The sequence below is a fragment of the Salmo trutta genome, chromosome 1 (genome assembly GCF_901001165.1).
Source record: "Salmo trutta chromosome 1, fSalTru1.1, whole genome shotgun sequence".
In the NCBI taxonomy this organism is placed as follows: Eukaryota; Metazoa; Chordata; class Actinopteri; order Salmoniformes; family Salmonidae; genus Salmo; species Salmo trutta.
Window position 1 is genome coordinate 78,700,540 of NC_042957.1, and position 72,089 is coordinate 78,772,628.

Sequence of the window (72,089 nt, forward strand, 5' to 3'; positions counted from 1 at the left end):
TCGTAAAAATATTTAGCTTCTATGTCGTAAATGGTACGTGTGTGTCACGTCCTGACCAGTAATAGCGGTTATTTGTTATTGTAGTTTGGTCAGGACGTGGCAGGGGGTATTTGTTTTATGTGGTTCGGGGGTTATGTGTATGTAGAGGGGTGTTTTATTTATGTGTTCTGGGGTTTTGGTGTATGTTCTTGTTTTGGTATTCTAGGTTTTTCTAGTTTGTATATTTCTTTGTTGGTCTGTGTGGCTCTCGATCAGGAACAGCTGTACATCGTTGTTCCTGATTGAGAGTCATATATAGGGAGCTTGTTTTCACCTGGTTGATTGTGGGTAGTTGTTTTTGCACTGCTGTTGTTTAGCCTGCACATCTGTTAGCTGTCCTTTGTTTATTCTTTTTTCCGTGTTCGCTATAATAAATATAATTATGAGCACGCAACCTGCTGCGCCTTGGTCTAATCACTTCGACAGATGTGACAGTGTGTATATAGATTGTGTATAGACTTGTCTCCCATATGAATCTTCTCTGTGTCAGACTGGGTTGCCAGTTGCCGATTTGACACATAAATAAAATTTCATTCATTCATTTGTTCATTCATATTATTTAATTTAAGTTTTTCTGTGTCACTTTTCACCCTGTTAGTTTGCTGTAATTCCTAGAGCAACACGTAGAACACTCAGCTTACAATAGAGGTATCATAATAGTTTGTTGTAATTCCTATAGTAAAATGGAGAACACCACCGTGTTCGTACGAGTCTCAGCTTACAATAGAGTGGTATCATAATATACTGCTCAAAAAAATAAAGGGAACACTTAAACAACACTGTCACGTCCTGGCCAGTATAAGGGTTAATTGTTATTGTAGTTTGGTCAGGACGTGGCAGAGGGTATTTGTTTTATGTGGTTCGGGGTGGTGTTTTGGTAAAAGGGTGTTTGATTTAGTATTTCCGGGTTTTTGGGTTATGATCTATGTTTATGTAATTCTATGTTTAGTCTAGGTAGTCTGTTTATATGTAGAGTTAATTGGGGTGGACTTCCAATTGAAGGCAGATGTGTGGTGTTGCCTTTGATTGGAAGTCTTATATTAGTTGGGTGTGTTTGTCTGTGTGTTTGTGGGAGATTGTTCTGTGTTTAGCCGTGTGCCTTGCCACACTGTCTATTAATCGTTCGTTCTCTTGTTTTGTTATTTTTGTACGTTCATTTTGGAAGTTAATAAACGTCAAGATGAGCTTACACATACCTGCTGCGTTTTGGTCCTCCATAACCGACGAAAACCGTGACAAACACATCCTAGATCTGAATGAAAGAAATAATCTTATTAAATACTTTTTTCTTTACATAGTTGAATGTGCTGACAACAAAACCACACAAAAATAATCAATGGAAATCCAATTTATCAACCCATGGAGGTCTGGATTTGGAATCACACTCAAAATTAAAGTGGAAAACCACACTACAGGCTGATCCAACTTTGATGTAATGTCCTTAAAACAAGACAAAATGAGGCTCAGTAGTGTGTGTGGCCTCCATGTGCCTGTATGATCTCCCTACAATGCCTGGGCATGCTCCTGATGAGGTGGCAGATGGTCTCCTGAGGGATCTCCTCCCAGACCTGGACTAAAGCATCCGCCAACTCCTGGACAGTCTGTGGTGCAACGTGGCGTTGGTGGATGGAGCGAGACATGATGTCCCAGATGTGCTCAATTGGATTCAGGTCTGGGGAACGGGCGGGCCAGTCCATAGCATCAATGCCTTCCTCTTGCAGAAACTGCTGACACACTCCAGCCACATGAGGTCTAGCATTGTCTTGCATTAGGAGAAACCCAGGGCCAACCGCACCAGCATATGGTCTCACAAGGGGTCTGACGATCTCATCTCGGTACCTAATGGCAGTCAGGCTACCTCTGGCGAGCACATGGAGGGCTGTGCAGCCCCCCAAAGAAATGCCACCCCACACCATGACTGACCCACCGCCAAACCGGTCATGCTGGAGGATGTTGCAGGCAGCAGAACGTTCTCCACAGCATCTCCAGACTCTGTCACGTCTGTCACGTGCTCAGTGTGAACCTGCTTTCATCTGTGAAGAGCACAGGGCGCCAGTGGCGAATTTGCCAATCTTGGTGTTCTCTGGCAAATGCCAAACGTTCTGCACGGTGTTGGGCTGTAAGCACAACCCCCACCTGTGGACGTCGGGCCCTCATACCACCCTCATGGAGTCTGTTTCTGACCGTTTGAGCAGACACATGCACAGTTGTGGCCTGCTGGAGGTCTTTTGCAGGGCTCTGGCAGTGCTCCTCCTGCTCCTCCTTGCACAAAGGCGGAGGTAGCGGTCCTGCTGCTGGGTTGTTGCCCTCCTACGGCCTCCTCCACGTCTCCTGATGTACTGGCCTGTCTCCTGGTAGCGCCTCCATGCTCTGGACACTACGCTGACAGACACAGCAATCCTTCTTGCCACAGCTCGCATTGATGTGCCATCCTGGATGAGCTGCACTACCTGAGCCACTTGTGTGGGTTGTAGACTCCGTCTCATGCTACCACTAGAGTGAAAGCATTCAAAAGTGACAAACATCAGCCAGGAAGCATAGGAACTGAGAAGTGGTCTGTGGTCCCCACCTGCAGAACCACTCCTTTATTGGGGGTGTCTTGCTAATTGCCAATAATTTCCACCTGTTGTCTATTCCATTTGCACAACGGCATGTTAAATTTATTGTCAATCATTGTTGCTTCCTAAGTGGACAGTTTGATTTCACAGAAGTGTGATTGACTTGGAGTTACATTGTGTTGTTTAAGTGTTCCCTTTATTTTTTTGAGCAGTATATTATGATACCACTCTATTGCTTACAATAGAGGTATCATAATAGTTTGTTGTAATTCCTAGAGCAAAATGGAGAACACCATCGTGTTCGTACGAGTCTCAGCTTTCAATAGAGGTATCATAATAGTTTGTTGGCCAAACCGTTCAGACTCTACATACGATATTGTGAGAAGACAGATTTTCGGGATGTCTCATTGTCTGACAAACACCACTCTAGCTCTGTCAACTAGATCATAATGAATCAGATTACATGGAGAGGGGGACCTGATCCTAGATCATAATGAATCAGATTACATGGACAGGGGGACCTGATCCTAGATCATAATGAATCAGATTACATGGACAGGGGGACCTGATCCTAGATCATAATGAATCAGATTACATGGAGAGGAGGGACCTGATCCTAGATCATAATGAATCAGATTACATGGAGAGGGGGACCTGATCCTAGATCATAATGAATCAGATTACATGGACAGGGGGACCTGATCCTAGATCATAATGAATCAGATTACATGGACAGGGGGACCTGATCCTAGATCATAATGAATCAGATTACATGGAGAGGAGGGACCTGATCCTAGATCATAATGAATCAGATTACATGGAGAGGGGGACCTGATCCTAGATCATAATGAATCAGATTACATGGACAGGGGGACCTGAACCTAGATCATAATGAATCAGATTACATGGAGAGGGGGACCTGATCCTAGATCAGCTCTGAGTCACTTCCTTTATGAATAAGGGCCCAGGAGTCACCAGGGCCAACTGTAAATTGCGTCTGCTCAATGACTAAAATGTAAATGTGAATTGAGTCTCCAGGACAGGCATTGACAGGACGGTCACAGCCACACGTTCACTGGTTAGGTAGGACACAAGATAACTGTTAGATAGGAACAGTAATGATACATGGTTAGGTAGGACACAAGATAACTGTTAGATAGGAACAACAGTAATGATACATGGTTAGGTAGGACACAAGATACAGTCGTATGAAAAAGTTTGGGCACCCATGACAATTTCCATGATTTCAATTTATAAATAATTGAGTGTTTGGATCAGCAATTTCATTTTGATCTATCAAATAACTGATGGACACAGTAATATTTCAGTAGTGAAATGAGGTTTATTGGATTAACAGAAAATGTGCAATATGCATCAAAACAAAATTAGACAGGTGCATAAATTTGGGCACCCCAATAGAAAAATCACATCAATATTTAGTAGAGCCTCCTTTTGCTAAAATAACAGACTCTAGACGCTTCCTATAGCCTCTGAGTGTGTGGATTCTGGATGAAGGTATTTTGGACCGTTCCTCCTTACAAAACATCTCCAGTTCAGTTAGGTTTGATGGTTGTCGAGCATGGACAGCCCGCTTTAAATCATCCCACAGATTCTCAATGATATTCAGGTCTGGGGACTGGGATGGCCATTCCAGAACATTGTACTTGTTCCTCTGCATAAATGCCCGGGTAGATTTTGAGCAGTGTTTTGGGTCGTTATCTTGTTGAAATATCCAGCCCCGGCGTAACTTCAACTTTGTGACTGATTCTTCAACATTATTCCCAAGAATCTGCTGATATTGAGTGGAATCCATGCGACCCTCAACTTTAACAAGATTCCCAGTACCGGCACTGGCCACATAGCCCCACAGCATGATGGAACCCCCACCGAATTTCACTGTGGGTAGCAAGTGTTTTTCTTGGAACGCTGAGTTCTTTTGCCACCATGCATAACGTCCCTTGTTATGACCAAATAACTCAATCTTTGTTTCATCAGTCCAAAGCACCTTATTCCAAAATGAAGCTGGCTTGTCCAAATGTGCGTTTGCATACCTCAAGCGACTCTGTTTGTGGCATGTATGCAGAAAAAGCTTCTTCCGCATCACTCTCCCGTACAGCTTCTCCTTGTGCAAAGTGCGCTGAATTGTTGAACGATGCACAGTGACACCATCTGCAGCAAGATGATGTTGTATGTCTTTGGAGGTGGTCTGTGAGCTGTTTTTGAACGTTCTCACCATCCTTCGCCTTTGCCTCTCCGATATTTTACTTGGCCTGCCACTTCTGGCCTTAACAAGAACTGTGCCTGTGGTCTTCCATTTCCTCACTATGTTCCTCACAGTGGACACTGACAGCTTACATCTCTGCGATAGCTTTTTGTAGCCTTCCGCTAAACCATAATGTTGAACAATCTTTGTTTTCAGGTCATTTGAGAGTTGTTTTGAGGCCCCCATGTTGCCACTCTTCAGAGGAGAGTCAAAGAGAACAACTTGCAATTGGCCACCTTAAATACCTTTTCTCATGATTGGATGCACTTGTCTATGAAGTTCAAGGCTTAATGAGCTCACCAAACCAATTGTGTGTTCCAATTAATCAGTGCTAAGTAGTTACAGGTATTCAAATCAACAGAATGACAAGGGTGCCCAAATTTTGCATAGCCTATTTTTCACATCTGATTTAATTTCCTACAACTTAATATTGCTACACTAAAAATCTTTGTCTGGACAATACCCCAGTACTCTGCTTTTATTAGAAAATGAATGGCATGCCACTGTGATCATTTTCTGTGACGACAGAGTAAATTATTATGCAGCCTCAGAGGGGTGCCCAAACTTTTTCATACGACTAACTTAGATAGGAACAACAGTAATGATACATGGTTAGGTAGAACACAAGATAACTGTTAGATAGTAACAACAGTAATGATACATGGTTAGGTAGGACACAAGATAACTGTTAGATAGGAACAACAGTAATGATACATGGTTAGGTAGGACACAAGATAACTGTTAGATAGGAACAACAGTAATGATACATGCCTTCAATGTGAAGTGACATTAATCCGTAAATACAGAGCACAAGTACAACCCTTTTTGTATAAACCTTTTAAGGTAGTAAGAAAATAAACATTCACTTAATATTTCAATAAAGAAGTCTTGAATTACCAATAAATCACCTGCTAGCAATAACTAGCGTGACATTACAGTGCACTGATTGACGGTGCTGGTTAGCTCGTCATTAACCTGGCTAGCTAAGCTAGCAGACACTTGATTAACTTGCAGAAATATGCTTTAAATACAACATAAATATATACATAGTCACATTCACTATTGACTTTGCGATATATCACCCAGTTTTCCAGATACACTATAGTGTTTTACAGTTTTAAACAGTTTTATGTCCAGCAGAAGGAGACCTGCTCTCAGAATATCTCTGACTGAACAGCAGGCAGACCAACTTTCCAAATAGGGGAGAAGCACTCAAAACCCACTAATTGTTCTTTCAAGGAAAATAATACAAAAATGGTAAGTCTGAAGATCTCTCGTATTAACAACCTTAATACAATGGCAGCAAATATTTTTATGAATTCGACAACACATAATGAAAGGAAACGTTATTAATATCAGCCCTCTTTCTGAGGTGAATGGTTTCACCCACTACTCTCCCGGAACTGCGGTGTTCTCTGATATCCACGTTGCGCGCATCGCGAGGGAGGTTGATGGAAACTCTACTTTTTCACTTTGTCACACATGCACCTTTGATATCCCGTTCACGAGTATCCCTGTATCCATAAATAAACAGAATATTCCTCATTTAAATTCAGAGTCGTTGCAAATCATTTTGTGCCACTTGTGTAGCCTACCAGGAGCTGGTAAACGGATTTAATAAATAGCCTGTAACTTCAGTTTATTGTTCTTGTAGACTTGTGTTATTATGCAACTATTAATGTCCATGTTGAGTTAATTCAATTGGAAGTTATCAAGTGTGACCATGGTAATGGTTCTATCTCAATGGCTGATCAGATGTTAGAACTGTTACCTTCAATCTAATGCATTCTATCTCAATGGCTGATCAGATGTTAGAATGCATTAGATTGAAGGTAACAGTTCTATCTCAATGGCTGATCAGATGTTAGAATGCATTAGATTGAAGGTAACAGTTCTATCTCAATGGCTGATCAGATGTTAGAATGCATTAGATTGAAGGTAACAGTTCTATCTCAATGGCTGATCAGATGTTAGAATGCATTAGATTGAAGGTAACAGTTCTATCTCAATGGCTGATCAGATGTTAGAATGCATTAGATTGAAGGTAACAGTTCTATCTCAATGGCTGATCAGATGTTAGAATGCATTAGATTGAAGGTAACAGTTATATCTCAATGGCTGATCAGATGTTAGAATGCATTAGATTGAAGGTAACAGTCAGATCAGGTTACAGGTAATAAAACCCTGGCTGTTGTTGACAAGCATCGACCTGTTCAGTTCATTACCATAGTATTAATATTAGCTTCATAGACCTGTTCAGTTCATTACCATAGTATTAATATTAGCTTCATAGACCTGTTCAGTTCATTACCATAGTATTAATATTAGATTCATAGACCTGCTCAGTTCATTACCATAGTATTAAACAGTTCATAATCATAGTCATAATATTAAATTAATTGATTGAAATTACGACCCCATCCTCAGTAGCCTATTATAGCAAGCTACTGGGGAACAGATGCACTTCATACCTCAAAATCGCCTTGCTATTCATGTTAAATAAATTCATTTGTCAATTTGAACTAAGCAAGCTGCTAAATCCTCTTCCCCAGGCGACTGTAGTCTATCTGAAATAAGATGTAGGCCTGTCAGGGAATCATTTTTGGGGCTAGTTTTCAGGCCTTGTGGGAGGGTTTTGAGTAGTCATTGGGCTAGAAAAAGTAATTGCATTAAATCACCTGACTGTTGCATTAAATCACCTGACTGTTGCATTAAATCACCTGTCTGTTAGTAAATGATTTATTTCTAAGAGATCATGAATAAATGAGAACAATTGACATTCAATAATTAGTTGTCACTGTGTTAACGACAACCAACATGCTGGATCTCTGTTTAGGCCTCGCGAAGAGGGCACAACAAAGCCTTTTCCCCCTCAGGAATCTGCCTCTGAAATGAGTCTCTCTGGGGGACATGACAACAAAACTAAGAGGTGAGCTGACAATATTGTTTTTTAATCAGAAATGATTTCTTATGGGAACATTCTATGTAACTGTTCTAGATTTTAGATGTGTATGAAAATGTATTTTTTTTGCTAAAGGCTATATATCCACCTAGATAGCTATATATCCACCTAGATATCTATATATCCATTGTTTAGCTGGAATGGAATGTTGGTATCCTGTATAATTAAGTGTGATATGTGGTTGTCTCACCTAGATATATATATATATATATATATATATATATATATATATATATATATATATATATATATATATATATATACAGTTGAAGTCGGAAGTTTACACACACTTAGGTTGGAGTCATTAAAACTAGTTTTTCAACCACTCCACAAATTTGTTGTTAACAAACTATAGTTTTGGCAAGTCGGTTAGGACATCTGCTTTGCATGACACAAGTCATTTTTCCAACAATTGTTTACAGACAGATTATTTCACTTATAACTCACTGTATCAGAATTCCAGTGAGTCAAAAGTTTACATACACTAAGTTGACTGTGCCTTTAAACAGCTTGGAAGATTCCAGAAAACGATGTCATGGCTTTAGAAGCTTCTGATAGGCTAATTGACATCATTTTAGTCATTTGGAGGTGTACCTGTGGATGTATTTCAAGGCCTACCTTCAAACCTAGTGCCTCTTTTCTTGACATCATGGGAAAATCAAAAGAAATCAGCTAAGACCTCAGAAGAAAAATTGTAGACCTCCACAAGTCTGGTTCATCCTTGGGAGCAATTTCCAAACGCCTGAAGGTACCATGTTCATCTGTACAAACAAGAGTACGCAAGTATAACCACCATGGGACCAGGCAGCTGTCATACCTCTCAGGAAGGAGACGCGTTCTGTCTCCTAGAGATGAACGTACTTTGGTGCGAAAAGTACAAATAATAATAAAAAGTACAAATCAATCCCAGAACAACAGCAAAGGACCTTGTGAAGATGCTGGAGGAAACGGGTACAAAAGTATCTATATCCACAGTAATACGAGTCCTATATCGACATAACCTGAAAGGCCGCTCAGCAAGGAAGAAGCCACTGCTCCAAAACCGCCATGAAAAAGCCAGACTACGGTTTGCAACTGCACACTTTTTGTTCTCTGGTCTGATCAAACAAAAATATAATTGTTTGGCCATAATGACAAGCGTTATGTTTAGAGGAAAAAGGGGGAGGCTTGCAAGCCGAAGACCCCAACCGTGAAGCATGGAGGCGGCAGCGTCATGTTGTGGGGGTGCTTTACTGCAGGAGGAACTGGTGCACTTCACAAAATAGATTGCATTTTTTTTTTACATTTCAGTCATTTAGCAGACGCTCTTATCCAGAGCGACTTACAGTAGTGAATGCATACATTTCATACCATGCATTTTTTTTGTTTGTACTGGCCCCCCGTGGGAATCGAACCTACAACCCTGGCGTTGCACACACCATGCTCTACCAACTGAGCCACAGGGAATACTGAGGAAGGAAAATTATGTGGATATATTGAAGCAACATCTCAAGACAACAGTCAGGAAGTTAAAGATTGGTCGCAAATGGGTCTTCCAAATGGATAATGACCCCAAGCATACTTCCAAAGTTGTGGCAAAACGGCTTAAGGACAACAAAGTCAAGGTACTGGAGTGGCCATCACAAAGCGCTGACCTCAATCCTATAGAAAATTTGTGGGCAGAACTGAAAAAGCATGTGCGAGCAAGGAGGCTTACAAACCTGATTCAGTTACACCAGCTCTGTCAGGAGGAATGGGCCAAAATTCACCCAACTTATTGTGGGACGCTTGTGGAAGGCTACCCGAAACATTTGACCCAAGTTAAACAATTTAAAGGTAATGCTACCAAATCTAATTGACTGTGTGTAAACTTCTGACCCACTGGGAATGTGATGAAAGAAATAAAAGCTGAAATAAATCATTCTCTCTACCATTTTTCTGACAATTCACATTCTTAAAATAAAGTGGTAATACTAACTGACGTAAGACAGGGAATTTTTACTTGGATTAAATGTCAGGAATTGTGAAAAACTGAGTTTAAATGTATTTGGCTAAGGTGTATGCAAACTTCCGACTTCAACTGTATAAGTTAGGAACCAATATTCACTGGCAGTTAGGAAAGCAAAGGATAGCTTTTTCAAACAGAAATTTGCCTCTTGTAGCACAAACTCAAAAGTTCTGGGAGGCTGTAAAGCCCATGGAGAATAAGAGCATCTCCTCCCAGCTACCCACTGCTCTGAGGCTAGGTAACATGGTCACCATCAATAAATCTACGCTAATCGAGAATTTCAAGAAGCATTTTTCTACGGCTGGCCATGCTTTCCACCTGGCTACACCTACCCCGGTCAACAGATCTGCACCCCCCACAGCAACTTTCTCAAGCCTCCCCCATTTCTCCTTCACCCAAATCCAGATAGCTGATGTTCTGAAAGAGCTGCAAAATCTGGACCCCTACAAATCAGCCGGGCTAGACAATCTGGACCCTCTCTTTCTAAAATTATCCCCCGCAATTGTTGCAACCCCTCTGTTCAACCTCTCTTTCGTATCATCTGAGATCCCTAAAGATTGGAAAGCTGCCGCGGTCATCCCCCTCTTCAAAGGAAGAGACACTCTAGACCCAAACTGTTACAGACCTATATCTATCCTACCCTGCCTTTCTAAGGTCTTCGAATGCCAAATTAACAAACATATCACCGACCATTTCGAATCCCAGAATACCTTCTCCGCTATGCAATCTGGTTTACGAGCTGGTCATGGGTGCACCTCAGCCACGCTCAAGGTCCTAAACGATATCATAACCGCCATCGATAAAAGACAATACCGTGCAGCTGTATTCATCGACCTGGCCAAGGCTTTCGACTCTGTCAATCACCACATTCTTATCGGCAGACTCGACAGCCTTGGTTTCTCAAATGACTGCCTCGCCTGGTTCACCAACTACTTCTCAGACAGAGTTCAGTGTGTCAAATCAGAAGGCCTGTTGTCTGGACCTCTGGCAGTCTCTATGGGGGGACAACATGGTTCAAATCTCAAGCCGACTCTTTTCTTTGTATACATCAATGATGTCTCTCTTGCTGCTGGTGATTATCTGATCCACCTCTACGCAGACGACACCATTCTGTATACTTCTGGCCCTTCTTTCGACACTGTGTTAACCTGTTTGGGATAGGGGGCAGTATTTTCACGGCCGGATAAAAAACATACCCGAATTAATCTGGTTACTACTCCTGCCCAGAAACTAGAATATGCATATAATTAGTAGATTTGATGTAAAACATTCTAAAGTTTCTAAAACTGTTTGAATGGTGGCTGTGAGTATAACAGAACTCATATGGCAGGCCAAAACCTGAGAAGATTCTATACAGGAAGTGCCCTGTCTGACAATTTGTTCTCCTTCTAGGGCATCTCTATCAAAAATACAGCATCTCTGCTGTAACGTGACATTTTCTAAGGCTTTCATTGGCTCTAAGAAGGCGCCAGAAAGTGTAATGAGAGCTCTCCAGTCTCTGGGCGAAAAACAGCAGGGGTTTTTGTGAGTGGTCCTTCTGAGAACAATGACACTGGAGCGCGTGTGCACGAGACGACTCCATTTTTTCCTTTCAGTGTTTGAACGAATACAACGTCGCCCGGTTGGAATATTATCGCTATTTTACGAGAAAAATAGCATAAAAATGTATTTTAAACAGCGTTTGACATGCTTCGAAGTACGGTAATGGAATATTTTGAATTTTTTTGTCACGAAAATGCGCCGGCGCGTCACCCTTCGGATAGTGACTTTAACGCACGAACAAAACGGAGCTATTTGGACATAACTATGGATTATTTCGAACCAAAACAACATTTGTTGTTGAAGTAGAAGTCCTGGGAGTGCATTCTGACGAAGAACAGCAAAGATTATCCAATTTTTCTTATAGTAAATCTGAGTTTGGTGAGGGCAAAACTTGGTGGGTGTCAAATTAGCTAGCCATGATGGCCGGGCTATCTACCCAGATTATTGCAAAATGTGCTTTCACCGAAAAACTATTTTAAAATCTGACACCGCGATTGCATAAAGGAGTTCTGTATCTATAATTCTTAAAATAATTTATGTTTTTTGTCAACGTTTATCGTGACTAATTTTGTAAATTCACCGGAAGTTTTCGGTGGGTATGCTAGTTCTGAACATCACATTCTAATGTAAAAAGCTGGTTTTTGATATAAATATGAACTTGATTGAACAAAACATGCATGTATTTTATAACATAATGTCCTAGGAGTGTCATCTGATGAAGATCATCAAAGGTTAGTGCTGCATTTAGCTGTGGTTTTGGTTTTTGTGACATATATGCTTGCTTTGAAAATGGCTGTGTGATTATTTTTGGGAGGGTACTCTCCTGACATAATCTAAGGTTTTGCTTTCGTTGTAAAGCCTTTTTGAAATCGGACAATGTGGTTAGATAAAGGAGAGTTTTGTCTTTAAAATGGTGTAAAATAGTCATATGTTTGAAAAATTGAAGTTTTTGCATTTTTGAGGTATTTGTAATTCGTGCCACGCTATACCATCGCTATACCTAACAGGTTTTAACTAACCTCCAGACGAACTTCAATGCTCTTAAATGCAAGTAATACTAAATGCATGCTCTTCAACCGATCGCTGCCTGCACCTGCCCGCCGCCTAGCATCCGCCTAGTTCTGCACCTGCCTGCCCGCCCGCCTAGTTCTGACTTAGAATATGTGGACAACTACAAATACCTAGGTGTCTGGTTAGACTGTAAACTCTCCTTCCAGACTCATATTAAGCATCTCCAATCCAAAATTAAATCTAGATTCGGCTTCCTATTTCGCAACAAAGCATCCTTCACTCATGCTGCCAAACATACCCTCGTAAAACTGACTATCCTACCGAGCCTTGACTTTGGCGATGTCATTTACAAAATAGTCTCCAACACTCTACTGAGCAAATTGGATGCAGTCTATCACAGTGCCATCCGTTTCGTCACCAAAGCCCCATATACTACCCACCACTGCGACCTGTATGCTCTCGTTGGCTGGCCTTGGCTTCATATTCGTAGCCAAACCCACTGGCTCCAGGTCATCTATAAGTCTTTGCTAGGTAAAGCCCCGCCTTATCTCAGCTCACTGGTCACCATAGCAACACCCACCCATAGCAAGCGCTCTAGCAGGTATATTTCACTGGTCACCCCCAAAGCCAATTCCTCATTTGGCCGCCTTTCCTTCCAGTTCTCTGCTGCCAATGACTGGAACGATTTGCAAAAATCACTGAAGCTGGAGACTCATATCTCCCTCACTAACTTTAAGCATCAGCTGTCAGAGCAGCTTACAGATCACAATAAGTGAATTGGTCAGAATACTTATGACTTCTTCAAATGGGCGTAGATGAAGTGTTTTCATTTCAAAACGTGAAACAGAAAAACATGAAAATACCGTCAAATAGGTGACATTATATAATATCACATTTAAAATGTTAGCTTCACTGTCAAAATAGATATGGTGTGGACTGTATACTCAATACAATCTAAATCTGATACCTCACTGTCTGTCTTTTGACTGATACTGATTTTTAAACTGGTCTGGTCAGTCTACTCAAATATTTGTAATATGCATTTTTCTATCTACAAGCAACACTTTGATATTTTTTCATTTCTAATAATGAAACATCTATGTATGAAAAGATATGGCACGTTTCAGGACACTGATATATATGAATATGTAGACAAAATATACTGACACTATTTTCACCATGTTTGACTTATCAGGCTAGTTAAGACAAACATTCTTACCACCACTTGGACAAAGGTGTGTGTGTGTGTGTGGTGTGTGTGTGTGTGTGTGAGGTCAGGTGTATCCATCAATGACTGTCTGTTCTTCTGCTTCCCGCTACAGTGTGGAACATGGTGGAGAGAACACAATGAAACCTGGGCTTAGAAAATGTGAGTGTTGACTGCTTAATTCAAGTTAAGTCAAAGTCAAAGACCACCGTCATTACTTACTTGGTCATATTAAATATCAGCTGTAGTTCTACAGAAGCAGAAATCAGGGACACCAAAGTTTACATAGAGTTGCTTTGACAATGTGTGTGTGTGTGGTGTGTTCGTGTTACATTAGAAATGTGTGTGTCTGTTCATGTTACTTTAGAAGTGTGTGTGTGTGTGTGTGTGTGTGTGTGTGTGTGTAATTAATGGTAATAAGTGTGTTTTATATTACCATACAGTATAACATGTGATCATTCAACAAGTCTCAAGTTACCGTAACTTCTCCTTTTGATACCTAGAATCATCTACATTAAATGAATTAGTGAAAAGTGAGTTAACATTCTAATGTGAATGATGATGATTTCTAATATTGTGTCTGGTTTCATCCATCAGATGCCTGTGATCTCACACTGGACCCAAACACAGTATTCAGATACAGCTTTCTGTCTGAGGGTAACAAAAAGGTGACACATATGGGAAAGTACCATCCGTATCCTGATCACCCAGAGAGATTTGAGCACTGTGGAGAGGTGCTGTGTAGAGAGGGTCTGAATTGTCACTGTTACTGGGAGGTAGAGTGGAGTGGGGGAGATGCTGATATAGGAGTGGCATATAAAGGAATCAGCAGGAGAGAAGGGGGTGATGACTGTTGGCTTGGATGGAATGACAAGTCCTGGAGTCTGCGCTGCTCTGACAACAGTTACTCTGCCTGGCACAATAAGAATCCCACTACCATAGACGTCCCCCCCTCCAGCTCCCACAGAGTAGGAGTGTATCTGGACTGGCCAGCCGGCACTCTGTCCTTCTACAAAGCCTCCTCTGACACACTGACCCACCTGTACACATTCCACACCACATTCACTGAGCCCCTCTATCCAGGGTTTCATCTTTGGGGTTGTGGCGTCTCAGCGTCCCTGTGTCAGGTGGTCTCTGTGTCAAACACAACATGATGTTTCACTCTAATCATGGTCATGTTCAGTAAGACACACTGGATAAACAATGTAGAATATCTCTCTAGTCATGAGTTAAAATATTGTTATATCTAAATATTCATGATTATACACCACCTAAGTTAATTGTCATTAATAGATTGAGTCTCCACACTGTGTTGTAAAAACTGGTTTCATTTAGAAATCATTGATCTTGTTGTTATTGGGCTTCTTGGTGTTTGTAAATATTGTAGAATGTTTATTTGTCAAATTGTTGACACAACAATCTTGTTTGTGTATGAACTCAATTCAACTGAATGAAATGATGTGACAGATGTAACTAATAAAGGATCATCAACCAGATGGAAAAAGAGAGGTGGAAATGTTTTAATATTGATCACGTTATGACAGTACAGTAATAGATGGAAGAAGAGAGGTGGAAATGTTTTAATATTGATCACAATATCACAGTACAGTAATAGACGGAAGAAGAGAGATGGAAATGTTTTAATATTGATCACATTATGACAGTACAGTAATAGATGGAAGAAGAGAGGTGGAAATGTTTTAATATTGATCAGAATATGGCAGTACAGTAAAGGGGGTTGTGTTCAGTACATAGAAATGGGTCTTATTTAGTTGAAGAGGAAGTCTTTATGTCAGTTCTACTCTCCCTCTCTGGTGCTCTACGTCACCAGTCTAGTAACCACCAGTCCTGAAAACCTATCATTACACACACCTGGCAACCTTCATTACTCAAACCTGCTCCTCAACATTAGACCCACCTGGCAACCTTCATTACCTACACCTGGCAACCTTCATTACTCACACCTGCTCCTCATCATTAGACCCACCTGGCAACCTTCATTTCTCACACCTGCTCCTCAATATTATACACACCTGGCATCCTTCATTACCTACACCTGGCAACCTTCATTACTCACCTGCACCTCATTATTAGACACACCTGGCAACCTTCATTACTTTCACCTGCTACTCATCTTTAGACACACCTGGCAACCTTCATTACTCACCTGCACCTCATTATTAGACACACCTGGCAACCTTCGTTACTCACACCTGCTCCTCATCATTAGACCCACCTGGCAACCTTCATTTCTCACACCTGCTCCTCAATATTATACACACCTGGCATCCTTCATTACCTACACCTGGCAACCTTCATTACTCACCTGCACCTCATTATTAGACACACCTGGCAAGCTTCATTACTCTCACCTGCTTCTCATCTTTAGACACACCTGGCAACCTTCATTACTCTCACCTGCTTCTCATCATTAGACACACCTGGCAACCTTCATTACTCACCTGCTCCTCATTATTAGACACCTGGACCTGACCCCCTCTCTGATTACTTACATTTTCATTTTAGTCATTTAGCAGACGCTCTTATCCAGAGCGACTTACAGTAGTGAATGCATATATTTCATTTCATACATATTTTTTTCCGTACTGGTCCCCCGTGGGAATCGAACCCACAACCCTGGTGTTGCAAACACCATGCTCTACCAACTGAGCCACTGAGCCGTTGTTATCTACCATCAGGCTGTACTGGTTATGTTTCTATGTTAGACACAAACCTTGTTTTGTATCATTCCATGTTCTTCAACATTCAACATTAAACTCACGAACTGAACTTGTTACTACTGTATGATACTGAGAGAACAGGACACTAATCATTCTGTTGTTACTACTGTATTATACTGAGAGAACAGGACACTAATCATTCTGTTGTTACTACTGTATGATACTGAGAGAACAGGACACTAATCATTCTGCTGTTACTACTGTATGATACTGAGAGAACAGGACACTAATCATTCTGTTGTTACTACTGTATGATACTGAGAGAACAGGACACTAATCATTCTGTTGTTACTACTGTATGATACTGAGAGAACAGGACACTAATCATTCTGCTGTTACTACTGTATGATACTGATAGAACAGGACACTAATCATTCTGTTGTTACTACTGTATGATACTGAGAGAACAGGACACTAATCATTCTGTTGTTACTACTGTATGATACTGAGAGAACAGGACACTAATCATTCTGTTGTTACTACTGTATGATACTGAGAGAACAGGACACTAATCATTCTGTTGTTACTACTGTATGATACTGAGAGAACAGGACACTAATCATTCTATGTTGTTACTACTGTATGATACTGAGAGAACAGGACACTAATCATTCTGTTGTTACTACTGTATGATACTGAGAGAACAGGACACTAATCATTCTGTGTTGTTACTACTGTATGATACTGATAGAACAGGACACTAATCATTCTATGCTGTTACTACTGTATGATACTGAGAGAACAGGACACTAATCATTCTGCTGTTACTACTGTATGATACTGAGAGAACAGGACACTAATCATTCTGTTGTTACTACTGTATGATACTGAGAGAACAGGACACTAATCATTCTGTGTTGTTACTACTGTATGATACTGATAGAACAGGACACTAATCATTCTGTTGTTACTACTGCATGATACTGAGAGAACAGGACACTAATCATTCTGTTGTTACTACTGTATGATACTGAGAGAACAGGACACTAATCATTCTGTTGTTACTACTGTATGATACTGAGAGAACAGGACACTAATCATTCTGTGTTGTTACTACTGTATGATACTGATAGAACAGGACACTAATCATTCTATGCTGTTACTACTGTATGATACTGAGAGAACAGGACACTAATCATTCTGCTGTTACTACTGTATGATACTGAGAGAACAGGACACTAATCATTCTGTGTTGTTACTACTGTATGATACTGAGAGAACAGGACACTAATCATTCTGTGTTGTTACTACTGTATGATACTGAGAGAACAGGACTATGGGTGCATCTCAACAATCTGAAGTGGCCTCCTCTCCTTTATCTGGTCTCATCTGAAATCACAAGACAGGTCAAAGTAACATGGTGGCTTCCTACCTTCTCTCATGTCAGTTGGGATGAAAGAAGTTAGACATAAATCCACTGGAACGCCCCTCCACCTGGTTATTAGTGGGAAACTCATCTATCAATCCACTGGAACGCCCCTCCACCTGGTTATTAGTGGGAAACTCATCTATCAATCCACTGGAACGCCCCTCTAACTGGTTATTAGTGGGAAACTAATCTATCAATCCACTGGAACGCCCCTCCACCTGGTTATTAGTGGGAAACTCATCTATCAATCCACTGGAACGCCCCTCCACCTGGTTATTAGTGGGAAACTCATCTATCAATCCACTGGAACGCCCCTCTAACTGGTTATTAGTGGGAAACTCATCTATCAATCCACTGGAACGCCCCTCCACCTGGTTATTAGTGGGAAACTCATCTATCAATCCACTGGAACGCCCCTCTAACTGGTTATTAGTGGGAAACTCATCTATCAGTCCACTGGAACGCCCCTCCACCTGGTTATTAGTGGAAAACTCATCTATCAATCCACTGGAACGCCCCTCTAACTGGTTATTAGTGGGAAACTCATCTATCAATCCACTGGAACGCCCCTCTAACTGGTTATTAGTGGGAAACTCATCTATCAATCCACTGGAACGCCCCTCTAACTGGTTATTAGTGGGAAACTCATCTATCAATCCACTGGAACACCCCTCCACCTGGTTATTAGTGGGAGACTTGTCTATCATCTCTGAGCTCTGACTTCTCCCACATGCTGAACTCTAACTTCTCATACTAAAGACATTACCTCCATAACAGCATTGTCATTAGCTAAATGCAACAACAAAACAATATTTATAAAAACAGTCTATTAATGTGGTTGTTGAACACTATAATGTATTAAGCAGCATGACAGCTGTACTTTCAGTTTATGGTTGATGCAGCTTGTTTGCCAATATCCAATCAGTGTTCTCAACTAGTTCAAAACACATGAAGGCACACAACTCATGGCTCCCAGTTTACAAGTAGTATTTTCTGAGCTTCCTACTTGATATGAACACAGCATCAATTACAGGTTGGACGAGTTCCTCTGCTCAGACGTTGCGGACTCCTGCCAGATCTTTCAACACCTGGATAGATGTTTTACGTATCAGCTTACCACATCATATGTTATAACAATCTGGTGCCTGTCTGCACAGCCCATGACGTGGCATGGAACCATTGGTTGACATATGCAACGTCTGAGCAGGGGAACACAACCGTTAACTATCCTAACACTGCCTTTACAATCAAAGATGGTGGATGAATGAAGATGTCACACTCAGGCTGTTTACCATTGAACGAATTTGTCACAGTTCCGGTCTACTTAAAGTGGCAATCAGCTGTTTACTGAATTAGGGGTGGGGGTCATCCCTCAGCTGTTTACTGAATTAGGGGCGGGCTCTATCCTCAGCTGTTTACTGAATTAGGGGCGGGCTCAATCCTCAACTGTTTACTGAATTAGGGGCGGGGCTCATCCCTCAGCTGTTTACTGAATTAGGGGCGGGCTCAATCCTCAGCTGTTTACTGAATTAGGGGCGGGCTCTATCCTCAGCTGTTTACTGAATTAGGGGCGGGCTCAATCCTCAGCTGTTTACTGAATTAGGGGCGGGCTCTATCCTCAGCTGTTTACTGAATTAGGGGCGGGCTCAATCTTCAGCTGTTTACTGAATTAGGGGCGGGCTCTATCCTCAGCTGTTTACTGAATTAGGGTCGGGCTCAATCTTCAGCTGTTTACTGAATTAGGGGCGGGCTCAATTCTCTGCTGTTTACTGAATTAGGGGCGGGCTCAATCCTCAGCTGTTTACTGAATTAGGGGCGGGCTCAATCCTCAGCTGTTTACTGAATTAGGGGCGGGCTCAATCCTCAGCTGTTTACTGAATTAGGGGTGGGCTCAATCCTCAGCTGTTTACTGAACTAGGGGCGGGCTCAATCCTCGGCTGTTTACTGAATTAGGGGCGGGCTCAATTCTCTGCTGTTTACTGAATTAGGGGCCGGCTCAATCCTCAGCTGTTTACTGAATTAGGGGTGGGGTGTTTACTGAATTAGGGGCGGGCTTTATCCTCAGCTGTTTACTGAATTAGGGGCGGGCTCAATTCTCAGCTGTTTACTGAATTAGGGGCGGGCTCTATCCTCAGCTGTTTACTGAATTAGAGGCGGGCTCTATCCTCTGCTGTTTACTGAATTAGGGGTGGGGGTCATCCCTCAGCTGTTTACTGAATTAGGGGTGGGGTGTTTACTGAATTAGGGGTGGGCTTTATCCTCAGCTGTTTACTGAATTAGGGGCGGGCTCAATTCTCAGCTGTTTACTGAATTAGGGGCGGGCTCTATCCTCAGCTGTTTACTGAATTAGAGGCGGGCTCTATCCTCTGCTGTTTACTGAATTAGGGGTGGGGGTCATCCCTCAGCTGTTTACTGAATTAGGGGCGGGCTCTATCCTCAGCTGTTTACTGAATTAGGGGCGGGCTCTATCCTCAGCTGTTTGCTGAATTAGGGGCGGGCTCTATCCTCAGCTGTTTACTGAATTAGGGGCGGGCTCAATCCTCAGCTGTTTACTGAATTAGGGGTGGGCTCTATCCTCAGCTGTTTACTGAATTAGGGGCGGGCTCAATCCTCAGCTGTTTACTGAATTGGGGGTGGGGGTCATCCCTCAGCTGTTTACTGAATTAGGGGTGGGGCTACCACTTTGTTATGGTTTCGGCTGCTGATTGACACTTTAAGGGGTGGCTGTCTGTTAGTGCTATGTGGGATCCTTGAAACGTCCTTACCCTTACCCTTAACTTAACCCCTACCCTAACCATAAGCCTTAAAAGGGGAAGACTGGGACAGAGCTGCTGCTGTCTCCAAGTCCCAAACCAGACCTATGGTAGCTTGCAAACTTCCATTTACGGATGACATCTTCTATTTACCTTCTAGGCTCGCTGTGATGTAGACACAGATTTCATCATAGCCATGAACGATTTACCTCGAAAACAATTGGAGGCTTCACAAGAGTTGTTGCAACAAAGTCTCACACTCAATACGTGCAATTATTTACAAAAACTATTGCAGCAGATTTCGTGCATTTTTGTGAAACTTAATTTGAAGGAAAATACACGTTTCTGTGCGACTTCATTCGTAGGAAATTTTCAGAAAACTTCAGAACAATCATTTCAAAGTTGAAGCAATGCATGATGGACAATGGCGTTCTACACTGCCTTTTTTGTGTCCCACATTTCTATCAAAAAACAAACGTGTAAACCCGATATTGTTAATCAAATAGGTCATGCATTTTATACAAGGCTACATTGGAGATTGGTCTCGCATCTTGAGTGTTGCCAGATTGCAGAAAAGCACCAGATTGGTCTGTTTCTTTGTTGTTGATGGTGGTATAAACTGTAAGGAGTCTATGGTCAATTGGGCCTAAGCCTAATCAACACTCAATTCCTGTAATAACATGCAAAAAGTATTGGAGCAGATTTTGTGAATTTTGGTGTCCCACATTTATTTCTTATTATTTAATTATTTATTATTTTAATTCGTTTTGAAGTATACATTTACAGTACAGTGATTCATCATAGAGGGAGTGTAGCCATCATCATTATAGTCCAGCTCCCCTACCCAATCCTTATGTTCCTTTGAGTCATGCTGAGTTCACCTGCTGGTCGGAACTAGGAAACATACCCATTCCTTATGTTCCTTTGAGTCATGCTGAGTTCACCTGCTGGTCGGAACTAGGAAACATACCCATTCCTTATGTTCCTTTGAGTCATGCTGAGTTCACCTGCTGGTCCGAACTGGGAAACATACCCATTCCCTATGTTCCTTTGAGTCATGCTGAGTTCACCTGCAGGTTGGAACTAGGAAACTCTGACATTTTCCACTTGCTAACTGGTAGTAGTTATACAAGTCACCAGAAGGGTCTGGGTCAACGTGTGTCCATTCTCCATACCCATTCCCTATGGACCTGGTAGTTATACAGGACACCAGAAGGGTCTGGGTCAACGTGTGTCCATTCCCATACCCATTCCCTATGGACCTGGTAGTTATACAGGACACCAGAAGGGTCTGGGTCAACGTGTGTCCATTCCCCATACCCATTCCCTATGGACCTGGTAGTTATACAGGACACCAGAAGGGTCTGGGTCAACGTGTGTCCATTCCCCATACCCATTCCCTATGGACCTGGTAGTTATACAGGACACCAGAAGGGTCTGGGTCAACATGTGTCCATTCCCCATACCCATTCCCTATGGACCTGGTAGTTATACAGGACAACAGAAGGGTCTGGGTCAACATGTGTCCATTCTTCATACCCATTCCCTATGGACCTGGTAGTTATACAGGACACCAGAAGGGTCTGGGTCAACATGTGTCCATTCCTGACCACTGTGGAGTGTGTCAGTAGCCTACTGTGTCCGTGCTATGTGCAGTCAACTAGTATAGTTAGTGCTGGTGAAGTACCTATGGGGATTATTATTAAGGTTCTGGTCATCTGAGATACCAACAAGTAAACAACAAACAAGATAACTACAGAATGAAGAAACTAAATTCAATAAATTAATAATTAAAACAATAAAAAAATTATGCAAACATTTTTATATCAAATTGTTTGGTTGCTTTGAGACAAATGAGTCTTAAGTCTTCACAATATTATTTACAAGGAGCGGTTCCCATCTTTTTCACATACATCTGTCTGCAGTTTTATTTTATGGGTGATCTTTTCCATTAACTTCTTGCGCATATCATCCCGTTAGCGGGATCATTTTCCAGCGAAAACTCCTAGCGACATTAGCATAACGAAATTCAATTTTTTTTTTTTTTCAAATATAGGGCTGTCTCATATCGTTTTATAGATACACCTCTCTTGAATCGACCCTCGTTGTCCGATTTCAAAAAGGTTTTACAGGAAAAGCACAATATTAGATTATGTTAGAGGAGTACATGGTAAAAGTTGCATCATATCAATTTTCCAACCAAGCACATGCATCACATATAACCAAAAAACAGCTAAATGCAGCACTAACCTTTTACAAACTTCATCAGATGACACACCTAGGACATCATGTTACACACAGCATGCAATCTTTTGTTCAATAAAGGTCATATTTCTATATAAAAACAGCATTTTACATCGGCACCTGACGTTGACTAACTATTTTCCCATAAAATGCGTCCCGGGAAACAGTGCTACAATTTTATAAATTACTATTCGAAAACGATTTTTTTTTTTTATATTGTCAATCTAAGATTTATAGATGAATATCTCTTGAAAACACCCGTCATAACAGATTTTAAATTAACTTTACAGGGTAATCACACTTTGAGATAAAAGGGGATGCGATACCCAGAAAGTGAGCTAGAAAGCCTAGCTCCTCGCCATCTTTGAAAAATCGCACATCACATCTGATCTTGTATAATATTGCCAATAATCCCTCACCTTTAGTTGTCTTCATCAGAAAGCACTTCCCGGGATCCCAGGTCCATGACAAATGTATTTTCGGTCGAAAAAGTCCATCCTTTATGTTCCATTAGCTTGCTGTTGTTAGCGCGTCCTAAGGCTGTAATCAAATGTTGATCCGTGCGCGGCAGCTGGCTAACGAAAAATGACTGTTTTCGCTCTTTTAGGTTCGTTCAAACATGTCAAACGTTGTATAACATTAATCTTCAGGGCCTGTTTCAACAAGAGAGCCAATCAGATTCGAGTGGGACGATTTCATTGTGTTTCAAAAGGTTTCCAAAGGTGGGGGCAGACACGGCCGCCGACGTCACAATGCTGATGGCCCTACTACTGTGACCAATTGCCACATCGTCTCCTTCACTGAGTTTCGACCGCAGAACCCTCAAAACACTTTGTAAAGACTGGGGACATCTAGTGGAAGCACTGGAAAGTGCTCAATTATCATTTTGTCACGTTGTAAATTATAGGGAAGGCTGTGAAGTCGAGTCCACAATTCAGAATCCCACTTCCTAGTTCAATCGGTCTCGGGGTTTTGACTGCCATACGAGTTCTGTTATACTCACAGACACCATTCAAACAGTTTCAGAAACTTTAGGGTGTTTTCTATCCATATAAAATAAGTATATGCATGTCCTAGCTTCTGAGTTTGATTAGTAGGCCGTTGAAAATGGGAACGAATTTTTTCCAAAATGCGCTGTGGCGCCCCCATTGGTAGGGTACTATCAAGAGTTAAATACATTTCTTTCAGTCTACAAATCCACTGTTCCATAGTAGGAATGTCTCCATTCACCCAACGCTCTGTAATACATGTCTTTGCTGCAGACAAGAGGATATTCAACAGGTTGGCAGCATTTCACCGCACCTGCGATAACATCGGCTAAACATATGTACGTGACCAATGCAATTTGATTGATTGTTTGTATGTAAAACATTTACTTTTGACTAAGTTCATCATTACAACCTTAGTAGGAGCCTCTCCAAGCTCTCGTAGTGGGCATCTGAGTGTGTCACTTTATACACAGAAGATCTCTGCTAAACATAGAATCACATGGTTTCTGTGACCACCGAAAACTTCAAAACAAACTGGACTAGAAATACATAGTTGCCAATGTTTTTGCAATTGATTCAAAGAAGTGACTTGACTGGGAGACCCATGAGATGACAGTAGGCTTTTGGTTTCTCCCCCTCTAAAAACAGAAATAAATCATTCTAAATAACAAACTGGCTTTATTTACAAATTAGTAACAATGTCTCACCCCATGTTCACGAATTTCTCGCTAAACGAAATCATTTCCAGGTTGTAAATCCCAAACTCAAAAAGTAATTGGTGTCACGTCCTGACCATAGTAAGATGTTATTTTTATGGTAGAGTAGGTCAGGGCGTGACAGGGGGTGTTTTTCTATTTTTTGTATTTCTATGTTCATGTTCTAGTTTTGTATTTCTATGTTGGTTTTGTTTGGTATGATCTCAAATTAGAGGCAGCTGGTCATCGTTGTCTCTAATTGGAGGTCATATTTAAGTTGGTGTTTGTCCCACCTGGGTTTGTGGGAGATTCATTTTGAGTTTGTGTATGTTAACGCTGCATCACGGTTTGTTGTTTTTGTATTTCAGTTTATTTATGTATTGCATAGTTTCACAGTGTAAATAAAATGTGGAACGAAACACACGCTGCACTTTGGTCCGCTCCTTCTCTTCTCCGTGACAATTGGAAAGGTAGATACAAATAATGTGTGACATTGTGGTTACAATAAAGAAGGCAAACAAGATGCTGTGTTTTTATTTACAGTAGTGATGGAAGATGCTGTATACTATGTTCTTACAAAAAAAGGTTATAAATTCTCTAGTACAGCCACTATTGAAGGCTATCAAATGATTCTCAAAGACACCTTCTGCTGGTCAAACTAGCACTAACTAGCATTAATGGTAACAGCGGCTGACACTTAAATAACGTGCCATAGAATTCTGCGGCACCATGCAAGCTGTGCTGCAGTACGCTGCAACTTTTAAAAAACAAACCACTGTTCGCTACATGGTCAAAAGTATGTGGACACCCCTTAAAAAAGTTGGTGCTGTCGTTTCAATGACATTACCTTCTAACCTTGTTAAATGAAAACAACTTTCAATCATTACTCATCATCCTTCTCTACAGGAGAAATGGAAGCTCATCCAGAGTCTGCAGCTCATCAGTCCCATCGTCCTCTGAAAGGAGCATTAAACATGACAGCTGCTGAGATCTTATTAGCCTTTACTATTAGGAGGCACAGCCTTATGATAATAATAATATATACACTGCTCAAAAAAATAAAGGGAACACTTAAACAACACAATGTAACTCCAAGTCAATCACACTTCTGTGAAATCAAACTGTCCACTTAGGAAGCAACACTGATTGACAATACATTTCACATGCTGTTGTGCAAATGGAATAGACAACAGGTAGAAATTATAGGCAATTAGCAAGACACCCCCAATAAAGGAGTGGTTCTGCAGGTGGTAACCACAGACCACTTCTCAGTTCCTATGCTTCCTGGCTGATGTTTTGGTCACTTTTGAATGCTGGCGGTGCTTTCACTCTAGTGGTAACATGAGACGGAGTCTACAACCCACACAAGTGGCTCAGGTAGTGCAGCTCATCCAGGATGGCACATCAATGCGAGCTGTGGCAAGAAGGTTTGCTGTGTCTGTCAGCGTAGTGTCCAGAGCATGGAGGCGCTACCCGGAGACAGGCCAGTACATCAGGAGACGTGGAGGAGGCCGTAGGAGGGCAACAACCCAGCAGCAGGACCGCTACCTCCGCCTTTGTGCAAGGAGGATCAGGAGAAGCACTGCCAGAGCCCTGCAAAATGACCTCCAGCAGGCCACAAATGTGCATGTGTCTGCTCAAACGGTCAGAAACAGACTCCATGAGGGTGGTATGAGGGCCCGACGTCCACAGGTGGGGGTTGTGCTTACAGCCCAACACCGTGCAGGACGTTTGGCATTTGCCAGAGAACACCAAGATTGGCAAATTCGCCACTGGCGCCCTGTGCTCTTCACAGATGAAAGCAGGTTCACACTGAGCACGTGACAGACGTGACAGAGTCTGGAGACGCCGTGGAGAACGTTCTGCTGCCTGCAACATCCTCCAGCATGACCGGTTTAGCGTTGGGTCAGTCATGGTGTAGTGTGGCATTTCTTTGGGGGGCCGCACAGCCCTCCATGTGCTCGCCAGAGGTAGCCTGACTGCCATTAGGTACCGAGATGAGATCCTCAGACCCCTTGTGAGACCATATGCTGGTGCGGTTGGCCCTGGGTTCCTCCTAATGCAAGACAATGCTAGACCTCATGTGGCTGGAGTGTGTCAGCAGTTCCTGCAAGAGGAAGGCATTGATGCTATGGACTGGCCCGCCCGTTCCCCAGACCTGAATCCAATTGAGCACATCTTGGACATCATGTCTCGCTCCATCTACCAACGCCACGTTGCACCACAGACTGTCCAGGAGTTGGCGGATGCTTTAGTCCAGGTCTGGGAGGAGATCCCTCAGGAGACCATCCGCCACCTCATCAGGAGCATGCCCAGGCGTTGTAGGGAGGTCATACAGGCACGTGGAGGCCACACACACTACTGAGCCTCATTTTGACTTGTTTTAAGGACATTACATCAAAGTTGGATCAGCCTGTAGTGTGGTTTTCCACTTTAATTTTGAGTGTGACTCCAAATCCAGACCTCCATGGGTTGATAAATTGGATTTCCATTGATTATTTTTGTGTGATTCTGTTGTCAGCACATTCAACTATGTAAAGAAAAAAGTATTTAATAAGATTATTTCTTTCATTCAGATCTAGGATGTGTTGTTTAAGTGTTCCCTTTATTTTTTTGAGCAGTATAGTTAATAATAATCAGGCAAACCAAGCAAAAAACCCTGCACGCTGCAGCCCAGCCACCGCTGCAACCCCAACTTCCATACAGGGATTCCAACCAAGTTGCAAGCATCCACTCTGGTTTGGGGGAATTTTTCTAAGCAGCAGTGGCAATGTTTTCTGCAAGATCAGTCAAATTAGAAGATTGATTTGGGAGAACAAAAATACAACATTCATCGCCAATGTTTGCACAAGTGCCCCCTTGACCTGCCAGAAGATAGTCAAGAGCCTCTCTGTTTTGCAGAGATAACTTAAGCAATTCTTTTAGTTCCCCATTCAATTGTTCCAGGGCATTTCTACTTGAATTGCCAATCTTCTCTATGTGTCTAGAGATGTCATGAATTTGGTCTAGGGCACATACAACTCCATACCCAGAGAAAAACACACCAAAGAACCCGGAGGCAGGTGCCTGAGCGTGAGTGACGTCAGCTAGAGACCGCTTATCTTTCCTCATTCCAGGAAGTTTGTAGTCTCTAAACAGAGCCATCAGATCTCTCTCATTATTTGGAACGGTTCTCATAGCTATCACCACAAACCCAATAGTACAAGTACCTCCCCAGTTCGAGGGCAGGCTATAGTAAGCCATCTTACCACATAGCCAATAGGTGCCATTTGGGGCTCCTCTCAGAGTTGTACTATGTTGGTCAACCCACATTTGAAATGGTTCCTTATCTTCCTGACCATTCTCCTGTATTACTGTTAAATTGCAAGCATTTGATCCATTAAGATTCATAGTACAATTACATTTCAATTCACCCAAATGGTGGTCTCCATATCCTCTAATACACCAAGGGGCAGTCATCACCCCAGCCACTGAAATGGGCGGGATTGAGACATTACCAGGCCTCAAGTAATAGGATACATTGGGTTGATTATATACCTTAACATTGTTGGTCATAGTATTAAAAGGTATTTTTCCTGCCAATGCTATAGTAAAGTTTACCCCTATTGGGACTCCCATAAGTGTCAAGCCTGCCCCTACCTTAACCGGACCCATCCCACACACCCAACAGTCCTTTTCTTTGGATATCAGGTTGGCAACCATTTCTGCTCTAGATAAGAACAAATTGTCCTCATGTTTGTGAGGTCCCAGCAGGGCTGTCCTTCTACGATGACCATCTACTTCTAGGCCATTACTACAGGTCTGCATTGGTTCCTTTGGCTCAGGACTCCTGTCATTACCATCTACTTCTGGGCCATTACTACAGGCCTGCGTTGGTTCCTTTGGCTCAGGACTCCATCTGTCGTTACCATCTACTTCTGGGCCATTACTACAGGCCTGCATTGACCCCTTTGGCTCAGGACTCCTGTCATTATCATCTACTTCTGGGCCACTACTCCGGGCCTGCGTTGACCCCTTTGGCTCAGGACTCCTGTCATTATCATCTACTTCTGGGCCACTACTCCGGGCCTGCATTGACCCCTTTGGCTCGGGACATATCTCACCCTCTGTCAGTTTTCCGACAAGAGGACAACCTACTGTTCTTATTAGCATTCCTGTGCTAACGCAGAGTAGGGCCACACTGCACCACCGGAACTGGTGAAGACCCATCTTCTTCTGGATCAGGAACTGGTGAAGCCCCATCTACTTCTGGATCAGGAACTGGTGAGGCCCCATCTTCTTCTGGATCAGGAACTCGTCTGCAGTGCGACAGGTGTGTCCAGGTATCTCTCTCAGCAACCTTTACCACAGTGGGTCAGAAGAACTTGGTACAGGCCTCTCCATGGGGTTCCTTCCAACTATTTCTCCTGAAGTCTTTCATACACAACAATATCATCAACTATATTAATACAGATAACAATATCATCAACTAAATGAATACACATAACAATTTCATAAACTATATTAATACACATAACAATATCATCAACTAAATGAATACACATAACAATTTCATAAACTATATTAATACACATAACAATATCATCAACTATATGAATACACATAACAATTTCATAAACTATATTAATACACATAACAATATCATCAACTATATGAATACACATAACAATATCATCAAATACATTAATACACATAACAATATCATCAAATATATGAATACTTAGAAGGACCACCAGAGGGCAGGCTGCCCCCACGGACAGTAGCCCAGCCCGGCATGTGAGTCAAGGTGATCAGAGGCAGTGAAGCACAGCTAACGGTACTAATGAGCTATTCTCTTTCCCCTACAAGAGAGAGGAGGGAACCAGCAGAGGGGTATAAAAAAAGTGTGTTTGCATTCTCCAAGGGAGAGGACGTACCTTTCGACAGGGAGATGAAGGGAACAAACTACCTCTGGAGAATGGCCACTGCGGATACGGACCACCACCCGAAGGGAACTCTCCACGGACGGATCGTTAAGGCGGTGACACACCCGTGATTTGTGTCACAGTTTAAAGATACTCTCCTTATGTACCTTGTTCTTGTGAAGAAGATGTGTGTTTTCCTTGGGAGATAATCCTTGATTGTGTTGGAGTGATTAAGAGGAAAGAAATACCTCAATAGAGAACTTTGTTCAATGAAGAAAATCTGTTCCTGTTTATTCCACCATTCCACTTTAGAGCCTCAAGGTACTTGGTCTGCTCACAATACACATAACAATATCATCAACTATATGAATACACATAACAATATCATCAACTATATTAATACACATAACAATATCATCAACTATATGAATACACATAACAATATCATCAACTATATGAATACACATAACAATATCATCAACTATATTAATACACATAACAATATCATCAACTATATGAATACACATAACAATATCATCAACTATATTAATACACATAACAATATCATCAACTATATGAATACACATAACAATATCATCAACTATATGAATACACATAACAATATCATCAACTATATGAATACACATAACAATATCATCAACTATATTAATACACATAACAATATCATCAACTATATTAATACACATAACAATATCATCAACTATATTAATACACATTACAATATCATCACCTATATTAATACACATAACAATATCATCAACTATATTAATACACATAACAATATCATCAACTATATTAATACACATAACAATATCATCAACTATATTAATACACATAACAATATCATCAACTATATGAATACACATAACAATATCATCAACTATATGAATACACATAACAATATCATCAACTATATGAATACACATAACAATATCATCAACTATATTAATACACATAACAATATCATCAACTATATGAATACACATAACAATATCATCAACTATATGAATACACATAACAATATCATCAACTATATTAATACACATAACAATATCATCAACTATATGAATACACATAACAATATCATCAACTATATGAATACACATAACAATATCATCAACTATATGAATACACATAACAATATCATCAACTATATGAATACACACAACAATATCATCAACTATATGAATACACACAACAATATCATCAACTATATGAATACACATAACAATATCATCAACTATATGAATACACATAACAATATCATCAACTATATGAATACACATAACAATATCATCAACTATATGAATACACATAACAATATCATCAACTATATGAATACACATAACAATATCATCAACTATATTAATACACATTACAATATCATCAACTATATTAATACACATAACAATATCATCAACTATATGAATACACATAACAATATCACCAACTATATTAATACACATAACAATATCATCAACTATATGAATACACATAACAATATCATCAACTATATGAATACACATAACAATATCATCAACTATATGAATACACATAACAATATCATCAACTATATGAATACACATAACAATATCATCAACTATATGAATACACATAACAATATCACCAACTATATTAATACACATAACAATATCATCAACTATATGAATACACATAACAATATCATCAACTATACGAATACACATAACAATATCATCAACTATATGAATACACAATTGTCGTCTTACCTTTTATCTCTCTCTCAATAGAAACAGAGTCTGTAATGATCATTCGGTCGCTGAAAGTTACTTTCGTTTGCTCTGCTCATTTACATATCAGGTTCTGCCTGTTCTCTCTCCACTCCCTCTCTCTTTACAGCTCTTACAATGTGCCTTGGCATACATTCTACAACTGTCTGGACTCTATTGGAGGGATGTGACACCATTCTTCCACAAGAAATTCCATCATTTGGTGTTTTGTTGATGGTTGTGTTCAATTGTGTTGAGACCTGGTGACTGAGACGGCTAAGGCGCATTGTGCAACATCAGCAAGTTGAGCAGTCTTCATCACTGAAGCTCCTGCCAAACGTGCCCCAACAATCACCAACCGTTAAGCTCTTCCCGAGCAGGGTCGCAGTCTCTCCTGGTTGCTGCTCCTCTCTCCCCAGGGGTAGCAGCTCCTCTCTCCCCAGGGGTAGCAGCTCCTCTCTCCCCAGGGGTAGCAGCTCCTCTCTCCCTCCCCAGAGGTAGCAGCTCCTCTCTCCCTCCCCAGGGGTAGCAGCTCCTCTCTCCCTCCCCAGGGGTAGCAGCTCCTCTCTCCCTCCCCAGGGGTAGCAGCTCCTCTTTCCCTCCCCAGGGGTAGCAGCTCCTCTCTCCCTCCCCAGGGGTAGCAGCTCCTCTCTCCCTCCCCAGGGTTAGCAGCTCCTCTCTCTCCCCCCAGGGGTAGCAGCTCCTCTCTCCCTCCCCAGAGGTAGCAGCTCCTCTCTCCCTCCCCAGGGGTAGCAGCTCCTCTCTCCCTCCCCAGGGGTAGCAGCTCCTCTCTCCCTCCCCAGGGGTAGCAGCTCCTCTCTCCCTCCCCAGGGGTAGCAGCTCCTCTCTCTCCCCCCAGGGGTAGCAGCTCCTCTCTCTCCCCCCAGGGGTAGCAGCTCCTCTCTCTCCCCCCAGGGATAGCAGCTCCTCTCTCTCCCCTAGGATTTGAAGACATTGGTGGCTTAGCTCATAGCCAGTAGGGGGGTCCAGGACAGAATTTCAACAGCTAAATCCTTGAATACATCTAAAGTGTATTGCCAAAAACCACTCCACAACTTCTAACAGACTCTGACCAATGAACCACACAGTTCGTTCTCTCTCTCTCTCTCTCGCTCTCTCTCTCTCTCTCTCGCTCTCTCTACGCAGTGCAGTAATTAGAATCCCTGTAGCAGTTTTAAGTGATACAGTCTGTGTACTGTGTGCTCTCCCCTCTTCTGACTCTCTCCATCACTTTCTCTGTGTCGTCTGTTGCTGTCTCCGTGTCTTGTCTGGTGTTTCTCTCCATCAAATCAAAGTTTATTTGTCATGTGTGCCGAATACAACAGGTGTACCTTACAGTGAAATGCTTACTATCAGGCTCTAACCAATAGTGCGAAAAAAAGGTGTGTGTGTGTGTGTGTGTGTGTGTGGGTAAGTAAAGAAATAAAACAACAGTAAAAAGACATTTGAAAATAAGAAGGGGGAGGGCACACAATGCAAATAGTCTGGGTAACCATTTGGTTACCTGTTCAGGAGTCTTATGGGTTGGGAGTAAAAACTTTTGAGAAGCCTTTTTGTCCTAGACTTGGCACTCCGGTACCGCTTGCCATGCGGTAGTAGAGAGAACAGTCTATGACTGGGGTGGCTGGGGTCTTTGACAATTTTCAGGGCCTTCCTCTGACACTATTATTCTGCTGCTGTCTGTGTCTTGTCTGGTGTCTCTCCGTCACCTGAAAAATTGGTGAGGGTTAGGCCTACTACAATACAACATTCAAAACATGACAACACAACTACATAACACCATTAAATGCAGTTGGTTACTACAATACAACATTCACAACATGACAACACAACTACATAACACCATTAAATGCAGTTGGTTACTACAATACAACATTCACAACATGACAACACAACTACATAACACCATTAAATACAGTTGAGGATTACTACAATACAACATTCACAACATGACAACACAACTACATAACACCATTAAATACAGTTGGTTACTACAATACAACATTCACAACATGACAACACAACTACATAACACCATTAAATACAGTTGGTTACTACAATACAACATTCACAACATGACAACACAACTACACAACACCATTAAATACAGTTGGTTACTACAATACAACATTCACAACATGACAACACAACTACATAACACCATTAAATACAGTTGAGGGTTACTACAATACAACATTCACAACACAACTACATAACACCATTAAATACAGTTGGTTACTACAATACAACATGACAACACAACTACATAACACCATTAAATACAGTTGAGGGTTACTACAATACAACATTCACAACATGACAACACAACTAAATAACACCATTAAATACAGTTGGTTACTACAATACAACATGACAACACAACTACATAATACCATTAAATAAAGTTGGTTACTACAATACAACATTCACAACATGACAACACAACTACAGAACACCATTAAATACAGTGTGTTACTACAATACAACATTCACAACATGACAACACAACTACATAACACCATTAAATACAGTTGGTTACTACAATACAACATTCACAACATGACAACATAACACCATTAAAGGACGACAGATGGAGACGGGGGTTAAAGGACGACAGATGGAGACGGGGGTTAAAGGACGACAGATGGAGACGTGGGTTAACGGACGACAGATGGAGACGAGGGTTAAAGGACGACAGATGGAGACGAGGGTTAAAGGACGACAGATGGAGACGAGGGTTAAAGGACGACAGATGGAGACGAGGGTTAACGGACGACAGATTGAGACGAGGGTTAAAGGACGACAGATGGAGACGAGGGTTAATGGACGACAGATGGAGACGAGGGTTAAAGGATGACAGATGGAGACGAGGGTTAACGGACGACAGATGGAGGTGAAGGTTAAAGGACGACAGATGGAGACGGGGGTTAAAGGACGACAGATGGAGACGAGGGTTAAGGGGGGGTTAATGGAGAGTAGGGTTAAGGATGGTAGATGGAGAGTAGGGTTAAGGAGGGTGGATGGAGAGTAGGGTTAAGGAGGGTAGATGGAGAGTAGGGTTAAGGAGGGTAGATGGAGAGTAAGGTTACGGAGGGTGGATGGAAGTAGGGTTAAGGAGGGTGGATGAGAGTAGGGTTAAGGAGGGTAGGAGGGTAGATGGAGAGTAGGGTTAAGGAGGGTAGATGGAGAGTAGGGTTAAGGAGGGTAGATGGAGAGTAGGGTTAAGGAGGGTAGATGGAGAGTAGGGTTAAGGGGGGTAGATGGAGAGTAGGGTTAAGGAGGTTTGATGGATACTAGGGTTAAGGGAGGGTTGATGGAGAGTAGGGTTAAGGGGGGTAGATGGAGAGTAGGGTTGAACTCTGCAGTCTGTAATTCAAGCAACAAAATGGCCACTGCCATCTTTTGGGTAAACAGCTGAGAGATGTTCGTGAAGAAATTAATCACTCAAATATCAAAAGATGGCGCCGACAGAGATGGTCGCCTCGCTTCAGGTCCTTAGGAAAGTATTTTTTTTTTAATGTTTTATTTCTTACATTGTTAGCCAGGAAAATCTCAAGTGTGATTACATACAGCCGGGAAGAACTACTGAATATATAAGCGACTTCAACTTACCAACAGTACGACCAGTAATACGGCTTTCCCGAAGCGGATCCTTTGTTCGGATCTCCACCCTGGACATGGGATCTTATCCCAGAGGCCGACCCAAAACAACGCGGTCGCCGCAGGAGACGCAGACGGAGCAGCCTACTGGACAGACTTAGAAGGCGAGCACACCATCCACTGCTTCTGACCATACTTCTCGCCTATGTCCAATCTCTAGACAACAAGGTGGACGAAATTAGGGCACGAGTTGCCTTCCAGAGAGACATCAGAGATTGTAACATTCTCTGTTTCACGGAAACATGGCTCACTCAGGATATGTTATCAGAGTCAGAAGAGCCACCTGGTTTCTTCACGCATTGTGTCGACAGAAACAAACATCTCTCCGGTAAGAAGAAGGGCGGGGGTGTATGCCTTATGATTAACGGCTCGTGGTGTAATCATAACAACATACAGGAACTCAAGTCCTTTTGATCACCTAACCTATAATTCCTTACAATCAAATGCCGACCGCATTATCTACCAAGAAAATTATCTTTGATTATAGTCACCGCCATGTATATTCCCCCCAAGCAGATACCTCGACGGCCCTGAAAGAACTTCATTGGACTCTATGTAAACTGGAAACCATATATCCTGAGGCTGCATTTGCTGTAGCTGGGGATTTTAACAAAGCTAATCTGAAAACAAGGCTCCCTAAATTTTAGCAGCATATTGAATGAGAGACACGAGTTGGTAGCATTCTGGTGGACCATTGCTACTCTAACTTCTACGATGCATACAAAGCCCTCCCCCGCCCTCCCTTCGGCAAATCTGACCACGACTCCATTTTGTTGCTCCCAGCCTATAGACAGAAACTAAAACAGAAAACGCCCGTGCTCAGGTCAATCCAACGCTGGTCTGACCAATCAGATTCCACACTTCAAGACTGCTTCGATCACGTGGACTGGGATATGTTCCGGGTAGACAACAACATTGATGTATATGCTGACTCTTTGAGGGAGTTTATTAGCAAGTGCATCGGTGATGTTGTAACTACTGTGACTATTAAAACCTTCCCCAAACAGAAACCATGGATTGATGGCAGCATTCGTGCAAAACTGAAAGCTCGAACCACCGCTTTTAATCATGGCAAGGCGACCGGAAACATGACCGAATACAAACAGTGTAGCTATTCCCTCCGCAATGCAATCAAACAAGCTAAGCGTCAGTATAGAGACAAAGTAGAGTCGCAATTCAAGGGCTCAGACACAAGACGTATGTGGCAGGGTCTACAGTCAATCACGGACTACAAAAAGAAAACCAGCCCCGTAGCGGACACCGATGTCTTGCTCCCAGACAAACTAAACAACTTCTTTGCTCGCTTTGAGAACAATACAGTGCCACTGACACGGCCCGTTACCAAAACCTGCGGGCTCTCCTTCATCGCAGCCAACGTGAGTAAAACATTTAAACGTGTTAACCCCCGCAAGGCTGCCGGCCCAGACGGCATCCCTAGCCGCATCCACAGAGCATGCGCAGACCAGCTGGCTGGTGTGTTTACGGACATATTTAATCAATCCCTATCCCAGTCTGCTGTTCCCACATGGTTCAAGAGGGCCACCATTGTTCCTGTTCCCAAGAAAGCTAAGGTAACTGAGCTAAACAACTTTCGCCCCGTAGCACTCACTTCCGTCATCATGAAGTGCTTTGAGAGACTAGTCAAGGATCATATCACCTCCACCCTACCTGACACCCTTGACCCACTCCAATTTGCTTACTGCCCCAACAGGTCCACAGACGACGCAATCGCAATCACACTGCACACTGCCCTAACCCATCTGGACAAGAGGAATACATACCAAAAACAACGAGACGGCCTACAGGGAGGAGGTAAGGGCCCTCGGAGTGTGGTGTCAGGAAAATAACCTCACACTCAACGTCAACAAAACAAAGGTGATGATCGTGGACTTCAGGAAACAGCAGATGGAGCACCCCCCTATTCACATCAACGGGACAGTAGTGGAGAAGGTGGAAAGTTTTAAGTTTCTCGGCGTACACATCAAGGACAAATTGAAATGATCCACCCACACAGACAGCATAGCGGAACGCCTAGATACAAGAGCTTTTAAAGAGATTATACATTACTAGGGTTAGGGTTAGTACTTAAAGAGATTATACATTACTAGGGTTAGGGTTAGTACTTAAAGAGATTATACATTACTAGGGTAAGTACTTAAAGAGATTATACATTACTAGGGTTAGTACTTAAAGAGATTATACATTACTAGGGTTAGTACTTAAAGAGATTATACACTACTAGGGTTAGTACTTAACTCTTACATGTAGATGTTCCGCTAGCGGAACGCCTCGCCAATATCCAATGATAGGGCGTGGCGCGAATTACAAACTCCTCAAAAATCCAAAAACTTCTATTTTTCAAACATATGACTATTTTACACCATTTTAAAGACAAGACTCTCCTTTATCTAACCACATTGTCCGATTTCAAAAAGGCTTTACAACGAAATCAAAACATTAGATTATGTCAGGAGAGTACCCAGCCAGAAATAATCACACACCCATTTTTCAAGCTAGCATATAATGTCACAAAAACCAAAACCACAGCTAAATGCAGCACTAACCTTTGATGATCTTCATCAGATGACACTCCTAGGACATTATGTTATACAATACATGCATGTTTTGTTCAATCAAGTTCATATTTATATCAAAAACCAGCTTTTTACATTAGCATGTGACGTTCAGAACTAGCATACCCACCGAAACTTCCGGTGAATTTACTAAATTACTCACGATAAACGTTCACAAAAAACATAACAATTATTTTAAGAATTATAGATACAGAACTCCTTTATGCAATCGCGGTGTCCGATTTTAAAATAGCTTTTCGGTGAAAGCACATTTTGCAATATTCTGAGTAGATAGCCCGGCCATCATGGCTAGCAATTTTGACACCCACCAAGTTTGGCACTCACCAAACTCAGATTTACTATAAGAAAAATTGTATTACCTTTGCTGTTCTTCGTCAGAATGCACTCCCAGGACTTCTACTTCAACACCCAATGTTGTTTTGGTTCCAAATAATCCATAGTTATATCCAAATAGCTGCGTTCTGTTCTTGCCTTGAAGACACTATCCGAAGGGTGATGCGCCGGCACATATCGTGACAAAAAAATTCTAAATATTCCATTACCGTACTTCGAAGCATGTCAAACGCTGTTTAAAATCAATTTTTATGCAATTTTTCTCGTAAAATAGCGATAATATTCCGACCGGGAGACGTTGTATCCGTTCAAAGACTGAAAGAAGTAAAATGGAGTCGTCACATACACGCGCACATCCGTGTCAAAGTTCTCAGATCAACCACTTTCAAAATCCCCTACTGTTTTTAGCCCAGGGACTGCACAGTCATCATTCCACGTTCTGGCGCCTTCTGAGAGCCTATGGGAGCCTTAGAAAATGTCACGTTACAGCAGAGATCCTCTATTTTCCATAAAGAGGCTATAGAAGGCCAAGAAATGGTCAGAGAGGGCACTTCCTGTATGGAATCTTCTCAGGTTTTGGCATGCCATATGAGTTCTGTTATACTCACAGACACCATTCAAACAGTTTTAGAAACTTTAGGGTGTTTTCTATCCAACTAAAATAATTATATGCATATTCTAGTTTCTGGGCAGAAGTTATAACCAGATTAAATCGGGTACGTTTTTTATCCGGCCGTGAAAATACTGCCCCCTATCCTAAACAGGATAACCCTCGTCTCCATCTGTCGTCCTTTAACCCTCGTCTCCATCTGTCGTCCTTTAACCCTCGTCTCCATCTGTCATCATTTAACCCTCGTCTCCATCTGTCATCCTTTAACCTCTTATGGCTAGGGGGCAGTATTTTCACGGCTGGATAAAAAACGTACCCGATTTAATCTGATTATTAGTCCTGCCCAGAAACTAGAATATGCATATAATTATTAGCTTTGGAGAGAAAACACTCCAAAGTTTCTAAAACTGTTTGAATGGTGTCTGTGAGTATAACAGAACTCCTATGGCAGGCAAAAACCTGAGAAGGTTCTGTTCAGGAAGTACCCTGTCTGACCATTTATTTGCTTTCTTTGACATCTCTTCCAAAAACTAAGGATCTCTGCTGTTACGTGACACTTCCCACGTCTCCAATGGGCTCTCAGAGCCCGGGAAAAACAGGAATGACGTAATTCAAAGCCCTGGCTGAAACAATAGAGAGCAAAAGCTAAGTGGTCTCTCAGTGGAGAAATGCTTACGCTCGCGACATGCCCCGCCCCCGTCTTTCAGTTTTTCCCTCAGTTTACAGACATGCAGATTCCCGGTCGGAATATTATCGCTTTCTACGAGATAAATTGCATAAAAATTGGTTTTAAACAGCGGTTGACACGCTTCGAAGTATGGTAATGGAATATTTCGAATTTTTAGTCACGTTCTGCGCCATGCTCGTGACCGTGATTTACCATTGGGATAGTGTCTAGAACGCACGAACAAAACGTCGTTGATGGAACATAACGATGGATTATTTGGGACCAAACCTACATTTGTTATTGAAGTAGAAGTCCTGGGAGTGCATTCTGACGAAGAACAGGAAAGGTAAGACCATTTTTCTTATAGGAAATGTGATTTTGGTGAAGGCTAAACTGGTTGGGTCTCTAAATAGCTAGCCCTGTGATGCCGGGCTATGTACTTAGAATATTGCAAAATGTGCTTCATCCGAAAAGCTATTTTAAAATCGGACATATCGAGTGCATAGAGGAGTTCTGTATCTATAATTCTTAAAATAATTGTTATGCTTTTTGTGAACGTTTATCGTGAGTAATTTAGTAAATTCACCGGAAGTGTTCGGTGGGAATGCTAGTTCTGAACGTCACATGCTATTGTAAAAAGCTGGTTTTTGATATAAATATGAACTTGATTGAACAGACATGCATGTATTGTATAACATAATGTCCTAGGTGTGTCATCTGATGAAGATAATCAAAGGTTAGTGCTGCATTTAGCTGTGGTTTTGTTTTTTGTGACATTATATGCTAGCTTGAAAAATGGGTGTCTGATTATTTCTGGCTGGGTACTCTGCTGACATAATCTAATGTTTTGCTTTCGCTGTAAAGCCTTTTTGAAATCGGACAGTGTGGTTAGATTAACCCTCGTCTCTATCTGTCGTCCTTTAACACTTGTCTCCATCTGTCATCCTTTAACCCCCTTCTCCATCTGTCGTCCTTTAACCCTCGTTTCCATCTGTCCTCCTTTAACCCTCGTCTCCATCTGTCGTCCTTTAACCCCCTTCTCCATCTGTCGTCCTTTAACCCCTGTCTTCATCTGTCGTCCTTTAACCCTCGTCTCCATCTGTTGTCGTTTAAGCCTATTCTATTACACCTACAGTATTCACCTCTAACACAGACCTTGTTTTTTTCCTAGTGCTCTTTAGAAACCTGAATAGCAACTACGTCCCAGCATTAATGTGCTCTGCTGGACAAAACCTTTTGTTATCTGTTTATTTCATTATATCATCAACATTCCTAGTGGTTTAGGGAAAGTAATAATACTTTTATTCAGATCTAACTACTAACTTCACTATCAATCTGAAGCATGACATAAGCTTGATATCCAAACACCTTATAGCTATGAGTTCTGATAGTTCTAATGGAAATGTGTATAAAGAGTCATTCAAATTATTTGTTTTTAACTCTTTGAAATATCTGCTACTGTCATGACGGTATGGAGAAAAGCAGATGTTTTTATTTCATATGTGTCTCTGACACTGCACTTTCTTCAACTTATACTTCTCTGATGTCCCCTGTCCTTTCCTGCTCTTGTTGACCAGTGAGCCTACAGTATACGCTAACCTCGCCTTAAGCGTAGTAGGTGCAAATAAAGTAAAGTATCATTTTAATATAACCTGGTGTCACAAACGAATTTCCTCCGACAATTGCCCAATAGAAGTAGCTTCCTCCTCATATCTCCCTCCTCCTAAAGCCCTATTGGCTGTCACGTTGATGTGTGAGGGACTCTCCGTCCCTATTGGCTGTCACGTTGATGTGTGAGGAACTCTCCGTCCCTATTGGCTGTCACGTTGATGTGTGAGGAACTCTCCGTCCCTATTGGCTGTCACGTTGATGTGTGAGGAACTCTCCGTCCCTATTGGCTGTCACGTTGATGTGTGAGGGACTCTCCGTCCCTATTGGCTGTCACGTTGATGTGTGAGGAACTCTCCGTCCCTATTGGCTGTCACGTTGATGTGTGAGGAACTCTCCGTCCCTATTGGCTGTCACGTTGATGTGTGAGGAACTCTCCGTCCCTATTGGCTGTCACGTTGATGTGTGAGGAACTCTCCGTCCCTATTGGCTGTCACGTTGATGTGTGAGGAACTCTCCGTCCCTATTGGCTGTCACGTTGATGTGTGAGGGACTCTCCGTCCCTATTGGCTGTCACGTTGATGTGTGAGGAACTCTCCGTCCCTATTGGCTGTCACGTTGATGTGTGAGGAACTCTCCGTCCCTATTGGCTGTCACGTTGATGTGTGAGGAACTCTCCGTCCCTATTGGCTGTCACGTTGATGTGTGAGGAACTCTCCGTCCCTATTGGCTGTCACGTTGATGTGTGAGGAACTCTCCGTCCCTATTGGCTGTCACGTTGATGTGTGAGGGACTCTCCGTCCCTATTGGCTGTCACGTTGATGTGTGAGGAACTCTCCGTCCCTATTGGCTGTCACGTTGATGTGTGAGGGACTCTCCGTCCCTATTGGCTGTCACGTTGATGTGTGAGGGACTCTCCGTCCCTATTGGCTGTCACGTTGATGTGTGAGGGACTCTCCGTCCCTATTGGCTGTCACGTTGATGTGTGAGGGACTCTCCGTCCCTATTGGCTGTCACGTTGATGTGTGAGGGACTCTCCGTCCCTATTGGCTGTCACGTTGATGTGTGAGGAACTCTCCGTCCCTATTGGCTGTCACGTTGATGTGTGAGGGACTCTCCGTCCCTATTGGCTGTCACGTTGATGTGTGAGGAACTCTCCGTCCCTATTGGCTGTCACGTTGATGTGTGAGGAACTCTCCGTCCCTATTGGCTGTCACGTTGATGTGTGAGGAACTCTCCGTCCCTATTGGCTGTCACGTTGATGTGTGAGGGACTCTCCGTCCCTATTGGCTGTCACGTTGATGTGTGAGGGACTCTCCGTCCCTATTGGCTGTCACGTTGATGTGTGAGGAACTCTCCGTCCCTATTGGCTGTCACGTTGATGTGTGAGGGACTCTCCGTCTCTATTGGCTGTCACGTTGATGTGTGAGGGACTCTCCGTCCCTATTGGCTGTCACGTTGATGTGTGAGGGACTCTCCGTCCCTATTGGCTGTCACGTTGATGTGTCTCACTCTCTCTCACTCTCTCCCTCTCTCTCTCTCACTCTCTCTCTCTCTCGCTCTCTCTCTCTCTCTCTCTCACTCTCTCTCTCTCTCTCTCTCTCTCGCTCTCTCTCTCACTCTCTCTCTCGCTCTCTCTCTGTCTCTCTCTCACTCTCTCTCTCTCTCTCTCACTCTCTCTCTCTCTCTCTCTCTCTCTCGCTCTCTCTCTCTCTCTCTCGCTCTGTCTCTCTCTCTCTCTGTCTCTCTCTCTCACTCTCTCTGTCTCTCTCTCTCTCTCTCTCTCTCTCTCTCTCTCTCTCTGTCTCTCTCTCTCTCTGTCTCTCTCTCTCTCTCTCTGTCTCTCTCTCTCACTCTCTCTCTCTCTCTCTGTCTCTCTCTCTCACTCTCTCTCTCTCTCTCTCTCTCTCTCTCTCTGTCTCTCTCTCTCACTCTCTCTCTCTCACTCTCTCTCTGTCTCTCTCTCTCTCTCACTCTCTCACTCTCTCTCTGGACACATTCCCTGTCACATTTCTCAGCCTCATGGATTTAGCCTCAGATATGAAAGACAGGGAATGGCAACACTTTACAATAAGGGTACATTAGTTAACCTGAATAAACAATTCATTTAATATCTACTAAGTTTTTATTCATTGTGTGTGTGTTTACTAAGCCATAAATGCATTAATACATTATTTTAAAAAGCTGATAATTCATGTTAGTTAATAGTTATATAACTTTAATTTCCTGCATCTAAACCATTCAGAAACAAATGGTCTGTTAGGAAGAGAGTTACTCATTCATAATTAACAGTATGATAAGGTATCAATTATTTTTAGTGATGTAGGTTCATGTCATTGAGAGATTGTCTTTATTCTAGTTTAAAAATAACTTACCATTGACTAACTGATGCCATGACAACTTGTTAAGCAATAGCAAATGAAGAAAACACTCTGAATAGTTTGTCATTTATCTTTAATTTCAAAAGCAGGATCAGCAACATCATACAGTTTCATCACAAGTTTACCTAATGTTAGTTAACCTGAAAGGTTAGCCTACCTAAACAGTAGCTAGCTAACAGCAGATCATGACTTAGTATAAAAGTCTTAGTATAAAAGACTTCAAAGGCAGTTTTTTCGGTAGCTACATGTTTGCTGTTTGCTGTCTCTTGTAAATTCCTCTGTCATTATTTCTAACTGTAGATATGGCTCGTTAGCTAATCATTAGATAGGTGGATAGCTTTTTTTGTGAATACATGTTTTATTTGTCATGTTGGTGAGCTGCAGTGAGTGACAGATCTTGGTTTGAGTATTGAAGTGTAGACTGTTGACCCCTGGAGGTGGGAGTTGAAGTGGCTGGGTCATTTCCTAGCCTACATTCTTCTGGAACAGATAGATACAAACTTCCACTCACAGGGCACATCAAACCAGAGCTTCTCACTTGCAGCGTTCATCTGCAGACAGTCCTCTCCTTCTCCAGCGTTATTGGGCTCACCAGTGTTCCAGTGAGTGTAGTCAAATCTGGTCCCATCTGACCACATCCATAAGCCCTCCTTGACTGCATCAAAACCTCCAACCCAGGTGTCAGGTAGGTGGCCATTGGTGTCCTTTGTCAGTGCTTGCATGAACTGGTACTCTAAAAGGTTACGCACGGATGCTAGGTTTCCACCAAGTGCCAAACAGTTTTGCTCGGAATCTGCCCATGACTGTGGAATGCTGACAAACTTGAAACAGCGTGATCCATATGTGTGCCAGTCTGAGGGACATGAACTTTCCTTTGTCCCCTCCTGCACTGCTGCTACCTGAGCCTCAACAGGAGGAGTCTGTTCCACCTCAGTCTTCAGTAAGGGTTCTAAACCAAGGAGCAGGGTCAGGTTGGCGTCGCCCAGTGCAATGGCAGCACTCAGAAGCAGAAGGATGGCCAACTTCTCCATGGTAATCTTTTCCTGTCAGAGAAGGAATCACAGGTGGTAGTCTATAGGTTCTGTTCAGCTTGAGATAGAGGAACACTTTTATACGTGCAGGTCACCAAGCCACAAGGACGAAGTACAAAAACATATATTTACACTGATTCCAATGTACCAAAAAAACATGTTGACACTAATTCCACATCCTATTGGGAAATGTATCCTAATCCTTGTGGCAAATATACACTGAGTGTACAAAACTTTAAGGTCACCTGCTCTTTCCATGACCTAGACTGACCAGGTGAATCCACTTTAATCAGTGTAGATAAAGGGGAGGAGACAGGTTAAAAAATTGTTTTGGAGCCTTGAGACAACTAAGAGATGGATTGTGTGTGTGCCATTCAGAGGGTGAAGACAATAGATTTAAAGTGCCTTTGAACGGGGTATGATAGGTGCCAGATGCACCTGTTCATGTCAAGAACTGCAACGCTGCTGGGTTTTCACGCTCAACAGTTTCTGGTGTGTACTAAACATTAAGAACAACTTCCTAATATTGAGTTGCAGCTCCTCCCACCGAATACGAAGAATCACCATGATAATAAGGTTGTCTAGGCAACAACAAAAACCTTTAAGCAGCAAAAACTACAATTCATAAATACAGATGAATGAAACTGAAAAAAGCATTTAAACCCGGCCGGGCCCCCAAGAAAGAATTCAAATGTGAAAGATTAGCAGTAGAAGTTGGAAGTTTACTACATACACATTAGCCAAATAAATTTAAACTAAGTTTTTAACAATTCCTGACATTTAGTCCTAGTAAAAATGCCCTGTCTTAGGTCAGCTAGGATCACCACTTTATTTTAAGAATGTGAAATGTCAGAATAATAGTAGAGAGAATGATTTAGACAGGGCTCTAGACGAACATAGACAGGGCTCTAACTCCTCTAGCTCCACAATGAAATAGGGTGCAGGCCAGGCAACAGGCTGTTAGCCAGCCTGCCAGCTTAGTGGAGTCTGCCACTAGCACAGTCAGTGTAGTCAGCTCAGCTATCCCCATTGAGACCGTGTCTGTGCCCCGACCTAGGTTGGGCAAAATTAAAGATGGCGGTGTTCGCCTTAGCAATCTCACTAGTATAAAGACCTCCTCCATTCCTGCCATTACTGAAAGAGATTGTGATACCTCACATTTCAAAATAGGACTACTTAATGTTAGATCCCTCACTTCAAAGGCAGTTATAGTCAATGAACTAATCACTGATCATAATCTTGATGTGATTGGCCTGACTGAAACATGGCTTAAGCCTGATGAATTTACTGTGTTAAATGAGGCCTCATCCCCTGGTTACACTAGTGACCATATTCTCCGCGCATCCCGCAAAGGCGGAGGTGTTGCTAACATTTATGATAGCAAATTTCAATTTACAAAAAAAAACAATGACGTTTTCGTCTTTTGAGCTTCTAGTCATGAAATCTATGCAGCCTACTCAATCACTTTTTATAGCTACTGTTTACAGGCCTCCTGGGCCATATGCAGCGTTCCTCACTGAGTTCCCTGAATTCCTATCGCATCTTGTAGTCATCGCAGATAATATTCAAATTTTTGGTGACTTTAATATTCACATGGAAAAGTCCACAGACCCACTCCAAAAGGCCTTCGGAGCCATCATCGACTCAGTGGGTTTTGTCCAACATGTCTCTGGACCTACTCACTGCCACAGTCATACTCTGGACTTAGTTTTGTCCCATGGAATAAATGTTGTGGATCTTAATGTTTTTCCTCATAATCCTGGACTATCGGACCACCATTTTATTACGTTTGCAATCGCAACAAATAATCTGCTCAAACCCCAACCAAGAAGCATTAAAAGTCGTGCTATAAATTCTCAGACAACCCAAAGATTCCTTGATGCCCTTCCAGACTCCTTCTGCCTGCCCAAGGACGTCAGAGGACCACCTAACCGAGGAACTCAATTTAACCTTGCGCAATACCCTAGATGCAGTTGCACCCCTAAAAACTAAAAACATTTGTCATAAGAAACTAGCTCCCTGGTATACAGAAAATACACGAGCTCTGAAGCAAGCTTCCAGAAAATTGGAAAGGAAATGGCGCCACACCAAACTGGAAGTCTTCCGACTAGCTTGGAAAGACAGTACCGTGCAGTATCGAAGAGCCCTCACTGCTGCTCGATCATCCTATTTTTCCAACTTAAGGCTGTAAAGCCTTTTTGAAATCGGACAGTGTGGTTAGATTAACGAGAGTCTTTAAATAGCTGTAAAATAGTCATATGTTTGAAAAGTGGAAGTTTTCGGATTTTAGAGGAGTTTGTATTTCGCGCCCCGCCCATCATTGGATATTGGAGCAGACGTTCCGCTAGCGGAACATCTAGATGTATTAATCTAACCACACTGTCCGATTTCAAAAAGGCTTTACAGCGAAAGCAAAACATTAGATTATGTCAGCAGAGTACCCAGCCAGAAATAATCAGACACCCATTTTTCAAGCTAGCATATAATGTCACAAAAAACAAAACCACAGCTAAATGCAGCACTAACCTTTGATGATCTTCATCAGATGACACTCCTAGGACATTATGTTATACAATACATGCATGTCTGTTCAATCAAGTTCATATTTATATCAAAAACCAGCTTTTTACATTAGCATGTGACGTTCAGAACTAGCATACCCCCCGCAAACTTCCGGTGAATTTACTAACAATTTACTAAATTACTCACGATAAACGTTCACAAAAAGCATAACAATTATTTTAAGAATTATAGATACAGAACTCCTCTATGCACTCGATATGTCCGATTTTAAAATAGCTTTTCGGATGAAGCACATTTTGCAATATTCTAAGTACATAGCCCAGCCATCACGGGCTAGCTATTTAGACACCCACCCAGTTTAGCCTTCACCAAAATCACATTTCCTATAAGAAAAATGGTCTTACCTTTCCTGTTCTTCGTCAGAATGCACTCCCAGGACTTCTACTTCAATAACAAATGTTGGTTTGGTCCCAAATAATCCATCGTTATGTTCCATCAGCGACGTTTTGTTCGTGCGTTCTAGACACTATCAGAATGGTAAATCACGGTCGTGCGCATGGCGCAGAACGTGACAAAAAAATTCTAAATATTCCATTACCGTACTTCGAAGCATGTCAACCGCTGTTTAAAATCAATTTTTATGCAATTTATCTCGTAGAAAAGCGATAATATTCCGACCGGGAATCTGCGTGTCTGTAAACTGAGGGAAAAACCGAAAGACGGGGGCGGGGCAGATCACGCGCCTAAGCCTTTCTCCTCTGATAGACCACTTAGCTTTTGCTCTCGTGTGTTTCAGCCAGGGCTTTGATTTACGTCATTCCTGTTTTTCCCGGGCTCTGAGAGCCCATTGGAGACGTGGGAAGTGTCACGTAACAGCAGAGATCCCTTGTAATAGATAGAGAGAATCAACAAGGGCAAGAAATGTTCAGACAGGGTACTTCCTGAACAGAACCTTCTCAGGTTTTTGCCTGCCATAGGAGTTCTGTTATACTCACAGACACCATTCAAACAGTTTTAGAAACTTTGGAGTGTTTTCTATCCAAAGCTAATAATTATATGCATATTCTAGTTTCTGGGCAGGACTAATAATCAGATTAAATCGGGTACGTTTTTTATCCAGCCGTGAAAATACTGCCCTCTAGCCATAAGAGGTTAAATCTGGGTATTCCTCCAAAGCTCCATTGTCCTGAGTCTGCACAACTCTGCCAGGACCTAGGATCAAGGGAGACACTAAAGTGTTTTAGTACTATATCTCTTGACACAATGATGAAAATAATCATGGCCTCTAAACCTTCAAGCTGCATACTGGACCCTATTCCAACTAAACTACTGAAAGAGCTGCTTTCTGTGCTTGGCCCTCCTATGTTGAACATAATAAACGGCTCTCTATCCACCGGATGTGTACCAAACTCACTAAAAGTGGCAGTAATAGAGCCTCTCTTGAAAAAGCCAAATCTTGACCTAGAAATTATAAAAAACTATCGGCCTGTATCGAATCTTCCATTCCTCTCAAACATGTTAGTAAAAGCTGTTGCGCAGCAACTCACTGCGTTCCTGAAGACAAACAATGTATACGAAACACTTCAGTCTGGTTTTAGACCCCATCATAGCACTGAGACTGCACTTGTGAAGGTGGTAAATGGCATTTTAATGACGTCAGACCGAGGCTCTGCATCTGTCCTCGTGCTCCTAGATCTTAGCGCTGCTTTTGATACCATCGATCACCACATTCTTTTGGAGAGATTGGAAACCCAAATTGGTCTACATGGACAAGTTCTGGCCTGGTTTAGATCTTATCTGTCGGAAAGATATCAGTTTGTCTCTGTGAATGGTTTGTCCTCTGACAAATCAACTGTAAATGTTGGTGTTCTTCAAGGTTCCGTTTTAGGACCATTATTGTTTTCACTATATATTTTACCTCTTGGGGATGTCATTCGAAAACATAATGTTAAATTTCACTGCTATGCGGATGACACACAGCTGTACATTTCAATGAAACATGGTGAAGCCCCAAAATTGCCCTCACTAGAAGCATGTGTCTCAGACATAAGGAAGTGGATGGCTGCAAACTTTCTACTTTTAAACTTGGACAAAACAGAGATGCTTGTTCTAGGTCCCAAGAAACAAAGATATCTTCAGCTGAATCTGACAATTAATCTGGATGGTTGTACAGTCGTCTCAAATAAAACTGTGAAGGACCTCGGCGTTACTCTGGACCCTGATCTCTCTTTTGAAGAACATATCAAGACTGTTTCAAGGACAGCTTTATTCCATCTACGTAACATTGTAAAAATCAGAAACTTTCTGTCCAAAAATGACGCAGAAAAATTAATCCATGCCTTTGTTACTTCTAGGTTGGACTACTGCAATGCTCTACTTTCCGGCTACCCGGATAAAGCACTAAATAAACTTCAGTTAGTGCTAAATACGGCTGCTAGAATCCTGACTAGAACCAAAAAATTTGATCATATTACTCCAGTGCTAGCCTCCCTACACTGGCTTCCTGTTAAGGCAAGGGCTGATTTCAAGGTTTTACTGCTAACCTACAAAGCATTACATGGGCTTGCTCCTACCTATCTTTCCGATTTGGTCCTGCCGTACATACCTACACGTACGCTACGGTCACAAAACGCGGGCCTTCTAATTGTTCCTAGAATTTCTAAGCAAACAGCTGGAGGCAGGGCTTTCTCCTATAGAGCTCCATTTTTATGGAATAGTCTGCCTACCCATCTCAGTGACGCAGACTCAGTCGCAACCTTTAATTCTTTACTGAAGACATATCTCTTCAGTAGGTCCTATGATTAAGTGTAGTCTGGCCCAGGGGTGTGAAGGTGAATGGAAAGGCTGGAGCAACGAACTGCCCTTTCTGTCTCTGCCTGGCCGGTTCCCCTCTTTCCACTGGGATTCTCTGCCTCTACCCCTATTACTGGTGTTCTTCCATGCCGTCCCTGGGAAGGGTGCGTCACTTGAGTGGGTTGAGTCACTGACGTGGTCTTCCTGTCTGGGTTGGCACCCCCCCTTGGGTTGTGCCGTGGCAGAGATCTTTGTAGGCTATACTCAGCCTTGTCCCGGGATGGTATGTTGGTGGTTGGAGATATCCCTCCAGTGATGTGGGGGCTGTGCTTTGGCAAAGTGGGTGGGGTTATATCCTACCTGTTTGGCCCTGTCCGGGGGTTTCATCGGATAGGGCCACAGTGTCTCCTGACCCCTCCTGTCTCAGCCTCCAGTATTTATGCTGCAGTAGTTTATGTGTCGGGGGCTAGGGTCAGTCTGTCACATCTGGAGTAATTATCTTGTCTTTTCCGGTGTCCTGTGTGAATTTAAATATGCTCTCTCTAATTCTCTCTTTCTCTCTTTCTTTCTTTCTTTCTCTCTCTCGGAGGACCTGAGCCCTAGGACCATGCCTCAGGACTACCTGGCTTGATGACTCCTTGCTGTCCCCAGTTCACCTGGCCGTGCTGCTGCTCCAGTTCCAACTGTTCTGCCAACAGCTATGGAACCCTGACCTGTTCACCGGAAGTGCTACCTGTCCCAGACCTGCTGTTTTCAACTCTCTAGAGACAGCAGGAGCGGTAGAGATACTCTCAAAGATCGGCTATGAAAAAGCCAACTGACACTTACTCTTGTGTTACTGACTTGTTGCACCCTCGACAACTACTATGATTATTATTATTTGACCATGCTGGTAATTTATGAACATTTGAATATCTTGACCATGTGCTATTATAATCTACACCCGGCACAGCCAAAAGAGGACTGGCCACCCCTCATAGCCTGGTTCCTCTCTAGGTTTCTTCCTAGGTTTTGGCCTTTCTAGGGAGTTTTTCCTAGCCACCGTGCTTCTACACCTGCATTGCTTGCTGTTTGGGGTTTTAGGCTGGGTTTCTGAACAGCACTTTGAGATATCAGCTGATGTAAGAAGGGCTATATAAATACATTTGATTTGATTTGATTTATTTCAGCTTTTATTTCTTTCATCACATTCCCAGTGGGTCAGAAGTTTACATACACTCAATTAGTATTTGGTAGCATTGCCTTTAAATTGTTTAACTTTGGTCATACGTTTTGGGTAGCCTTCCACAAGCTTCCCACAATAAGTTAGGTGAATTTTGGCCCATTCCTCCTGACAGAGCTGGTGTAACTGAGTCAGGTTTGTAGGCCTCCTTGCTCGCACACGCTCTTTCAGTTCTGCCCACAAATTGTCTATGGGATTGAAGTCAAGGCTTTGTGATGGCCACTCCAATACCTTGACTTTGTTGCCCTTAAGCCATTTTGACACAACTTTGGAAGTATGCTTGGGGTCATTGTCCATTTGGAAGACCCATTTGCAAACAAGCTTTAACTTCCTGACTGATGTGTTGAGATGTTGCTTCAATATATCCACATCATTTTCTTCCTCATGAAGCCATCTATTTTGTGAAGTGCACCAGTCTCTCCTGCAGCAAGCACCCCTACAACATGATGCTGCCACCCCCGGGCTTCACGGTTGGGATGGTGTTCTTCGGCTTGCAAGCCTCCCCCTTTTTCCTCCAAACATAACGATGGTCATTATGGCCAAAGAGTTCTATTTTTGTTTCATCAGACCAGAGGACATTTCTCCAAAAAGTACTATCTTTGTCCCCATGTGCAGATGCAAACCGTAGTCTGACTTTTTTATGGCGGTTTTGGAGCAGTGGCTTCTTCCTTGCTGAGCGGCCTTTCAGGTTATGTCAATATAGGACCCGTTTTACTGTGGATATAGGTACTTTTGTACCTGTTTCCTCCAGCATCTTCACAAGGTCCTTTGCTGTTGTTCTGGGATTGATCTGCACTTTTCGCACCAAAGTACGTTCATCTCTAGGAGACAGAACGCGTCTCCTTCCTGAGCGGTATGACGGCTGCGTGGTCCCAAGGCGTTTATACTTGCGTACTATTGTTTGCACAGATGACCGTGGCACCTTCAGGTGTTTGGAAATTGCTCCCAAGGATGAACCAGACTTGTGGAGGTCAACAACCAAAAAATTCTGAGGTCTTGGCTGATTTCTTTTGATTTTCCCATGATGTCAAGCAAATAGCTGACTTTGAAGGTAGGCCTTGAAATACATCCACAGGTACACCTCCAGTTGACTCAAATGATGTTAATTAGCCTATCGGAAGCTTCTAAAGCCATGACATAATTTTCTGGAATTTTCCAAGCTGTTTAAAGGCACAGTCAACTAAGTGTATGTAAACTTTTGACCCACTGGAATTGTGATACAGTGAATTATAAGTGAAATAATCTGTCATTAACAATTGTTGGAAAAATTACTTGTGTCATGCACAAAGTAGATGTCCTAACCGACTTGCCAAAACTATAGATTGATAACAAGAAATTTGTGGAGTGGTTGAAAAACGAGTTTTACTGACTCCAACCTAAGTGTATGTAAACTTCCGACTTCAAATTAATAAGCCTACGCACAATCCATACGTACGTGGACTTGATGTACACCTTGAACTAAATATGTAACTTAATTAGAGGTTGGCCTTTTTCTCTTTTTCCAGGCTTTATCAAAACAAATTGGCAAACTTGAATATTGAATAAACAAAAAAACCTTTCAGGTTTTTCTCCTAGATCAGCCAAATAATGCCAGGGTATACATAGTGGGCTTTCTGGAATAGAAACACCTGTATATCGTCTTTTAAAGGCCAATAGAGTATTGAGTGAATTTCATTCTCTACCTCTTCCAGGTCACAGTAGTTACAAAGTCTCTCCTCTACTATTCTAATACCGGCCTGTTGACACATGGAGGGTCAATATCCCTGTTCTTACCTGTGTACATAGTGATCTCTAATACCTGTTGACACATGGAGGGTCAATATCCCTGTTCTTACCTGTGTACATAGTGATCTCTAATACCGGCCTGTTGACACATGGAGGGTCAATATCCCTGTTCTTACCTGTGTACATAGTGATCTCCGGCTGTAGGGTGGACATCAACTTTCTCTCAAACATTCATTTGTTCTTAATCAAACAAAAGTTTCTCAATTTAGGTTTATGATTTATCTCCTCCACCAATTTATTTTCATATAGCATCATCAGTTGTTTTTTAAATCTTTAATTTGGTTTTCATACAGATGTTCTTAGTCAGACAGTTGTGATAGTTTTAGATTAGGTGAGTTTATTAGTAACTTGGGATGGAGATGTAATTACAGGGTGAAAATCTGATAGACCGGGATCAACAGAGCAGGTAAACATGTAATAAATAAATAGAGAAGTGAATGAGACACAACAATAACAATAATAGTAATAATAATAATATATGCACATTTACAACTGTAGCAATTATACATTACCGTTGGGTGGTGGGGGCAGGGTAACAGTCTGTAATGTCCATTGGGTGGTGGGGGCAGGGTAATAGTCTGTAATGTCCATTGGGTGGTGGGGGCAGGGTAACAGTCTGTAATGTCCATTGGGTGGTGGGGGCAGGGTAACAGTCTGTAATGTCCATTGGGTGCTGGGGGCAGGGTAACAGTCTGTAATGTCCATTGGGTGCTGGGGGCAGGGTAACAGGGTAACAGTCTGTAATGTCCATTGGGTGGTGGGGGCAGGGTAACAGGGTAACAGTCTGTAATGTCCATTGGGTGGTGGGGTCAGGGTAACAGTCTGTAATGTCCATTGGGTGGTGGGGTCAGGGTAACAGTCTGTAATGTCCATTGGGTGGTGGGGGCAGGGTAACAGGGTAACAGTCTGTAATGTCCATTGGGTGGTGGGGGCAGGGTAACAGGGTATCAGTCTGTAATGTCCATTGGGTGGTGGGGGCAGGGTAACAGTCTGTAATGTCCATTGGGTGGTGGGGTCAGGGTAACAGTCTGTAATGTCCATTGGGTGGTGGGGGCAGGGTAACAGGGTAACAGTCTGTAATGTCCATTGGGTGGTGGGGGCAGGGTAACAGGGTATCAGTCTGTAATGTCCATTGGGTGGTGGGGGCAGGGTAACAGTCTGTAATGTCCATTGGGTGGTGGGGGCAGGGTAACAGACTGTAATGTCCATTGAGTGGTGGGGGCAGGGTAACAGGGTAACAGTCTGTAATGTCCATTGGGTGGTGGGGGCAGGGTAACAGGGTAACAGTCTGTAATGTCCATTGGGTGGTGGGGGCAGGGTAACAGGGTAACAGTCTGTAATGTCCATTGGGTGGTGGGGGCAGGGTAACAGTCTGTAATGTCCATTGGGGGGGTGGGGTGCAGGGTAAATGTTCCTGTGTGTGGGAGGTGGGGTGCAGGGTAAATGTTCCTGTGTGTGGGAGGTGGGGTTGCAGGGTAAATGTTCCTGTGTGGGAGGTAGGGTGCAGGGTAAATGTTCCTGTGTGGGGGAGGTGGGGTGCAGGGTAAATGTTCCTGTGTGGGGGGTGGGGTGCAGGGTAAATGTTCCTGTGGGGGAGGTGGGGTGCAGGGTAAATGTTCCTGTGTGGGAGGTGGGGTGCAGGGTAAATGTTCCTGTGTGGGAGGTGGGTGCAGGGTAAATGTTCCTGTGTGGGAGGTGGGTGCAGGGTAAATGTTCTTGTGTGGGAGGTGGGTGCAGGGTAAATGTTCTTGTGTGGGAGGTGGGGTGCAGGGTAAATGTTCCTGTGTGGGGGGTGGGGTGCAGGGTAAATGTTCCTGTGTGGGGGAGGTAGGGTGCAGGGTAAATGTTCCTGTGTGGGGGGTGGGGTGCAGGGTAAATGTTCCTGTGTGTGGGAGGTGGGGTGCAGGGTAAATGTTCCTGTGTGTGGGAGGTGGGGTGCAGGGTAAATGTTCCTGTGTGTGGGAGATGGGGTTGCAGGGTAAATGTTCCTGTGTGGGGGGTGGGGTGCAGGGTAAATGTTCCTGTGTGTGGGAGGTGGGGTGCAGGGTAAATGTTCCTGTGTGGGGGGTGGGGTGCAGGGTAAATGTTCCTGTGTGTGGGAGGTGGGGTGCAGGGTAAATGTTACTGTGTGGGAGGTGGGGTGCAGGGTAAATGTTCCTGTGTGGGAGGTGGGTGCTGGGTAAATGTTCCTGTGTGGGGGGTGGGTTGCAGGGTAAATGTTCCTGTGTGGGAGGTTAGGGTGCAGGGTAAATGTTCCTGTGTTGGAGGTGGGTGCAGGGTAAATGTTCCTGTGTGGGGGGTGGGGTGCTGGGTAAATGTTCCTGTGTGGGGGGTGGGGTGCAGGGTAAATGTTCCTGTGTGTGGGAGGTGGGGTTGCAGGGTAAATGTTCCTGTGTGTGGGAGGTGGGGTTGCAGGGTAATAGTTCCTGTGTGGGAGGTTAGGGTGCAGGGTAATGTTCCTGTGTGGGAGGTGGGTGCAGGGTAAATGTTCCTGTGTGGGGGGTGGGGTGCTGGGTAAATGTTCCTGTGTGGGGGGTGGGGTGCAGGGTAAATGTTCCTGTGTGTGGGAGGTGGGGTGCAGGGTAAATGTTCCTGTGTGTGGGAGGTGGGGTGCAGGGTAAATGTTCCTGTGTGGGAGGTAGGGTGCAGGGTAAATGTTCCTGTGTGTGGGGGGTGGGGTGCAGGGTAAATGTTCCTGTGTGGGGGGTGGGGTGCAGGGTAAATGTTCCTGTGTGGGAGGTGGGGTGCAGGGTAAATGTTCCTGTGGGGGAGGTGGGGTGCAGGGTAAATGTTCCTGTGGGGGAGGTGGGGTGCAGGGTAAATGTTCCTGTGTGTGGGAGGTGGGGTGCAGGGTAAATGTTCCTGTGTGGGGGAGAAGGGGGTGCAGGGTAAATGTTCCTGTGTGGGGGAGGTGGGGTGCAGGGTAAATGTTCCTGTGTGGGAGGTAGGGTGCAGGGTAAATGTTCCTGTGTGGGAGGTGGGGTGCAGGGTAAATGTTCCTGTGTGGGAGGTAGGGTGCAGGGTAAATGTTCCTGTGTGGGAGGTGGGGTGCAGGGTAAATGTTCCTGTGTGGGAGGTAGGGTGCAGGGTAAATGTTCCTGTGTGGGAGGTGGGGTGCAGGGTAAATGTTCCTGTGGGGGAGGTGGGGTGCAGGGTAAATGTTCCTGTGGGGGAGGTGGGGTGCAGGGTAAATGTTCCTGTGTGTGGGAGGTAGAGTTCAGGGTAAATGTTCCTGTGTGGGGGAGGTGGGGTGCAGGGTAAATGTTCCTGTGTGGGGGAGGTGGGGTGGAGGGTAAATGTTCCTGTGTGTGGGAGGTGGGTGCAGGGTAAAAGTTCCTGTGTGGGAGGTGGAGTGCAGGGTAAATGTTCCTGTGTGGGAGGTAGGGTGCAGGGTAAATGTTACTGTGTGGGAGGTGGGGTGCAGGGTAAATGTTCCTGTGTGTGGGAGGTGGGTGCAGGGTAAAAGTTCCTGTGTGGGAGGTGGAGTGCAGGGTAAATGTTCCTGTGTGGGGGGTGGGTTGCAGGGTAAATGTTCCTGTGTGGGAGGTGGGGTGCAGGGTAAATGTTCCTGTGTGTGGGAGGGGGGTGCAGGGTAAATGTTCCTGTGTGTGGGAGGTGGGGTGCAGGGTAAATGTTCCTGTGTGTGGGAGGTGGGGTGCAGGGTAAAAGTTCCTGTGTGGGAGGTGGAGTGCAGGGTAAATGTTCCTGTGTGGGAGGTAGGGTGCAGGGTAAATGTTACTGTGTGGGAGGTGGGGTGCAGGGTAAATGTTCCTGTGTGGGAGGTTAGGGTGCAGGGTAAATGTTCCTGTGTGGGAGGAGGGTGCAGGGTAAATGTTCCTGTGTGGGGGGTGGGGTGCAGGGTAAATGTTCCTGTGTGGGAGGTGGGGTGCTGGGTAAATGTTCCTGTGTGGGGGAGGTGGGGTGCAGGGTAAATGTTCCTGTGTGTGGGAGGTGGGGTGCAGGGTAAATGTTCCTGTGTGTGGGAGGTGGGGTGCAGGGTAAATGTTCCTGTGTGGGGGAGGTGGGGTGCAGGGTAAATGTTTCTGTGTGGGGGAGGTGGGGTGCAGGGTAAATGTTCTTGTGTGGGAAGTGGGGTGCAGGGTAAATGTTCTTGTGTGGGAAGTGGGGTGCAGGGTAAATGTTCCTGTGTGTCACGTCCTGACCAGTAGAGGGGGTAGTTGGGTCAGGACGTGGCAGAAGGGAGTGTGTGTTTGTTATTGTTTCATTGATTTTGGCCGTGTGACTTCCAATCAAGCACAGCTGTAGAGGGTTGTGGTTGATTGGGAGTCACACATAAGGTGCCTACTTTGCCTTGTGGGGTGGTGGGTGGTTGTTTTTTGCACTGCTTTTATAGCCTGCAGAACTGTCACTGGTGTCGCCCCTTTTGTTGTTAAGTGAATGCTCTACTCCTTTATTTGAAATTAAATATGAGTATTCACATACCTGCTGCGCCTTGGTCTTCTCTCCATGACAACTGTTGTTACACTGTGTGGGAGGTAGGGTGCAGGGTAAATGTTCCTGTGTGGGGGAGGTGGGGTGCAGGGTAAATGTTCCTGTGTGGGGGAGGTGGGGTGCAGGGTAAATGTTCCTGTGTGTGGGAGGTGGGGTGCAGGGTAAATGTTCCTGTGTGGGGGAGGTGGGGTGCAGGGTAAATGTTCCTGTGTGTGGGAGGTGGGGTGCAGGGTAAATGTTCCTGTGTGGGAGATGGGGTGCAGGGTAAATGTTCCTGTGTGGGGGAGGTGGGGTGCAGGGTAAATGTTCCTGTGTGGGAGGTGGGGTTGCAGGGTAAATGTTCCTGTGTGGGGGGTGGGGTGCAGGGTAAATGTTCCTGTGTGGGAGGTGGGGTTGCAGGGTAAATGTTCCTGTGTGGGGGAGGTGGGGTGCAGGGTAAATGTTCCTGTGTGGGGGGTGGGGTGCAGGGTAAATGTTCCTGTGTGGGAGGTTAGGGTGCAGGGTAAATGTTCCTGTGTGTGGGAGGTGGGGTGCAGGGTAAATGTTCCTGTGTGGGGGGTGGGGTGCAGGGTAAATGTTCCTGTGTGGGGGGTGGGGTGCAGGGTAAATGTTCCTGTGTGGGAGGTGGGGTGCAGGGTAAATGTTCCTGTGTGGGAGGTTAGGGTGCAGGGTAAATGTTCCTGTGTGGGGGAGGTAGGGTGCAGGGTAAATGTTCCTGTGTGGGGGAGGTGGGGTGCAGGGTAAATGTTCCTGTGTGGGAGGTGGGGTGCAGGGTAAATGTTCCTGTGTGGGAGGTTAGGGTGCAGGGTAAATGTTCCTGTGTGGGGGAGGTAGGGTGCAGGGTAAATGTTCCTGTGTGGGGGAGGTGGGGTGCAGGGTAAATGTTCCTGTGTGGGGGGTGGGGTGCAGGGTAAATGTTCCTGTGTGGGGGAGGTGGGGTGCAGGGTAAATGTTCCTGTGTGGGAGGTAGGGTGCAGGGTAAATGTTCCTGTGTGTGGGAGGTGGGGTGCAGGGTAAATGTTCCTGTGTGTGGGAGGTGGGGTGCAGGGTAAATGTTCTTGTGTGGGAGGTGGGGTGCAGGGTAAATGTTCCTGTGTGGGGGGGTGGGGTGCAGGGTAAATGTTCCTGTGTGTGGGAGGTGGGGTGCAGGGTAAATGTTCCTGTGTGGGGGAGGTGGGGTGCAGGGTAAATGTTCCTGTGTGGGGGAGGTGGGGTGCAGGGTAAATGTTCTTGTGTGGGAGGTGGGGTGCAGGGTAAATGTTCCTGTGTGGGGGGTGGGGTGCAGGGTAAATGTTCCTGTGTGTGGGAGGTAGGGTGCAGGGTAAATGTTCCTGTGTGGGGGAGGTGGGGTGCACGGTAAATGTTCCTGTGTGGGAGATGGGGTGCAGGGTAAATGTTCCTGTGTGGGGGAGGTGGGGTGCAGGGTAAATGTTCCTGTGTGTGGGAGGTGGGGTGCAGGGTAAATGTTCCTGTGTGGGGGAGGTGGGGTGCAGGGTAAATGTTCCTGTGTGTGGGAGGTGGGGTGCAGGGTAAATGTTCCTGTGTGGAGGTGGATCTTGCAGTCACTCTGACTGTGGATTGCAGTCACTCCGATTTCTTATCCATAGACTGCTTTCATGGTAAGGAAACAAATATCTAAATATTTCAAATTGCTGAACTGTCACTTTAATGTCATGGTATAAATTGTAGTCTTACTGTTGTACAAAAAAAGTCAAATAGAATATTTTGGAAGTTTGAAAGACATGCCCCAACCCTCCCTGTGAGTTCCACTGAATCTTTCAACGGCCGATAAGGTATGAGTATTTAGTTAATAAGTTAGACCAGGAAGTCTGATAAGACAGACTGAGTGGACTCAAAGCTGACCTTGACTAAAGGTTCTTTGAAAACGCCTGTGTCATGCAACATGGACGCAGTGTTGCAATGAGATTAGGTCAAGCAAATTTGCTGATACACAAACAAGTCAAACAACATTGACATTGCATGCATAGGGTTGCAGGTAGCCTTGCGGTTAACAGCAGTTCAAATCCCCGAGCCAACATGGTGAAAAACCTGCCGGTGTGCCCTTAAGCAAGGCACTTAACCGTAATTTCTCCTGTAAGTCACTCTGAGTAAGAGCGTCTGCTAAATGACTAAAATCATTTAATAAAATAAACATCCAATCCTGTCAGACACTGAGTGTACAAAACATTATGACAGACTGACCAGGTGAAAGCTTTGATCCCTTATTGGTGTCACTTTCTAAATCCACTTCAATCAGTGTAGATGAAGGAGAAGAGACGGGTTAAAGAAGGGTTTTTAAGCCTTGAGACAATTGAGACATGGATTGTGTGTGTGTTCCGTTCAGTGGGTGAATGAGCAAGACAAAAGATTTAAGTGATTTGAATGGGGTATGGTAGTCTACCAGGCACATCGGTTTGTGTCAAGAACTGCAATGCTGCTGGGTTTTTCACACTCAACGGTTTCCTGTGTGTATCAAGAATGGTCCACCACCCAAAGGACATCCAGCCAACTTGACACAACTATGGGAAGCATTGGAGTCAACAAGGGCAAGCATTCCCATGGAACGCTTTCAACACCTTATCCATGCCCCGACGAACTGAGGCTGTTCTGAGGGCAAAAGGGGGGCAACTCAATATTAGGAAGGTGTTCTTAATGTTTTGTACACTCAGTTTACATCACAAATATTTGTTTTATCCAACTGTTTGGTTATAATAACAGCATCACTGAGTGTACAACACATTAAGAACACCTGCTCTCTCCATGACATAGACTGACCTGGTGAATCCAGGTGAAAGATATGATCCCTTATTGATGTTACTTCTTAAATCCACTTCAATCAGTATAGATGAAGGGGAGGAGACAGGTTAAAAAATGCTTTTTGGAGTCTTGAGACAATTGAGACATGGATTGTGTGTGTGTCATTCGGACTGTGAATGGGCAAGACAAAATACACTACAAAAGTATGTGGACACATGCTCATCAAAAATCTCATTCCAAAATCATGGGCTTTGACATGGAGTTGGTTCCCCCATTTGCTGCTAGATGTTGGAACATTGCTGCGGAGACTTTCTTCCATTCAGCCACAAACATTAGTGAGGTTGGGCACTGATGTTGGGCAATTAGGCCTGGCTCGTAGTCAATGTTCCAATTCATCCCAAATGTGTTCAATGGGGTTGAGGTGGGTTGAGGTTTGCAGGCCAGTCAAGTTCTTCCACGTCGATCTCAACAAACCATTTTTGTATTGACCTTGCTTTATGCACAGGGGCATTATCATGCTGAAACAGGAAAGGGCCTTCCCCAAACTGTTGCCACAAAGCACAGAATCGTCTAGAATGCCATTGTATACTGTAGTAGCTTTAAGATTTCCCTTCATTGAAACTAAGGGGCCTAGCCCGAAAAATTAAAAACAGCCCAAGATCCTTATTCCTCCTTCACCAAACTTTACATTTGGCACTATAGATTGGGGTTGGTAGCGTTCTCCTGGCATCCACCAAACCCAGATTCGTCTGTCGGACTGCCAGATTGTGAAACGTGATTAATCACTCCAGAATACATGTTTCACTGCTTCAGAGTCCAATGGCGGCAAGCTTTACACCACTCCAGCCGACACTTTGATTTGCAGTGATTTTTGGCTTGTGTGTGGGTTCTCTACCATGGAAACCAATTTCATGAAGCTCCCGACTAACAGTTCTTCTGCTGACGTTGTTTCCAGAGGCCGTTTGAAACTCAGCAGTGAGTGTTGCAACTGAGAATGCTTTTTTACGTGCTACGCGCTTCAGCACTCGGCGGTCCCGTTCTCTGAGCTTGTGTGGCCTACCACTTCGCGGCTGAGCCGTTGTTGCTCCTAGACATTTCCACTTCACAATAACAGCACTTACAGTTGACCGGGGCAGCTCTAGCAGGGCAGAAATTTGACAAACTGACTTGTTGGAAAGGTGGCATCCTATGACGGTGCCAAGTTGAAAATCACTGAGCTCTTCAGTACTGCCATTCTGCTACCAATGTTTGTCTATGGAGATTGCATGGCTGTGTGCTCAATTTTATAGACCTGTCAGCAACGTGTGTCTGAAATTGCTGAATCCACTAATTTGAAGGGGTTTTCACATACTTTTGTATATATAGTGTATTTAAGTTCCTTTGAACGGGGTATGGTAATAGGTGCCAGGCGCACTGGTTTGTGTCAAGAACTGCAACGCTGCTGGGTTTTTGATGCTCAACAGTTTCCCGTGTGTATCAAGAATGGTCCCCCACCCAAAGGACATCCAGCCAACTTGACAACTATGGGAAGCATTGGAGTCAACATGGGCAAGCATCCCTATGGAACGCTTTCGACACCTTGTAGAGTCCAATGCCCCAACGAATTGAGACTGTTCTGAGTGCAAAAGGGTGGGTGGGGGCAACTCAATATTAGGAAGGTATTGTTAATTTTTCGTACACTCAGTAGAAACAGAATTAGTATAATACAGTCAGGAAGACAGAGAGGTGATCTAGTTACTCAGTAGAAACAGAATTAGTATAATACAGTCAGGAAGACAGAGAGGTGATCTAGTTACTCAGTAGAAACAGAATTAGTATAATACAGTCAGGAAGACAGAGAGGTGAAGGATCTAGCTACTGCCTGTCTTATTTATCGGTGGACCGTTTCTTCTTCTCTCAGTTGTGGTGTGCCGTGCGAACCCCGGAGAGCGCCCACGAGGGACTCGTGACCCCACAACCCCCCAAAATACAGCCTCATCGGCACCCTCTCCAACTCGCCAGACTTTGCTGAGCACTTCCAGTGCCCCACTGGCTCCCTTGTGAACTGGGGTCACCGCTGCGTGTCGTGGTAGGGCCTGGCAGACCCACTGGCTCCCTCGTGAACTGGGGTCACCGCTGCGTGTCGTGGTAGGGCCTGGCAGACCCACTGGCTCCCTCGTGAACTGGGGTCACCGCTGCGTGTCGTGGTAGGGCCTGGCAGACCCACTGGCTCCCTCGTGAACTGGGGTCACCGCTGCGTGTCGTGGTAGGGCCTGGCAGACCCACTGGCTCCCTCGTGAACTGGGGTCACCGCTGCGTGTCGTGGTAGGGCCTGGCAGACCCACTGGCTCCCTCGTGAACTGGGGTCACCGCTGCGTGTCGTGGTAGGGCCTGGCAGACCCACTGGCTCCCTCGTGAACTGGGGTCACCGCTGCGTGTCGTGGTAGGTCCTGGCAGACCCACTGACTCCCTCGTGAACTGGGGTCACCGCTGCGTGTCGTGGTAGGTCCTGGCAGACCCACTGGCTCCCTCGTGAACTGGGGTCACCGCTGCGTGTCGTGGTAGGGCCTGGCAGACCCACTGGCTCCCTCGTGAACTGGGGTCACCGCTGCGTGTCGTGGTAGGTCCTGGCAGACCCACTGGCTCCCTCGTGAACTGGGGTCACCGCTGCGTGTCTTTGTGTTTTTATATCGCCATTTTTAAGACAATTTCCATACAAATTTGCATGGAGCCAAGATGCATTTTTGCAGTTTTAAAGTTAATTTCCTGCAATTCTATGCATTTTGCCTTGGCAAGTGCTGTGTTATTTTGCTCAAACTTAAAAACAATATCAATACTGTTAAATTCATTGTTTTTGGAATTTCACAAATATTATATTATTAAAACATACATGCTTGTAGGTCCATTGTCTTTTTTACATACTTTATTATAAATACAATTACAGTTTGGACTTAAGCTTCCCAAAAATAATTTTAGGCGGCCCCCCCCCCAAGGGTTTCTGTGGCATAAAAATCCCTGCATTGTATATGGCTTCATCTCAAATGTATATTTAGTTAAAATTCTATTTCCTAAATGACTTACAGAGCCACATAAGTCATCCACAAGAGAGCACCACTGCTTCCGGTCTGCATTCCCTATATAGTAAACACATAGTACTATGTGGCTCTGGTAAATAGCAGTGACCTATGGGGTGTCATAGGGTATCATTTGAGATGGAGCCATATAGACTAATCTCTCCTTTTCTTTCTCCGTTGCTTCACAGGAAGTTCTCGTGGAAATTCTAACCAGAAAGGAAGAGAGAGAGACAGTAGATTCCTCCAAACAACTATTTAACCTGTTGGGGGTAGGGGGCAGTATTTACACGGCCGGATAAAAAACGTACCCGATTTAATCTGGTTATTACTACTGCCCAGAAACTAGAATATGCATATAATTATTGGCTTTGGATAGAAAACACCCTAAAGTTTCTAAAACTGTTTGAATTGTGTCTGTGAGTATAACAGAACTCATATGGCAGGCAAAAACCTGAGAAGATTCCTTACAGGAAGCGCCCTCTCTAACAAGATCTTGTTCTTCTTGTCTCTGTTTATTGAAGACTGAGGATCTTTGCTGTAACGTGACACTTCCTACGGCTCCCATAGGCTCTCAGAGCCCGGGAAAAAGCTGAATGATATCGAGGCAGCCCCAGGCTGAAACACATTTGCGCTTTTGGCAAGTGGCCGATCAGAGGATAATGGGCTTAGGCGCGTGCACGAGTCGACCCCGTGCTTTATTTTCTTTCGTCTATTTACCTAAACGCAGATTCCCGGTCGGAATATTATCGCTTTTTTACGAGAAAAATGGCATAAAAATTGATTTTAAACAGCGGTTGACATGCTTCGAAGTACGGTAATGGAATATTTAGACTTTTTTTGTCACGAAATGCGCCGTGCCCGTAACCCTTATTTAGGATAGTGTCTTGAACGCACAAACAAAACGCCGCTGTTTGGATATAACTATGGATTATTTGGGACCAAACCAACATATTTTTATTGAAGTAGAAGTCCTGGGAGTGCATTCTGACAAAGAACACCAAAGGTAATCAAACTTTTCAACTTCCTGGGTGTCTAAATAGCTAGCCCTGTGATGCCAGGCTATCTACTTAGAATATTGCAAAATGTGCTTTCACCAAAAAGCTATTTTACAATCGGACATATCGAGTGCATAAAGGAGTTCTGTATCTATAATTCTTAAAATAATTGTTATGCTTTTTGTGAACGTTTATCGTGAGTAATTTAGTAAATTCACCGGAAGTTTGCGGGGGGTGTGCTAGTTCTGAACGTCACATGCTAATGTAAAAAGCTGGTTTTTGATATAAATATGAACTTGATTGAACAAAACATGCATGTATTGTATAACATAATGTCCTAGGTGTGTCATCTGATGAAGATCATCAAAGGTTAGTGCTGCATTTAGCTGTCTTCTGGGTTTTTGTGACATTATATGCTAGCTTGAAAAATGGGTGTCTGATTATTTCTGGCTGGGTACTCTGCTGACATAATCTAATGTTTTGCTTTCATTGTAAAGCCTTTTTGAAATCGGACAGTGTGGTTAGATTAACGAGAGTCTTGTCTTTAAAATGCTGTAAAATAGTCATATGTTTGATAAATTGAAGTAATAGCATTTCTAAGGTATTTGAATAACGCGCCACAGGATTCCACTGGCTGTTACGTAGGTGGGACGATTTGGTGCCACCTACCCTAGAGAGGTTAATTATACGCAATGAAAGCAATTGTGCTGATTATAGACACTTAATAGCACGTTTTTAAGTTTCAAAAGATTGTGACCCGCACACCCTTTGCCTCGCAATGGTTTGATCCACTGCCAGTTCCTTAGTTGGCAAGGTAACAGAGGGTTTGTATCTACTGTCTGAAAGGCACTCAATGCACGTGACTGACGTGAGGTTCATCCAGTCAATCGCCATAGCAATGCTTTGTTTTATATTGGCAGGGTTCACACACACTAGCTGAATATGCAGAGCTAGCGCGCAAATATTAACTATTAAGCTAGCTAGTACCTATTCCATTTATGTGGCGTCGTCAAAGATGGAATCTTTGCTATCGTCAATTTATTCCAAGATCAGCATGCAGATGATGTAAGTTAGTGCTTCAAAGTCCCTGTGATAAGGTTAGCGATAAACTGAAGTCTAAACTGAACAGAACTACACTCTCTTCTACCATTGTCTTAAATATATTTAATGGTCTCGGTACAAAAGCTAAATTGTCGCAAGGGAACTTTTATTTATTTATTTTATTTCACCTTTATTTAACCCGGGTAGCAAAGATTATAGCAAACACCACTGAAACGGAATTGGTGCTCGCTAGCTTTGCAAATTCAGCTATTGTTGGAAGCCAGCCAATATGAAACAAACTATTAAAATTACAAAAGGTTGCAGCATATGTTGTGTAAATGGTGAACTGATACAGCTGTCAACTCTTGTCACTGCAATCCGTTTCACATTTGCTAGCTACCTTTTAGATCGAAGCCCAAATAGAATGATAGAAGATAAGATGATAGAAGCCCATCTCCTACTGTAAATAACCTACACACTGTGTGTGTAGCCAGCCAGCCAGGTAGAAAAATGGCAGAAAAATAAAAAAAGACGGACATCAGAGTATTTTTCAGTACACCAAAACGCAAAGTCAGAACCCTAGTAGCCTAATATCTCAAAGACTAGTTGATAAAATGTTCATAAGAAAGAAATTAAATTCTAATGGAAATGTTTCACAATGATGTCATTAGGCAGAGCAGGCAACAGATGGCACACAGACAGCAGAGTTGGGGACAGATATGCAGGGACAGACTGGCAGAGACAGGGAGTCTCAGGTAAGTTTGTTGAGTCTTTGTTTGGCAACATTATGAAAGGTTCTCAATTTTTTGGACTTGTAAAATAGGAACATAATTGTAAAATGCCATGGATACCCCCACTCTCAACTTACACTGGTGACTGAACTAAGATTTGTTAAAGGCAATGGTATTGCTGTTGTGATTAGTTGTGTAGTTTTGGGTACCGGTAGTTAGGAGTACGGCAAACACCTTATTTCTTTGGTTCCTCAATATACATTTACCATATTAAACATAGTGTTACAGCACTACTTTTGGTGTCCCCCTCAGGAATTGCTCTTGAGAAAATTTCATGTAATTGTCCCCTCCAAAGTTGATATCAGATTTTCGCCCCTGCGTGTAGGTATAAGTAAGTGTTAGACTTGAGTATAACTAAGTGTTAGAGTTGTACTGTGAACACTACAAACGACAACAAACATAAAAAGAAATAAACCACAGAAATCTCTAAAGAAGAAATGAATAAAACATGGATTTATTAAGTATTGACATGCCTGTGACGACCTTTAACATCGGAAGTAGGACCCCGGCTAAAACATAGAGAAAGGGATGAGTATAATTCAGCAATATTTGATGCTCCAAAACAGTGTTTTGGAAGGTGGAAGGTGTAGAATCAATGCACACAATGAATTGAGTGTAAATGATCGATGGCGTTTGATAATCGATACAGGCTGGTAACCTAAGGTTATTTTACTGAACGCATCAGAAAGACAATAATAACAGTCAAGTCTGCAAGCTACAGCAGTAGTGGGTTCAGACGGTTTGATATGAATGTATTGATCAACTAAAAATGGATCAATAAAAGTATCTTATCTTACTCGAATTCCAGTTGATGATGATGTCAGAGTCAGATATGTATGGTGAGAGTAGAGGATATCTCACTGAATGCTCAGTACCTTGATGGGGTATGTTCATTTAGATGCTGTAGGTTAACAGTTGACATTAAAGGGCTCTGTTCAATCCGCGTCGCAGAAGTTCAGCTTTACAGCTTGATTGAAATGTAAGGGCAATATTCCGCGTTAGTGGGAACATTTAGTGACTTCGTAGTAAACGCTGCAATATAAATGTAAAGGTAATCTGAAATGCTTCAGCGACACAGAATGAATAGAGCCCTAAATAAGAAGTTAAAACATTAACAAAGAGTTGTTTTTGGTCAAAATCTGAGGGGTTGGGGGGGGCTAGAGAAATGGAACCACTCTCCATTACAGAGACACTGCTATGGAAGCAAGGACCAAACATCCATGATATCAACATTTTATCTTTTTAACCATGTTTTGAGTTTGTTTACGTTTACTTTGTCTACAAACATTGAAGTAAAACAAGATAATGTTTGGGGGTTCTGATGGGGTATGACAGCTGAACTAAGCTCATGAGGCATTTATAAGTTATATTCTTCAAGAATATATGGGTATATATTATTCATTTAGTCAAAAAAATGGATGTAGCAACGGCTGTTTGCCCCTTTAAGAATAGATGGTAAATCATGTACTCTTTTATTTCTCATAAGAGAAAGTTGCTGCGGTAAAATATTATTTAACCAATCCATTCTATTTGTCTCATGTAAAATTAGATTTAAGCATTTTTCAAAATGACGTTTCTATTCAACAGAACCAGATATTACACATGACTTGTATTTTGGGATATTTAGTCGCTGCTTCCGAACCAAACCATTCTATCGTCAGTCGTACTGTTAAGCGGTTATTATGACTGGCATCTCCAGGGAGTCGGGGTGACAAACAGCCTCTCCTCTCTGTGTGTTCATCTGACTGGTCCCACTGGAGAGGTTCTGCCCTGGGGGGAACAGAGAGAAGAGGTAAAGGGAGCCAACATAAGTCTTCAGGTCTCAGGTGAGGTAATTCACAACACATTTAATGTGGTTCACTGAAACATCTCTATTATTCAGAGTAGGTGCCTATAAAGGACAGAGCCAGGGATAGGGAGCCATTTCAGTGCCAGAATTTAATCATTTTGAATTTGTGTTAAGATATTGAATTTGAATGTAATATTGTTTTATGTTTAAAGGGCAATATCACTCAAACTATCTATTGGTATTTTGTTCTCATTAGTCCACTGTTGATACAGTCCCAAAATTATCAGCATGTCAGCAGTCAAGCGATTTATTTTGTTAAGTTCAATTTGCATCATTATGACACGTTTCTTCTTAAAAGTCCAATATCTTGACAACTTGACTGCTGACATGCGAAACATTTTGAGACTGTATCAACAATGGACTAATCAACATTTTATATATTCAACTTAGCAGATGCATTCTGATTCAGTTTTCAAATTCAGTTCTCTAGAATTCAGATTCAAAACCAGAGACAACATCCTGGTACTTTGTCAGCCAGGCAAGGTAGAGGAGAACAGATAGAACCAAACACTGTGGTCAACAGAAACTTCTGGTGGTTTCTGAAGACCATGTGGCATTTTGAATTTATTTTCTTCCAATGATTTTGAATCTATCATTTGAACCGTTTTGGTTATTAGCTAATATGACCCCATTCCTGAAAGCTAAGACTCTCTGAAGCATGTGTCACGACTCCTGCCGAGGGTGACTCCTCTCCCTGTTCGGGTGGCGCTCGGCGGTCGTCGTCACCGGCCTACTAGCTGCCACCGATCCCTTTTTCCTTTTCTGTTGGTTTTGCCTTTATTTAGTGCACCTGTGTTCTATTTAGTAATTAGTTGGGTATTTAAGCCCGTTTCCCCACCTGTTCTGTGTGCGGGCTTGTTTCGTTCTTTCACACTGTGTGTTGTGTAGTGGAACGTGTTTTTCATATGAGACTCTGTATTTTGATTACGCCCTGTTGTATTTTTGGGTGAATACTCTTTTTGGTGGTGCGTCTAATAAAGCACTATAGTAAACGCTCTTGTTTCCTGCGCCTGACTCCACACCCACAACGTCCGTCGTTACAGCAAGGATATAACCCAGGTGGTTTGATAAACGTTGTTGGAGACTTGAAGACTTGTGTTAGCTTTCTGAACTAATCCCTATGGGCTTTATCTAACACAGTCTTGTGACATGCAGGAGACCTGGTTCAAACCCAGTCAGTCACAAGAACAAGATGAAATAGGCAGTGTAAAGGCTAACCTTAGAAGGGCTATGACAGAGCGTTTAAACTATATTGTTATGGGGGCAAAATTCTATGTGATCTCCAAAGAGGGGAACAGAAGGCACGTCCATGCTCCAGAGAGTCTTAGCTTTCAGGAATGGGGTCATATTAGCTAATAGCCAAAATGGTTTCAACACTACATTCAAAGTCATTAGAAGAAAATAAATTCAAAATGCCACATTTGCTTCAGAAAACGCCAGAAGTTTCTGTTGACCACAGTGTTTGGTTCTATCTGTTCTCCTCTACCTTGCCTGGCTGGCAAAGTACCAGGATGTTGTCTCTGTTTTTGAATCTGAATTTAAAGAACTGAATTTGAAACTGAATCAGAATGCATCTGCTAAGTTGAATATATGAAAAGCTGAGCCACTTGAAATGATGGTTTGCAAACTTGATACACGGACAACAAATGCAATATCTACTATATTGAAACTGAATGTATAAATATTGAACTTGAATATTCAAATAAATTGAATTTTAAAACTGAACGCAATATTAATTCAATTCAGTTTTTAAACATGAAATACAAGTTTAATTTTATGAATTAAATCATTCAATTTGTGCATTACAAATTCAAAAAGATGAAATTTAAATTCAACATCTTAATACAAATTCAAAATTGTGGAATTCAATTACAATTGATGTTGGCACTGAAATGGCTCCATACAGGGAGCATAGCATAGGTGTTACGCCCATTGAATATGAGGGGATATAAATATACCCATCACTTTCTTCTACACAAAATTGAATAGATATTACATTTGGCTATAAGTGCCTCCTTGAAAAAAATTAGATGCATAATGCTTCTGCCAGGGAGACTAAAGGTGGAAGGAGCTGTGAGGCCTACAGCAGGTTGTCAAAGCTGAAGAGCCTGGTACTTTTATTTTTTTAACTAGGCAAGTCAGTTAAGAACAATTTCTTATTTTCAATGATAGCCTAGGAACAGTGCCTTGTTCAGGGGCAGAACAACAGATTTGTACCTTGTCAGCTCGGGGATTTGATCTTGCAAACTTTTGGTTACTAGTCCAACACGCTAACCACTAGACTACACTGCCGCGACTTTACAGCAGGTTGTCAAAGCTGAAGAGCCTGGTCCTGTATATGGACTTTACAGCAGGTTGTCAAAGCTGAAGAGCCTGGTCCTGTATATGGACTTTACAGCAGGTTGTCAAAGCTGAAGAGCCTGGTACTGTATATGGACTTTACAGCAAAAGATACATCAAAGATATGTGTGTAGTGGATGGCTAAGTTACAGTAGCATCGACCTGTTGGAGTAGCATCGCTACTGCCTTCCCCAGATCTGTTGGAGTAGCATCGCTACTGCCTTCCCCAGACCTGTTGGAGCAGCATCGATACTGCCTTCCCCAGATCTGTTGGAGTAGCATCGATACTGCCTTCCCCAGATCTGTTGGAGCAGCCTCGATACTGCCTTCCCCAGACCTGTTGGAGTAGCATCGATACTGCCTTCCCCAGATCTGTTGGAGCAGCATCGATACTGCCTTCCCCAGACCTGTTGGAGCAGCATCGATACTGCCTTCCCCAGATCTGTTGGAGCAGCATTGATACTGCCTTCCCCAGATCTGTTGGAGCAGCATTGATACTGCCTTCCCCAGACCTGTTGGAGTAGCATCGATACTGCCTTCCCCAGACCTGTTGGAGTAGCATCGATACTGCCTTCCCCAGATCTGTTGGAGCAGCATCTATACTGCCTTCCCCAGATCTGTTGGAGCAGCATCAATACTGCCTTCCCCAGACCTGTTGGAGTAGCATCGATACTGCCTTCCCCAGATCTGTTGGAGACCTGCAAGTCCTTTTATCCAGGTGCAATAGGGGCAGTCCTCGTCTCCCAGTGGTCCTCAGGCGAGGGTGTATTCCCTGTCCACACAGTTTCACTCTCCAGAGAACATCCAGTCTGGGTAAAGAGAAACCTTCCCTATAGTCCCTAATTGAGCCAGAATAACAGAACAGTTCCCTGTACACACAGTTTACACATCGTTTCAGCTCTCTAAAGTGTTCTAGCGTGTCATTGGAGACTGTCAGTTCCACAGAGGGCTCCTTGGTAGAGCCAGAATAACAGAACAATAGCCTGCAGGGAGGCCTGTGTGCTGTTTATCAGCTGTCTGTGTGACTGAAGAGGATCGTGACACAGGTCCACACGTACTGCAGCTCAGCTGAGACTCTGGGCTTAATTATGAGAACACTAGCTGGGAAGGAACTTTCCATTAAAGGGTCAGACCGCAGTTGAAACAATAACAAAGTGGCACCCAGCCACTTGTTTTGGTAAACAGGTGAGGGATGGGGTTTGAGAAATATAGCCACTCTCAAATTCACAGACAGAGTTATGGGTACAAGGACTCTCCATGATATCAACAGTATAGTTTTAACCGTGTTTTGAGGCTATACAGTGTTTGTTTACATTTACTTTGTGTACAAACATTGTAGTAAAACCAGGTTATATTTTGGGTTCTGATGAGGTATGACAGCTGAACTTAGCTTCTGAGGAATTTATACATTTTATTGTGCAAGAATTAATGGCTATATATCATTCATTTAACAGTCCAAAAAGGGAGGGATCAACTCCGGGTTGGTCCTTTAAAGGTCCAATGCAACCGTTTTTATCTCAATATCAAATCCTTTCTGAGTAACAATTAACTACCTTACTGTAATAGTTTTACATTAATATTGGTCAAAAATTTACAAAAATAGCTTTCTAGCAACAACAAAAAAAATTCAAGCACTAATTTTGCTTGGACTGTCTGGAAGTGGTCTGAATGTGGTTGAGTGGTCTGAATGTGGTTGAGTGGTCTGAATGAGGTTGAGTGGTCTGAATGTGGTTGAGTGGTCTGAATGAGGTTTGGAACTTTCTTTGTCACCGGTCTATTACAACTTATACCGCCTGGTGATGTCACCAGGCAAGCTGAAACTCTACCCATGCAAAACCTGCTGATTAGAAGGTAGATTGTATTTTCTACCAGCAACTACTAGACAATAACACTAATACATCTGTTCACACTTTTACAGTGTTAGTTTCATCAGCTGGTGTACAATATGATACAAAAACACAGGAAAAACAGAATTTTGACTGCTCTGGGCCTTTAAAGCATGGAATAAGGTGCTATAGCATGATGTTAAAGGGGACTATATATACAGATATATTTGCCATGAAGACATTGGCAAATGGAAGCATACTTAGTGATGCTCAATTCATTAGTTGTGGGTCAGTTCCTCACTATAAGGTTAAACTAGGACTTTGGAGATTAACATTTTTACACCCATCTAAATTAGATTTTACTACGGACATTTGATGAATAATTTATGCTTTACGTTGATTATTCATGACGATTTACTTTTAACTGCCAATCTGTATATCTATTAGTGACAGACCATGGTTGCTCACCGTACCTGTCCAATTTAACCCTTAGTATCAAATCAAATCAAATCAAATTTATTTATATAGCCCTTCGTACATCAGCTGAAATCTCAAAGTGCTGTACAAAAACCCAGCCTAAAACCCCAAACAGCAAGCAATGCATGTGAAAGAGGCACGGTGGCTAGGAAAAACTCCCTAGGAAAAACTCCCTAGAAAGGCCAAAAACCTAGGAAGAAACCTAGAGAGGAACCAGGCTATGAGGGGTGGCCAGTCCTCTTCTGGCTGTGCTGGGTAGAGAGGAACC

General features: G+C 43.2%; 3 protein-coding genes across 6 annotated transcripts; 1 reads left to right on the forward strand and 2 right to left on the reverse strand.

Annotated features, from left to right (window-relative positions):
• The first annotated feature begins 13,697 nt into the window (after window positions 1-13,697).
• On the forward strand, window positions 13,698-15,241 carry LOC115208464 (stonustoxin subunit beta-like). Its single transcript, XM_029776537.1, has 2 exons — window positions 13,698-13,731; window positions 14,167-15,241. Exons 1-2 carry the CDS (start codon window positions 13,710-13,712, stop codon window positions 14,721-14,723), a joined length of 579 nt encoding a protein of 192 aa, XP_029632397.1. The 5' UTR covers window positions 13,698-13,709; the 3' UTR covers window positions 14,724-15,241.
• Window positions 15,242-26,968: 11,727 nt separating this feature from the next.
• On the reverse strand, window positions 26,969-31,176 carry LOC115208469 (uncharacterized). 4 transcript variants are annotated; one of them, XM_029776550.1, is made up of 3 exons: window positions 31,034-31,176; window positions 29,277-29,475; window positions 26,969-28,773 (listed from the first exon to the last, which is right to left on the reverse strand). In XM_029776550.1, exon 3 carries the CDS (start codon window positions 28,600-28,602, stop codon window positions 27,115-27,117), a length of 1,488 nt encoding a protein of 495 aa, XP_029632410.1. In that variant the 5' UTR covers window positions 28,603-28,773; window positions 29,277-29,475; window positions 31,034-31,176; the 3' UTR covers window positions 26,969-27,114. The 4 variants fall into 4 exon arrangements, with proteins under 4 accessions (XP_029632410.1, XP_029632424.1, XP_029632433.1 ...); XM_029776564.1 differs by lacking the exon at window positions 31,034-31,176 and having other exon boundaries at window positions 26,969-28,554; window positions 28,621-28,773; window positions 29,277-29,681; XM_029776573.1 differs by lacking the exon at window positions 31,034-31,176 and having other exon boundaries at window positions 26,969-28,362; window positions 28,429-28,773; window positions 29,277-29,681.
• An 11,766-nt stretch (window positions 31,177-42,942) lies between these two features.
• On the reverse strand, window positions 42,943-43,981 carry LOC115208489 (ladderlectin). The gene has a single exon (XM_029776586.1). The coding sequence runs from the start codon at window positions 43,915-43,917 to the stop codon at window positions 43,357-43,359; it is 561 nt and encodes a 186-aa protein (XP_029632446.1). The 5' UTR covers window positions 43,918-43,981; the 3' UTR covers window positions 42,943-43,356.
• Between the last annotated feature and the right edge of the window lie 28,108 nt (window positions 43,982-72,089).

Excerpts from the sequence above, each read along its gene's own strand:
- LOC115208464 (XM_029776537.1), top strand. The coding sequence starts at position 13,710 with ATGAAACCTGGGCTTAGAAAAT. Across the intron at positions 13,732-14,166 it reads GAAACCTGGGCTTAGAAAAT|ATGCCTGTGATCTCACACTG; the intron begins GTGAGTGTTGAC and ends TTCATCCATCAG.
- LOC115208469 (XM_029776557.1), bottom strand. The coding sequence starts at position 28,602 with ATGGGGCTTCACCAGTTCCTGATCCAGAAGAAGATGGGTCTTCACCAG.
- LOC115208489 (XM_029776586.1), bottom strand. The coding sequence starts at position 43,917 with ATGGAGAAGTTGGCCATCCTTCTGCTTCTGAGTGCTGCCATTGCACTG.